The sequence below is a fragment of the Durio zibethinus genome, chromosome 24, assembly GCF_047325235.1.
Source record: "Durio zibethinus cultivar Kanyao isolate XHJ-2024 chromosome 24, ASM4732523v1, whole genome shotgun sequence".
In the NCBI taxonomy this organism is placed as follows: Eukaryota; Viridiplantae; Streptophyta; class Magnoliopsida; order Malvales; family Malvaceae; genus Durio; species Durio zibethinus.
This window is the reverse complement of record NC_143185.1, coordinates 17,113,716-17,173,362: the sequence shown is the minus strand read 5'-3', so window position 1 is coordinate 17,173,362 and position 59,647 is coordinate 17,113,716. Positions and strand designations below refer to the sequence as shown.

General features: G+C 32.6%; 6 protein-coding genes and 3 pseudogenes across 17 annotated transcripts; 6 read left to right on the top strand and 3 right to left on the bottom strand.

Annotated features, from left to right (window-relative positions):
- Positions 1–1,756: 1,756 nt before the first annotated feature.
- On the top strand, positions 1,757–2,721 carry LOC111316416 (EPIDERMAL PATTERNING FACTOR-like protein 1). Of its 3 annotated transcripts, none has more exons than XM_089753779.1 (2): positions 1,757–2,150; positions 2,272–2,721. In XM_089753779.1, exons 1-2 carry the CDS (start codon positions 2,057–2,059, stop codon positions 2,496–2,498), a joined length of 321 nt encoding a protein of 106 aa, XP_089609905.1. In that variant the 5' UTR covers positions 1,757–2,056; the 3' UTR covers positions 2,499–2,721. The 3 variants fall into 3 exon arrangements, with proteins under 3 accessions (XP_089609905.1, XP_022774108.2, XP_089609904.1); XM_022918373.2 differs by having other exon boundaries at positions 1,757–2,197; positions 2,295–2,721; XM_089753778.1 differs by having other exon boundaries at positions 1,757–2,233; positions 2,280–2,721.
- A 3,105-nt stretch (positions 2,722–5,826) lies between these two features.
- On the top strand, positions 5,827–7,743 carry LOC111316133 (mediator of RNA polymerase II transcription subunit 18-like; annotated as a pseudogene). The gene is made up of 4 exons (XR_016333294.1): positions 5,827–6,088; positions 6,199–6,357; positions 6,588–6,944; positions 7,331–7,743. The product of XR_016333294.1 is annotated as a mediator of RNA polymerase II transcription subunit 18-like (transcript).
- Positions 7,744–7,960: 217 nt separating this feature from the next.
- Positions 7,961–9,928, top strand: LOC111316415 (uncharacterized). The gene is made up of 5 exons (XM_089753466.1): positions 7,961–8,452; positions 8,565–8,657; positions 9,086–9,129; positions 9,248–9,298; positions 9,550–9,928. The coding sequence occupies exon 1, from the start codon at positions 7,961–7,963 to the stop codon at positions 8,420–8,422; it is 462 nt and encodes a 153-aa protein (XP_089609592.1). The 3' UTR covers positions 8,423–8,452; positions 8,565–8,657; positions 9,086–9,129; positions 9,248–9,298; positions 9,550–9,928.
- A 2,370-nt stretch (positions 9,929–12,298) lies between these two features.
- LOC111316132 (linamarin synthase 2-like) lies at positions 12,299–14,202 on the top strand. Its single transcript, XM_022918143.2, has 2 exons — positions 12,299–12,952; positions 13,067–14,202. Exons 1-2 carry the CDS (start codon positions 12,445–12,447, stop codon positions 14,059–14,061), a joined length of 1,503 nt encoding a protein of 500 aa, XP_022773878.2. The 5' UTR covers positions 12,299–12,444; the 3' UTR covers positions 14,062–14,202.
- A 9,849-nt stretch (positions 14,203–24,051) lies between these two features.
- On the bottom strand, positions 24,052–28,706 carry LOC111316974 (chaperone protein dnaJ A6, chloroplastic-like; annotated as a pseudogene). The gene is made up of 6 exons (XR_016333348.1): positions 28,517–28,706; positions 27,280–27,421; positions 26,198–26,240; positions 25,172–25,220; positions 24,986–25,066; positions 24,052–24,877 (listed from the first exon to the last, which is right to left on the bottom strand). The product of XR_016333348.1 is annotated as a chaperone protein dnaJ A6, chloroplastic-like (transcript).
- A 1,564-nt stretch (positions 28,707–30,270) lies between these two features.
- LOC111316131 (uncharacterized) lies at positions 30,271–32,967 on the bottom strand. Of its 2 annotated transcripts, none has more exons than XM_089753884.1 (5): positions 32,299–32,967; positions 31,279–31,371; positions 31,112–31,179; positions 30,626–30,791; positions 30,271–30,456 (listed from the first exon to the last, which is right to left on the bottom strand). In XM_089753884.1, exons 1-4 carry the CDS (start codon positions 32,920–32,922, stop codon positions 30,629–30,631), a joined length of 948 nt encoding a protein of 315 aa, XP_089610010.1. In that variant the 5' UTR covers positions 32,923–32,967; the 3' UTR covers positions 30,271–30,456; positions 30,626–30,628. The 2 variants fall into 2 exon arrangements, with proteins under 2 accessions (XP_089610010.1, XP_089610011.1); XM_089753885.1 differs by having other exon boundaries at positions 30,271–30,426.
- A 2,659-nt stretch (positions 32,968–35,626) lies between these two features.
- On the bottom strand, positions 35,627–38,174 carry LOC149511994 (pentatricopeptide repeat-containing protein At4g39952, mitochondrial pseudogene; annotated as a pseudogene).
- Positions 38,175–42,994: 4,820 nt separating this feature from the next.
- Positions 42,995–52,391, top strand: LOC111316973 (putative LRR receptor-like serine/threonine-protein kinase At5g10290). Of its 7 annotated transcripts, XM_022919244.2 has the most exons (13): positions 43,136–43,250; positions 43,517–43,559; positions 44,785–44,921; positions 45,608–45,740; positions 45,896–45,967; positions 47,374–47,517; positions 47,612–47,683; positions 47,871–47,936; positions 48,133–48,203; positions 48,324–48,467; positions 49,125–49,466; positions 50,249–50,643; positions 51,882–52,391. In XM_022919244.2, the coding sequence occupies exons 3-13, from the start codon at positions 44,855–44,857 to the stop codon at positions 52,191–52,193; spliced, it is 1,818 nt and encodes a 605-aa protein (XP_022774979.2). In that variant the 5' UTR covers positions 43,136–43,250; positions 43,517–43,559; positions 44,785–44,854; the 3' UTR covers positions 52,194–52,391. The 7 variants fall into 7 exon arrangements, with proteins under 7 accessions (XP_089610104.1, XP_022774980.2, XP_022774982.2 ...); XM_022919245.2 differs by lacking the exon at positions 43,517–43,559 and having other exon boundaries at positions 43,018–43,250; XM_022919247.2 differs by lacking the exon at positions 47,612–47,683 and having other exon boundaries at positions 43,018–43,250.
- Positions 52,392–55,125: 2,734 nt separating this feature from the next.
- Positions 55,126–57,237, top strand: LOC111316129 (4-hydroxyphenylacetaldehyde oxime monooxygenase-like). The gene is made up of 2 exons (XM_022918140.2): positions 55,126–56,053; positions 56,395–57,237. Exons 1-2 carry the CDS (start codon positions 55,148–55,150, stop codon positions 57,004–57,006), a joined length of 1,518 nt encoding a protein of 505 aa, XP_022773875.2. The 5' UTR covers positions 55,126–55,147; the 3' UTR covers positions 57,007–57,237.
- The last annotated feature ends 2,410 nt before the right edge of the window (positions 57,238–59,647 follow it).

Genomic DNA, 59,647 nt, shown 5'->3' with positions numbered 1-59,647 from the left:
AGCAAAATATAATCTTCAGGCATCAAAAACCTTAAACTTTTTATTTTTAAAATAATGGCAGACAGAGAGTATAGTAGAATATAGTAATGAAGAGTTTGAGCTTCATCTGCATGGGAATTTTGTTGTGATAATGGCAAGTGAATTAACCAGTGATATGAAAACAAGTTAAAAGGGTCTAGAGTATGTTTTTACTTTTCACAGTTTTCTGATGATAAGCTGGAAAAAGCATTTAACCTCAAAAGCGAAAGAATACTTATCTGCCAACTGCCAATATCTTTCTTTTCTTCTCTTTAGTAATTTAAGTTTTAACACTACATAAAACAAGCAAGAGAGAGTTATGTTGAGGGGATATGTTACGTTACTGTTCGCTGCAGATTGACTAATGAGGAAATCTGATTAAAAGGAAAAATCACAATGACAAATCAGGAAACGTAGAGATAGGAAAGTGCTGAAAAAAAATAAATTCACAGGGGTCAGGCCCCCCTGCATGTGTAGAGTACTTGGAAACTCAGCCAGAGCAAGCCAGGCAGGCTACTATCTGCCACTTTTATGAGTATCACGCGTTGCTCTGGCTGGCACTTATCTAGTCACGAAACTAGATAATTTGTTCTGTGATCTGAATCCTCCTAAAAGAATATCTCTTTTTTCATTTTTTTATAAAAACATCTTTCTTGGTTTTACTTGGTTAACAAGATTATCATTCTCTGTTTGTAGGAATTTTGTGTAGTAGCTGGATGAAATGGCCAGGTTGTATATGGCGCCAGGCGGCTCAGGTGCAAGCCTGGCCATGCCGACTAAAGTCTATGGTGTAGATGAATAGATTTGAGGCATATTTATATCAACTACGAGCTATCAAGTATATAAGAAACAAAATTACTATGTAAAACTCCCAAGAGTTTGACATAATGTTATCTTCTTATGCGTGCATTTGTGTTTTTGCTACTTTCCTTACAGGTTCTTGAGTGCTGCTCTTGAAGGTAACTGTCAAGCACCTAATTTTCAAGGTCAAGAGAGATGAACCAATTTTTTTTTTCTGATAAAAAACTTGGTGCCATTTTTATAAAAAATAAAGCTTATTGGAACTACTACATTTTTCTTTAATTTCTTTGTCTTCAGTGACTATGAGAGCTTTTATTCATCCTAAAGACAAGAACATAGAAGTCAGGAAAGCCTATTGTATGCATCTTATGTTCATTCTATTGCAGTGACTGTAGAGTATAAACCTCTTCAAAGTGGTAAATTGTTCGAATTCGAAAACAAATACAAAAATCAACTGTAGCCTGTAGAGTATAAATTATCCTCTGTTTTATTTGGTAAAATTTTCGAGGGAAAGCCTATTATATGCATTCATTATGAATTGTGAGAACTGCTTGATTGTCTTGTTTGACAATGGATAATTGGAACTTTTTTTCATTTTCAATTTAATTTCATTAACATTCCACATTGTGAAAATGAAAGATTCAACAAGTCGCAGTCAAACCCCCATAATCTAAAATTTTGAAGCAAACTGGGGAAATCAAAAGTGAGTCAGCAGTCATTAAATGCTGAAAATTAACCACTGCCTCCCGCCACTTTCTCTTTCAATTTTCACCCTAACTCAGACACATGGATGAAGGATCCTTTCGCTTTCTTAACAGCTACAATTAGCTAGGCCCGTCCTCAAGACCCCAATCAAGTAAAAGATAAAAATAGGCCTATTGGGTCCTCATCCTTTCTGATGTGGATTCTCCCAATTTGTTTGCCTGTTCTGTACTGTTCCTTTCACTCTTCTGCCACTGCCCTTTTCTTTCTCTTTTACACTTTGAGGTCAGACCAGCAACCACCACCACATACCCCAATTTATTAACCCCTTCTCTTCCTTCATTCTCACTCTACTCATCAGTTTCTTCTCTTTCTCGCTGTGGTTTTTTTTTGGCTCTTTCCATTGCCTTTGCAGCAGGGGTACTTGCAGTTATAGTTCCATTGATATTTCCATCTTTTTAGTTTTTTTCTTGGTTCCAATACTCATATTAGCAGTACTAACTTCATTGTTGCATGAAATCCTTTCATTATCATTATGAGTTCACTTATTTCTTCCCTCCTTTGCCGCTCTACCTTAGTTGTTACCCTTTGCTTTCTTCTTCTTCTTCTTCTTTCTCCAGCCTCTTGCCTTCGCCAGCTGGAGCCTCCAAGTTCCCCTGATCGGGTTAGCATTCAAGCCCCAGCTCTCTCCTTCTTTCCATTATATATACATGTTCTCTCTGATGGATTTGATAATGGTGATATTGGGTTTTCAACAGGGTTTATTTTTTGAGGAGAAAACAAGGTTGGGATCAACTCCTCCAAGTTGCCATAACAAATGCAATGGATGTCACCCTTGCATGGCAGTCCAAGTACCTACATTACCGAGCCACCACCGATTTCAACCAGGTTTGAGCAAAGCAATCACTAATCAATACTCCAATTACAAGCCTCTTGGTTGGAAATGCCGATGTAGTGATCACTTTTACAACCCTTAAAAAAGATCAAATCTTTATATAGGTTTGAAATTAGTGTTCATTGGTTTGAGCTTTTGAATTATTGTAAACCCTTTTTTTCCTTGTTCTTTTTAGTATCTAATAGGAAATTGTTTAATAGGGGCAGGGTTTGATGGGTTCCTGTGATTCTTTGCAGATTTTCAGCATTAAATGTATACATTAAAATCTTATATTAATGTACAGAGAGTTGCAACTCGCAACACTACCCGTGAGTTTTTTTTCTGGATTCTTTTCCTCCCTTTGAATATCTTACAATTTTAAATATGTGATATGAAAATGGTATAGAAGAATATACAGAAACGATATCATCTAAAATTTTAATAAAAATTTATATGATTTTAACAAAAATAAATATAAATATGTTTTATGTTTAATGTATACTATAACTTTTGTAATTTATATATATTAATATGAAATAAACAAATTTAAATATCTGAATTATCATCTTTACTTTTGAATGGATTATTAGTACATTATTTTTTCTGCATTAACTGCTTTCTTTGTCATTGTGTCTCCTGAAGGTTTTGATTTTCTTGACATTTTCCTCTTATTTTCTCGGGATTTTCATTCTTCTCTCCCTCTCCACCCCCCACCCCAATTTTCTTTCTCTCTCAAACCCCCATCAATTAACTAAAATCTCAAAAAAAAAACCTTACATACATTTGTCAATTGTCCCCAAATACAATGATAGCATTAATATGTGGGAAAAAAAAAAAGAAAAAGAAAACAATCAAAGGAGTAATCAAATCAAAGCATTATAACCGAAACATTTGTAACGACAGGGAGGGCAGTTCATGCAAAATCCAAAAGTCGAAATGAAGTGCATCCGTACAGATAGATACGCCACTAAACTCATGTAGAGATCTTAGTGCCAACAGGGCGACGACTTTGCTGTTAGATCGGTTTTAGGGTTTGTCTGCTGCGTAGGCCCCCTTTGTTTTTTGTAATTTTGTTTCAGCATTTAATGGTATCTTCACTTATGACTGGTCTATTTGTCTCCTATTAAAATCACACCTTAATTACAGCTGTTCCTAAACCTTATGATATGGCTTCTTTATTTTTTTTTTAATTAAAAATTTTTTTTACTTAGCTTTTTTTAATAAACATGAGATATATATATATATATATATATATATTGAGACTTAACTTAGATGGTTAGTTTTTTTAAGGAGATAGATTTTTACGGTTAGATCCCAACAGTTGTAATTTTTTAACCCTCAAATTTCAATCTTTTATTGTATTAAAAATATATATTCCTTCCGTCCTAATTTATTTGTTTTGTATTGATTTTTATGAAATTAAAAAAAAATTATTTTTAATATATTTAATATTAAAATTAAAATTTTTTTATAAAATTAAAGTTTCATCATTTTTAATGTTAAAAAGTAAAAAAAAATCATAAAAATAATTTTAAAATATAAAAAAAAGAGTTTTAGATATTTAAAAATAATAATAAGTCATAATTTTGGGATATCCCAAAAAAATGAATAAAAAAATGAGACAGAGGAAGTATTAATCACTAAATAAAAATTCATATGTTTATTATGTTGTATATAGTATCATAGTATCAATTTAGAAGTGCCATACATGCCCCATGAAATTAAAAAATTAAATTAAATTTAAATTTTAGTTTAATTGCTTTATAAAAATTTTTAAAAAAATAATATTCAACAAATTTAAAATTTAAAATTTTTTATTTTCAAATTAATATTTTTACTAAATAATTAAATAATTAATTAAAAAGTTTACGAGAGTATAATTAGGAATGAAAACTCTTCTAGATCGTATTTCTCAATAATTAAAAACAATTGCGTTAATTTTAAATTTTTTTTTTAAATAACCACGCAACGTGTATCAAGAAAATGTTAAGTTTTAACTTTAATAATTTTAAATATAAAAATAGTTAATAATAAATCTTAACAGAGCACAAGTTAGAAAAACTTATTCAATAATTTAAACATATATATATCACGACTTCAATTAAAAAATAATCCGATGAATTTAACATAAAATATTTTACATAAAAATGTAGCCGATTGATTTCGAATCGATATAGTATTAAATTTAATTTAAAATTTGAAATTCGAAATTTGACTCAAATTCAATTGAATTTTATTTTTTTAATTCAAAATCGACTCGATATAAAAATTGAGTTATTCGAACTCGATCGATTACGTTCGATTAACACATAAAAATAAATTTGATATTTATATTTGATAAAAGCTCGATTATTTGTACTCGAACTTGAAATATTTTATTAATTACAATAATAAAAATATATTTAAATTTGAAAGTTTGATTAGACTCACGAACTATTCGAGTTCGATATAAAAATATTCAAAATCAATTCGATCGATGAATCAATCTACTCGAACTCGAGTTTAATTCGATAATAATTGAATCGAATTCGAATTTTATTTAAATCGAACATGAATAACTTACGAATACTAATATATAATTTACACATTTAATTCTACTTAATGTTTTATATTTGACTAAACTGAAACGGTCTAAATAAAAAGAATTGAACTGTCATTTTATTAAAAGTATCTAAAGAGTAAAGAGCAAATTACATGTTGACTATTGAAGTTGAGGGTTTGGTTGGGATACAACTTTGAAAGTTCGTTGGTTCTAGAATTCCATAGTAGCTGTCTCCCATAACAACATGAACACTTACTTTCCTCCCTCTGGAAGTAGAAAGCTTTTGCCATTTGATCTCAAACACTTTTATCCATTAAACATTCTTTCAATAAACTTTTCTCTCTTATTGCAACATCCCCCCTCACCCCACCATGTTCTCCTATCTTCAACATACAAACATTAAAAGCAACATGATTCATCAGTTGATACTTTATACCTACCACAACTTATTTTTTATTTTTTTTATTAATTAAGACTATTAAGATTTGAATCTTAATAATTAAAATTAATAGTTCAATATTTTATCAACAAATCATAAAATTGTTAGCACCAAACTTATTTTTTGTATTTGATTTTTATTTCTTCAAATATTACTAAATGTTGTAATTAAATGAGTGAAAATTTTTTAATCCATTCAAAATTTATTTGTTTTTTAATCCAAACACACTTTACGTGTTATTATTTTCAATTCAAGCACTCGAATATGATGTGATTTTATTTTATTTTTATTGATTTATTGAAATTTTAGTTTTAAAATTAATTTTTTGTATTTAAAATTATTAAAAACTAAATCCCAATCATTGGAATTAAAAACATTATACTCTATCTGTTAGCAATCTTGTGATTAATTAACAACAATCTATTGTAAAAAAAAAAAATGTAAGAAAGGCCAAGGAACACAATTTCGAAAACCTTTTCAAGTTTCAGCCCAGACTTTGTCTTGGGGTCGGGTGACGGTACAAACTAGCCGAAGTCGATGTATGTTCAACAAACTGAACTCAAACGGTCAAACCAGAGCGGAGAGCAAGTTTTTTTGCAGTGAGCTTTACCAATACCAGTTACCAGTTGCATTTCGGCGTTTAAAATCAATAAAACTTGAATAAAAAGTTGTAAAAATGGAGTGCCTTGTTCAAGGAATTATAGAGACACAGGTAAAAAATTCACATCCAAAACCATTCTTTTCTTTTCTTTTTCTTCAAGAAATTTACCAACTTTGGGGATTGCGTTAAGAAGATTGTGTTGTTGTTTTTGAGATTTGCAGTATGTTGAGGCACTCGAAATTCTACTTCAGGGTCTTTGTGGGGTTCATAAAGAACGCTTAAGGGTCCATGAAATTTGCCTTAAAAGAGGTCCAAATCTTGGTATGTCTTCACATTTTCACTCTGCAAAAGCTCTAGTTATGTTTACAAGTCTATCAAGTGTAGGGTGATATAAGCATTTTTCCCTGCTGGGCTAAAGTTGTGAATGAGTTTCCTGGGCGATCATGTACTAATTCATGAACTTTTTTTTTCCCAATTTCTAAGGTGGGTTTATTTGTAATATAGGAATAGTAATAAATCTATCGATCCAGTTGTTAGGTTCTGCCTTGCTAATGCTAAGTATTTTATTGTTATTTTGGATGTTTATTAAAGCCTTACACATTGTTTGTAGGAATGTTAAACATGTTGGGGTGCAATGAGGGGTGCTGGGGCAGAGCAAATTTCTGTTCTGGTTAGGAGTATGGTAGAAAGCAAAGCAAGCAAGAATGTGCTTCGATTATTTTATGCACTGGGGTACAAGTTGGATCATGAGCTGCTGAGAGTGGGATTTACCTTTTATTTCCAAAGGGGTGCTCAGATAACCATAACTGTATCATCGGTTAATTAAGATGCTAAAACTGCATGCAACAGATGAGGCCGTGGCGGTAACACGTGGTATACAGCTGGTAGAAGTGACTGCCTCTGCAACATCTGGAAATTATAATGAAGTTGTTTCTGCTGTGTCTTCGTTCTGTGAATATCTTGCACCGTAAGAGTTTTATCTGGCTTCTTGAGACGCATGGTTAGTGCAGAATTTGTCTAATCAAATTCTAGCCTATGCTTAGAAACTGCCACACTAGTTTATTCTTGTGTTCCTGATGATTGGATAATCATGGCTATAAAGTATCATTCCAATTGAGCTATACAGGAAAATCTGTTTCTAGTGTTTATAATAGATAAATATTTCCTCTTATATACGGTTATAATTACCTATTCACCTTCTGGACCATAGGATCTAGTATTTGTTGGGTCCTGATTGAAGAAACTGAGTTGGCAGAATAAATCGGTGATCAAACTGACTGATTCTAGACTCTGTCAACTTCTTTTGTTGCATTATATCTAACTCACACAAGCTTGTGGTGCTTTATTTTACAGGCTGCCGCATTTGTCAAAGCCAGGTGTTTCAACTGGTGTTGTCCCTACGGCTGCTGCAGCTGCTGCATCTCTTATGTCTGATGGTGGGGGCACAACCGTATAATAGGATATGTAAAATGGCAAAATGTTGATACTGTACTTTTGCACAATTGATGAAGTAGATTATTCATCTCATTTTCCCTCCTTTCTATGGCTATCAATGATGCTGTCATTGCTATTTCTAACCCCTTGTTTCAACTTCAAGACGAATGATTATAGTGACAGAGATGGGGAATTTTTGGAGTTTCTACAGAATGTGGGTGGAACAAGGAATGTGAATCAGTTAGCTGAGCCTTAAATCTGGAGTTCCTATCGTGGAACTTCCTTCCTTGAAATATTTGATTGCCGAAAAATTTTGCCAGATAAGCCATCATCATCAGGTTTAGAATAGTGCATAAACAATCTTAATATTTGATGCCTTCTTTTATCTCTTTCGTCCAATACAAAGGAATCAATGAAGAAATTTAACCCACGAATGGTAGACAAGTAAAGTTACATTAGGTTTCGAACGGGAAAAAAAAAACAAATGGTGCCCCAAAAAATTTGCGTCTGATTTGTGTCAAACTTTCACCGACTATATAATAAGTCCAAATGGTAGCGGTTTCCTTCATTGAACGTGATCATTTGAATCCACAGCCACACGAACCAAACCCGCCAAGTTTTACCTCAACTCAAAGGCCATCCTCTCTACTTTACATCAACCACTCAAGCAAGGCCATGGCCGTTCACTGCAAACTCCTTTCGCCTCCTCCAAATCTCTCTCCTAAATTCTCTTCACTGTTTTATTACTCTCCTCAATCCCCTACTTTTCAAACCAAAGAGCCATCATCACTTTCCTTAACAAACACGACAAAACCAAGACAACTCTCAGTTTCTGTATCAGCTTCCCATTCTCTTCAAGCTCTCATTTTCGACTGCGATGGAGTCATTCTAGAATCCCAACACTTGTACCGCCAAGCTTACAACGATGCTTTCTCTCACTTCAATGTTCGTTGCCCTCCTTCACAGCCTCTTATCTGGGACCCTGATTTTTATTATGTGCTCCAGAACTAAATTTGTGGTGGCAAACCCAAGATGAGATGGAACGTCTTTTGCTTTTAATATTTTTGGGTTTCTTTTATTTTTATTTTTATTTTTATTTTTTTTAATTTTAGTTGTTGATCGATTTAATGAAGATTTTTGGTGCTTTTGAAGGTACTTCAAAGAACATGGATGGCCATCTTCTACCATATTTTAGACGCCGCCTGAGGGTGATGAGGAGGGAGCTAAGTTAATTGACACTCTTCAGGTATTATTATTAAGGTTATACTTTTGATGTAGTGACTGACTGTCAATGAATCACTGCTCGCCGTCTGATATTTTTTTTTCTAATTTTGTTTAATCTACTTTGATTTTGACGAGATAATATGTTGTAGTTCATCGATAAATTGAAGAATTATATATTGATAATGTATCAAATGTAGACCATTGTTATTATTATTATTTCAATGCAATATAGTGGAAATTAAATCTTTTTTCTTTTGAATTAAGTGAATGTATAAAGTTGGGGGGAAAAGGAATAGAAAACCAATTATGCTTTAATGTGATCATTGTTGAGGAACTATCTTATTCTTTTCTTTTTTTTTTTTAATTATGTGAAACGATAAATTATGTTATTTTCTGTGGAATTTTATTTACTAAAGAGCTTATATATGTGATACTGTTACATCTTTGTAGGATTGGAGTCTGAAAGGTACAAAAAAATAATCAAATCTGGAACTGTAAGCTGACATTATGTTTACTGCATTGTAACTTTTTTCTTATTTTCATTGATTCTGATGTCCATTATTTTTCAATATGAAGCTGTTTAGAATATTATACTGGTATTGTTTTGATCAGGTGGAACCTAGACCTGGAGTTTTGAGATTAATGGATGAGGCATAGGCTGCTGTAAGATACTACTTATTTATTATTTGAGATTAAGAATAAACTCTGTGTTCTTTCATGTTCCAATCAGGCCACAATGGATGCAATGTGATCTTTTGTTTTTGTTTTCCCATTTTCTGTTGACTCATAAAACCTATTTCTTTATCTTTGGTTGCAACGGATCGTGAAGAATCCTTTTTCTTCATTTTGAGGTTTTAATGGTTGTTTATATCTATTATTCACCTGTGATGCCATTTTCTTTTTCCATTCTACAGGGGAAAAAGCTAGCTGTTTGTTCTGCAGCAACTATAAGTTCGGTTTTACTGTCTTTAGAACCTTATTGGGATGGTATGTTCTGATTCCAACATCATGACCAATAGGTATCCTCTCTTGTGCTCCCTTATTCTTTTATGTTTTCCCTCTTCGTTGTAGGAGCGTTTCAGGGTCTTGATTGCTTCCTTGCAGGTACATCGAGTACTTCTAAGACATCTGTTTCGGTTGTTAGATGTATTATAGACCTAGGTGAATGAAACGTGTAGTCACTTCTTTCACAAGTCAATGTAGGCTTTGACAATATGATGAGTGAGGTGCTTTCTTGCTAAGTATTCTTTTAAATAATCAGCTGAAATTCAGAGATTTAATTTTTTCCGGATCGACATTCATTTGATGTGATGATTCACCACCAGATTTGAATAAATTCAAATTAACTGAATTGAATTGAAAGTTTTTGTTTGGATTTTTGCAAGGATGACTTACCACTCCTCATCCTAGATAGAAATGCATGAGAAAAGGGTGCAATGCAGTGATGGATTCAACCTATTTTGTTTGGAACTGGAATTGTCATAAAAATTCCAGAACGAATTAATTTCCCTCTTTTGAAATTCTTCTAGACAGCAAACTTTTAAACTCGATTTAACATGAATTAAGCTCCAAAGTTTTATCTGTTTATAAAGGAATAACTTCATTGGTTCTTTTTGTACTTTGCTCCCATTGGTTGTTAGGTTGCCATTTCTTTATTTGCTTTCTTTTATGATAATTTCTACTCTTAAACTCTATTCGCTTTGCTGCTAATTAGGGGATTCAGCACAATTCTTGGAATTCGAGGCAAGATTGTTCATTGATCTTATAGATTTTTTTTTTTCTGCTTGACTTTAAACATTAATTGTTCTAAACATAATTCAAAGCCATTCATTTTACCAACCTTGCTTCCTCATAGAAAAAAGAAAATCACATGAAATGTCTGTGATTGGTCCTGTGTTTTTATATTCATACGGGGCTATTGTAAATGTATAAGAATTATGGCATTGAGGCCGCAAAATATTGGAATCATTTTATTTTAAGATGTCTTTGGTTTTTTTTTTTTTTCTTAGTGCATGTGCATGCATTCATACAAGAAGCATCTGCCTCCCTCAGCTTTTCTAGGAGTTTGCTCCATTATTGTGTCATGTATTCCTTTTTTTTTTTTTTTTTCTTTTGTACAAATAATGGGAAACTTTTGACTTTGCAGTTGAACTTTGCCCAAGTGAGCATTTAAACCATCCAAATTCTTTTATTTGTTGAATCAAATACAAACTCATAAAAGGCTTCTATCTACTTCCTTTCCTTTCCTTCTCTCCCCTCCCAATTGGTTATATTCATGTGCCATTTCTTCTTTCTTTTTCCATGAATAATGAGGAAAATGTATTATCATATACCAGCCCAACTTTTATTTGGTTCAATTTTTTTTAGTTGTGGCACTTCTATTTTCATTCAATCAATATTCTAACTTTCTATTATTGAGGCCATAAACTTACAAAAAAAAAAGCATAAATTATGGAAATATGGAATTTGAACAAATCATTCCTTCTCTTATATGGAGTTTTTTTTTTTTTTTTTTCCAAATTTTTTTCTCTTGTTTGGTTTTAGTTCTAATATTACAAACAATTTGAACTGAAAGACAATAATACGATGCGCTCTTAATTTTAGTAATTGAGTCTTGACTACGAAAGCGTGACTCTCTCTCTCTCTCTCTCTCTATATGCATATTTTATATAGATACGATGATGAATATATATCAGTTTGATGGCTTTTTACCCACAAATTTCTATAGATATTTTTAATACCATGATGCCGCCAGGGCTGCCACTTGCACCTTCTTAGCAATGGCAGCCCAAATTCTATCATTATCAATGTTCAATTTCTTGATTGTAAGTAAATTGTTAAATTTTAAATATTTATTATAAAGTAATTTTTTTATATTTTAAAATATTCAAAATTTAATTGTTATGAAATCTATTTTATTATTAATTTAACGTTGTCTTCATGTAAAAAAACGATCAAATAACATGAATTTTAAGTATAGTAATAGACTTTCGTTATAATTTAACTCAATTATTGTTCGTTAGGTAACCAATTGAAATGTTGCCACTATTTCCGGTAATTACCCAATTTAGTTAATGGAATTAATGAAATTCTGTGCTGATTAATACTATTAGAATAGACACATGCGTGTTAGTCCACATTGGTATGCCAGGAAAATTCAACGTATTTTTTTATATGGAATGACATTCTAAAGGATTTATGATTAGAAGATATCACTGCCTTTCCTTCCCAGTTCTTATCTCTTTCATTTTTTGTATTTTTTTTCCTTTTTTTTTTCTTCCTTAAAGTTCAGAATTAATATCCAAGAACTGACTGGAAGTATGCATCAAAAAAAAAAAAAAAGAAGTTCTTCTACTATGACATACAAATTGAGCAAAAAGACAGGAATACAATGCGCTTTTAATTTGAGTGTTTGACTATGAAAGCACGACTCTCTCCATATTTATTATTTATAATGATAATAATTGATGAAATAGATAACTTTAACGTATTTTTAAACGATTGAGATATAATAATTGATTGATAAAGAGCATGAAAGATTACTCAAAAGTTATAGATGTGTGGTGCAATTCATTTAATTTAAAATCTAAAATCTCCTACAAGAAAGGGAAAATCTGGTCGTCAATATCAGACAGATATTTATTATAACCCAATCAATCATAGAACCTTAAAATAAAACTTTGTTTATTTCATAAAGGACATTTTCCCTTATTTTCTTTTGAATTATTTCCTACTACTTCGAAAGCGAGCTACGAAAACTTTTCCCTGTACTGACCTTGATTTTTCAATTGTCTCCTTGCTTTGGTAAGATGGGTTCAGTTGAAACCAGTAAACCCCATGCTGTTTGCGTTCCATTTCCAGCACAAGGCCATGTCAGCCCAATGATGCAGTTGGCTAAGCTCTTACACTCAACAGGCTTCCATATAACCTTTGTTAACACTGAGTTCAACCATAGGCGATTGATCAGGTCCAAAGGTCCAGACTCTGTTAAAGGGCTGCCTGATTTCCGGTTCGAAACCATTCCAGATGGGCTGCCACCCTCTGATCGTGATGCAACACAGGATGTTCCGGCTCTATGTGATTCAACACGAAAGAATTGTTTGGCTCCATTTTTAGAGCTAGTAGCAAAGTTAAATTCCTCACCCCAACTGCCGACTGTTACTTGTATAATTTCGGATGGAATTATGAGCTTTGCTATTAAGGCAGCTGAAGTACTTGGCATACCAGAAGTGCAATTTTGGACTGCCTCAGCTTGTAGCTTCATGGGATATCTGCAATTCAGCGAACTACTTGAAAGAGGCATTATTCCATTCGAAAGTAAGTTTTATTTTGACTTTAATAGTAAGTGATCTTCATTTGTGCAATTCTGATATATTTATAGCTATGAAAATTGCCTAATAAAGACTGAGATTTCGCCCTTGCTTGTGTCAGATGAAAACTTTCTTAGTGATGGAACTCTTGAAACACCAATAGATTGGATCCCTGGAATGAGCAACATTCGCCTTAGAGATATTCCAAGCTTTATTAGAGCCAACAATCCGGACGATATTATGTTTGATTTCATGGGATCAGAAGCACGAAATTGCCTAAAAGCTCCAGCAATCATTTTCAACACATTTGATGAGTTTGAACATGAAGTGCTAGAGGCAATCGCTGCCAAATTCCCTCGAATTTATACAACAGGGCCAATACCCTTGCTTTCCAGGCACATGCCTGAGAGTCCATCAAAGTCAATAAATTCAAGCCTATGGAAAGAAGACACAAATTGTATTCAATGGCTTAACAAAAGGGAACCAAATTCAGTTGTGTATGTGAATTATGGCAGTATAACTGTCATGTCAGAGCAGCATCTGATAGAATTTGCCCGGGGGCTTGCTAATTGTAAGCACCCATTTTTATGGATCGTTAGGCCTGATGTTGTGATGGCTGATTCCGCCGTTCTGCCTGAAGAGTTTTTCAACGAGATTAAGGATAGAGGATTGATAACAACCTGGTGCTCCCAATATCAGGTTCTTTCACATCCTTCAGTTGGTATTTTCCTAACACATTGTGGGTGGAATTCTACCCTGGAAGCCATATGTGGAGGAGTCCCTGTCATATGTTGGCCATTTTTTGCTGATCAACAAACAAATTGTCGGTATGCTTGCACCACTTGGGGCGTTGGCATGGAGGTTGATCATGATGTAAAGCGAGAGAACATTGAGTTTTTAGTTAAGGAAATGATGGAAGGGGATAAAGGAAAGAAAATGAAGGAGAAGGCTTTGGAATGGAAGAAGAAAGCAGAAGCAGCTACTGATGTTGGCGGATCATCTTACAATGATTTTGATAGATTTGTTAAGGAAGCTCTCTATTATAGTTATTTGGAAATGTTTGTTGAAGCAGAAAGTGCACCAGTGCACTACTACAAAAATAACCCACTAGGGTAATTCATATTGCCTCTACGTTTCACTTTATTATCGTCCTGTGTTTCCTTCTATTTATTGTATTAGCAAGAGCTGAAAGGATTTCTATTTTACTTGTAAGTTTTTAATGGTGCCATTGTATAATCAATAAAATCAAAGTATATCTATGGTATCAGGCAATATAAATATTTTAAAATCTATTGAGGATAATCAAGTGAACTGCTCAATCGATCCTTCAAATTCTCTATCATTATCAATGTTCAATTTCTTCTTTATAAGTGAATTGTTAAATTATAAAATAAATATTTATCTAAATGATTTATCTAAAACATTCATTGTAAGTGAATTGTTATATTTGTGTTCAAAACATTCAAAATTGAATCGATGTGAAATTCATTTTATTATTACTTTAACAAAACGTGTGCCTTTTGTTATCATTTAACACAATTATTGTTCTTTAGGCAGCTGATATTTGAGCAACAACCAAATGAAATGTTCCCACCATTTCTGGTAATTAATCAAGTTAGTTGATGGAATTAATGAAATTCTACTATTAGAATAGACACATGCATGTTAGTCCACATGGAAAATTCAACATATATTTTATATGGAATGACGTTCTAAAGGATATGACGATTAGAAGAACTGTCAAAGGGGGCAACATCTAGGTGACATGGCTTTAAGAATCTGAAACAAGAGGAGTTCGTGTCCTTTTTCAACGGGGATTTTATTTACACTCCTCTTTATACTTTATACATTCTGTTGCGCCTGAAGCAATAATCACAACAATACAGAAGCAATAGACAACAATCAATAATCAAATACGCAAGAAAAATAAAGCACACCAAGATTTACGTGAAAAACCCTCTAGTGTAGAGGAAAAAAACCACGGGCCACCAGAAAAAATCTTCACTATCAAATAATAGTTATACAAAGTTCTTCTCTAGCTAAAACTAGAGCTAATCAATAACTAGAGAAACAATTGAAGAAATCTCACCAAATAAGTGACTCAACAAATACACCCTGGATTTGTTCCTAGAGAGCTTCAAACACGATCTTCACCGTTCAGAATGTAGAACTCTGAATCATAAACCTCCTGACAAAGTTCTAACTCAATCGGACCACGGATCGACTTCCGTTCAACCAACTCTCCCTTCTCTTTTTTCTCTCTCTGCTTTTCCTGGCTTTTCTTCTTTCTCTGCTTGATTTTCGACACACACCTAAAACAACCCCACCTCTTTTTTATTAAGTAGCTAGGGTTCTGTGTAAAATAAAAGATCAAGGCCCATGGCCTTTACTTGGTCCAAAACCACTTACATGGGCCTAGACCCCATTTTTCTAACAATCTCCCCTTTCAGCCCCATTAGGAGGAGATTCATCACCATAGCAGTTTCATTTGGAGCTTACCTTGGCCAGGGAACTCATTCCGGTCAAGTTACTGCAAAGCTCAAGCTTTTTCCTGGGAAGTATCTTAGTCAACATATCTGCTACATTCTTATCAGTATGGACTTTCTTCAATAACATCTGCTGTTCTTCAATCACTGAACGTAACCAATGATATCTAACATCAATGTGCTTTGTTCTAGCATGGTACATGATATTCTTACTCAAATCTAAAGCACTCTGGCTATCACAAAATACCACATACTCTTTCTGATTCAACCCCAATTTAAGAAGAAAACGTTTCATCCAAAACATTTCTTTACATGCTTCAGTTGCTGCAATATACTCAGCCTCTGTAGTTGACAAAGCAACACACTTCTGCAACTTAGATTGCCAAGATACAGCTTCTCCTGTAAAAGTGAACAAATACCCTGAAGTAGATTTTCTACCATCAAGATCGCCTGCCATGTCAGCATCAGTAAACCCTTATAGAACTGGTTGTGAAACTCCATAAGTCAAGCACATTTTTGAGGTACCCCTCAAATATCTAAAAATCCATTTCACTGCTTCCCAGTGAACCTTCCCTGGATTAGAAAAAAATTTGCTCACTACACCAACTGCATGAGCAATGTCATACCTTGTACAAATCATAAGATACATTAAAGAACTGACTGCAGAAGAATAAGGAATACTAGACATAGCTAGTTGTTCTTCCTTAGACACTGGATAAGATTTCTTACTTAGATGAAAATGGTTGGCAAGTGAACTGCTAACTGATTTAGCATATTGCATGTTGAATCTACCAAGCACTCGTTCAACATACTTTTCCTGAGACAACCACAGCTTTCCAGCTCTCCTATCTCGGATAGTATTCATACCAAGAATCTGCTTTGCTAGACCTAAATCCTTCATATCAAAGGACTTAGACAATTGTTCTTTCAACCTACAAACCATACTAGCATCTTGTCCTACAATTAACATATCATCAACATATAATAATAAGATAATGAAGTTACCATTAGGAAATTGTTTAACATACACACAAGAATCTGCTGCTGTTCTTTTATAGCTATGACTCACCATAAAAGAATCAAACTTCTTGTACCACTGTCGCGGAGCTTGTTTCAAGCCATACAAGCTTTTCTTCAATTTGCAAACTAAGTGCTCTTCCCTTTCACTTCAAAACCCTCAGGCTGATTCATATAAATGTCCTCTTGTAAATCACCATGTAAAAATACAGTTTTAACATCAAGTTGCTCAAGTTCAAGATTCAAACTAGCTGCCAATCCCAGTACCACTCGAATAGAACTCATTTTTACAATTGGAGTAAAAATCTCATCAAAATCGATGCCTGATTTCTGAGAAAAACCTTTTACTACCAATCGAGCTTTGTACCTCACTAGTTTGTCACCATCCTTTTTCAACTTGAACACCCATTTATTCTTTAATGGCCTCTTCCCTGTTGGAAGTTTAATAAGATCATAAGTACCATTCTTTCGTAATGACTCCATCTCTTCTTTCATTGCTTTTAACCAGTGCTCTCTATCCGAAGTAGCTTGCACATCTTGAAAGCTTTCTGGCTCCCCTTCACTGGTAACTAAAATAAAATCTGAACTTGGATACCTGATAGATGGCCTGCGCTCTCTAGTAGATCTCCTGGGCTGAGACTCTACATCATTTGATGTCGAAGGTAGCTCCACATGCTCAACACTCTCAGGTAGAGAAGATTGCTCTCCCTGCTCAAAACTAATAGCATCTGGCTCATCACCAACTGTAGCTGGCTCATTCATATCCCCAAGTTCTGTTTCTTGCTCATTTTCACCATCTGTGGCTCTTTCTTGTGAATTTTTTATCGGTGTTGAAACATCACACTCAACAGTAACCTGTGTAGTCTTCTCATTTTTTTCAAAGTCTGCTATGGTTTCTTTTTCATGAAAGACCACATCCCTGCTTCTGACTGTCTTTCTCTTTACTGGATCCTATACCCTGTAGTCAAATTCCTCATCACCATATCCTACAAACACACACTATGTAGCTTTACTATCAAGCTTTGATCTCGACTCTTTCGGCACATGCATGAATGCTTTACACCCAAAAACTTTCAAGTAAGAGTATGATGTATCTTTCCCTGTCCACACTCTTTCTGGAATGTCAAAGCCCAAAGGAACTGATGGTGACCTGTTAAGTAAATAACAAGTTGTGTTGACTGCTTCACCCCAGAATGGCTTTGGTAATTTTGCCATCCTCAACATACATCTGACTTTTTCCACAATGGTGCGATTCATTCTTTCAGCTATATCATTATGTTACGGTGTTCCAGGTTCTATCCTCTCATGCCTAATCCCATGCTTTGAACAATACTCTTCAAAGCCTTTAGATGTGTATTCTCCACCATTATTAGTTCGAATACACTTCAAGGGTAACCCTGTCATCCTTTCAACCATGGCATTAAATTTTTAAAAATACTACAGTACCTGACTTTTGTATTTCAACATATACACCCAAATCTTGCGTGAAGCATCATCAATAAAAGTAATAAAATATTCGCTACCACCTAATGACTCAACCTCAATGGGACCACATACGTCAGAATAAATTAATTCCAATCTATTTTCTTTTCTCTGAGAACTTTTACGAAAAGAAACTCTATGATGCTTACCAAATAAATAATAATCACATGAATCGAGAGACATACCTTTGGTCAAGGGAATGAGAGAGTGCCTTGCCAAAACCTATAACCCTTTTCACTCATGTGTGTCAGCCTCCTGTGCCACAAGTTTGCTGAAGCATCATTTTCAACGGTATTTACCTGGTTACCATTCAATTGCATCCATGTCTTATACATTGTGCAGCATAGTTTTCCCCTTACAACTACCATGATCCTTTGAAAAGCTTCCATTGTCCATTCTTTTGTCGACTTTCATATCCCTCCTTATCAAGGACATTAATAGCAAGCAAGTTCATTCTCATATCTGGAATGTGTCTGACATCCCTCAAAGTCAACATGCAGCCTGTACTAGTTTGTATAACAATATCACCAATCCCAATAATCTGCGACACACTCTTATTTCTCATTTTGGTACAACCAAAGTCTCCTGCTTTGTAAGTTGTAAACAACTCTCTCTTAGAAACACAATGATATGTCGCTCCTGTGTCAACTATCCACTCAATGCCGGGATCACTAACATGATTACAATCACCATGTGTACAAATCAAAGTAACTAAATCACTATCTAAATTCACTGCTGCAACATTACTATCATCTGAACTCTTGCCTTTTTTATCTTTTTGCTCTTGCTTCAAGATTTTACAGTTTCGTTTTATATGACCCGTCTTACCACAATGGAAACACTTCACTTTACCTCTAGACTTGGATCTATGTTTAAACTTACAAGTTGCAATCTTTTTAACAAGTATAACTTTATTCATACATATTTTTCTCTCATATAATGCTGTCAATTTTTTTCAAATAATGTGAGCATCTGACTCCTGCGTTACATGATGGAACACGCTGATATCAACCCATTTTCTGATTGTAGCCAGCGTCTTTCTACCTAGCTTCTTTCAGCTTTCATCTTTCATATCTGCTGGTTTAGCCGAATCACCCAATATTGGCTCATAAAAATCTTTGCAGTATAGATGATCCTCCATCATAGGCTTCCAAATTGAATAATTCGATGCTATCAATTTTATCATGAAACCTGTATCACCTTTCATGATCTCAAACAGAATTTACTTCTATCATGGGTTACTTCTGTATCGATGTCTCAAAATAACCCTCGTTCTGATACCACTTGTTGTGCCTGAAGTAATAATCACAACAATACAGAAGCAATAAACAACAATCAATAATCAAATACGCAGAAAAAATAAAGCACACCAAGATTTACGTGAAAAACCCTCCAGTGTAGAGGGAAAAAACCACGGGCCACCAAAAAAAATCTTCACTATCAAATAATAGTTATACAAAGTTCTTCTCTAGCTAAAACTAGAGCTAATCAACAACTAGAGAAACAATTGGAGAAATCTCACCAAATAAGTGACTCAACAAATACACCCTGGATTTGTTCCTAGAGAGCTTCAAACCCGATCTTCACCGTTCAGAATGTAGAACTCTGAATCATAAACCTCCTAACAAGGTTCTAACTCAATCGGACCACGGATCGACTTCCGTTCAACCAACTCTCCCTTCTCATTTTTTCTCTCTCTGCTTTTTCTGGCTTTTCTTCTTTCTCTACTTGATTTTCGACACACACCTAAAACAACCCCACCTCTTTTTTATTAAGTAGCTAGGGCTCTGTGTAAAATAAAAGATCAAGGCCCATGGCCTTTACTTGGTCCAAAACCACTTACATGGGATGGACCCCATTTTCCTAACACATTCCACTATTAAATACACTTTAAATTTAAAATTAAATTTACTATTTCTACTAAATACATCCTATCCTTCTATTTTCATTTTTCGTTTCCATCTTTTCACTCATTCATTCTCTCTTCTTCTCTTTTTACATTTCAATAATAATAAAAAAAAAACCCTAAATCTATCAAATCAACACCAAATCACTTGTGTTTTTAAGTTTTCTATTAATTAAAGATAAGATTTCTAGGTTTTCTTTTTATTGAATTTGATGAAATTTGATTGAAATGCATATAAATGTAGGTTAGGGTTTACGGTAGGATTTAAAGTGAATTTGAGCTCCTAAAAAATGGATCGATCCCTTGCATAAAGAGGATCAATCTTCTATGCCAATCGAATAGATCCCTTGTTTTCATTTACAAAATTTTTCATTTATGAAAGCCTTAACTTGAAATTTTACATGTTTTCATTTTTCATTTATAAAAGTTTATTAAATATATTATGTAAACTTAATGAGTAGTTTATTTTTGTTACAGATATGACTCATACCTAATGAAGAGTACACAAGGCAGAGGTATAGGAGAGGATACCAATCCAAATCAAAAGCTACCAACTGCTTCTAAAAGAGATAACAAGTAAGGGGGATGATGAGCTAAATGATCATATGGTCGATGACATTCCTCAAGCTGAGCCTTCCACTTCCACCACGGATGAGTACCAAGGGGAGTCTTTTCCTAGAGTTCTGATTGATACCTCTATTATATTGAGTTTCGCTTCTCATGTTACATTCAAAATTTGAAATGGCTAGGTAATCACTCGAATCATATAATATGAATCATGTTAATTTATGTTTTTATAATGCCTTGGTTGATTATTGTTGTTGATGTTATTATGTATGTTATTGATATTGGTGATGTTGTTGATCTTTTTTTTTTATTGTTATAGGATCGAAATACGTTAAAATTGATTAATCTTAAGTTAAAGTTACAATAATGACATCTAAACGATGCATATAGCAGAATCCAAGCCTATGTTCTCTAAATGGGATTGTAATCACTCATTGATTGCACCTATCGTACCATCAACAACATGATAGTCTTCACTTTTGTTGTAAGGTGGCAACTGAAGATGAACACATGTCATATGTCATTCGGTGAGATGACTATAAACGATGAGTTCCCCTTTCTACACATATCGATCATTAGGACCATAGTTTCAGTGATCATCCGACGACACTTGAGGTGAACACAGTATTAACGAGGTTTTTTGAAGTTCCTTATGAGCAGACTGAACGGGGTAAGGGATCTATTGTTTGACTAGCTTGGCTGCGTGATATCTTTCAGCATATCACTGATGCATCAGATGATAAGGCGATTACTTGTGCATCTCAAGCTTTTCTACTATATTTGGTGGGTTGTATGTTATTTAATGACAAAACCACGACGAGAGTCTCTATACCATACTTACCCCTACTAGAAAACTTTACCGGATAGCTAGCCTCACTTACTTGTGTAAGTAACTTGGCATTATGAGTAGGGTAAACATACATCAGATCATCAAATATCTAAAACTTTTCTAAGTGTGTATTTATAATTACTCATAAAATATTATAATTATTTGATGTATTGATAATAAACCATGAACATTAATATAAACTGTTAACAATTATTACAAAAAAAAATTTCAATCAATGTCTATTGTTTTTTTAGTAGCTATATTAGAATTTGAATTAAACAATAACTTGAAATCTTTGATGCGGGGTACATATGGAATCTCCCACCCTAGAGCAAAATTGTATTGAATTTTATGCCAATTGCATGCAAATAAAGGTATTGGTGATAATAGCTTCATTAACACCTACATACAATAGGAACATTATTTATCTCATGTCATTAACTAAAATAGGAACGATAAATATAAATAGTAAATGACAACACTAATTAACAATACCTGCACAAAATAACAATAATTAATAAATCCAATCATAATTAATCTATGCTTTAATAGTACAGATGGTACAAATCTAATAGGGAGATATGTCAAGCACTATCTTAAATTGATGTAGACTAGCACAACATTATATCGGGAGGCAACCAAATAATCTATATGAGGTAATGTCATTCACTTATCATATGAGTCTGAAGTGTCAAAATATAATAAGATTTGTAACAATTCCTCAACATACTTCATGGATCCATAAAGAGTTATAGAATTGCCTCAAAATCAATTAAGGTCTTCAATTAAATCTCGTCACATTTGTACCCAAATATCTAATCCCAATCCAAGCAACCCAACACTAGAATGAAAACCACAATGTTTATTCGCCTTAACACCAATGATGCTTTATATATGTAGATGAAACTCCATTAGCAAACTATCCAAATATTGCATTTTTTTTGTTTATCATGAGGTCGGTTAATAGGAAGTTTAGCCATCTGTTTTGTCAATTTCTTTAAGTTTGGAGTGGTTGGTGGTGATGTACTATTATAAACTGATAACACAATCTCCTAGTATGACGGGTCACATTGTACAAAAGTATATGCTTTTATAACTCTGCAACCTTTTGGCTTAGCCATCTCTAATGGTTGCATTAAGGTAGTTGTAAATGGATCACTAAGTTCTCGCAGCTATTTTTTCATTACCAATTTACAAACTCATCACATTCATTGAAGCGTTTTATGATTCTGTCAACCTCGAACTAGATAGTTAACTTTTCAAATATTTCATTATCTTTGCTCTTCATTAAATCCAACTTTTTTCAATGTAAAAACACTTCAGATAAAGAAATTGGACTTCCTACCCTTATATGCTCTACAACTTCATAAGCACAAGGTAATCCATATGTGTTTCTTATCACACAACCACAAGCATTTGCATCAATCCCAATATGATTAGTTCGCTTGACCTCTATCAATATCATATTCAATGCACTCTTAGATATCAAATCTCGTAACTTTTTGAACAATGAAAAATTGAAATTATGCTCGATAAAGGTAAGACTTTGCTTAAATAAAGGTTTGATCTCTATATGTTAGAGCTCAATAAGTGCATTAACTATCTTTTATAATGATTCAAAATTCTCCTAAGATGATCCAAGGTGCTTTTTTAATCTCAAATGCGCACTCTCGACCTTAAACGAAATAATAAAGATATATTAATGATTTGCTATGAAACACTAAAAACCATAAATAATCTTAACAATACAACATAAATTATACTTATTTGTTGTAACATCGCCAAAATGCATTAATATATCCATCTAAGCAATAATAAATATGTCCTTATTCTTGTCAACTACTTATTTTCCACATATTTTAATACACCTAAATAAGTTTTGTAATCAATTTCTAATGAACTCAGATGCCTTTCGTACTCATCATAGGTAGATGAATACATCAGTACACTCCACCAAACATTAATGTCTCCCATTTCTCCTTCCGTTCAAAAAATTATTACAATTCGTATACATATTTCTATTGATATGCAATCTACAAAAAAGATTGATCATGCTCGAAAAAACTACCTCTTAGGTATTCATCAATGCCAACTCTTTATTAGTAACAATGACAATAGAAAATTTACCAACAAATATCAAATCTTTTAACTTATCCAATGCCTAGAAGTAATTCTCAAAATACTCAATCACCATATACACAAATGTAATAAAAAATATCGTTTCAATAAAAATCACACCAATAATTTCAAGCAATGGCGTATAGTACTTACTCGTTTTATAAGTTCATTCCATAATCAAAATTGGTGAGAAGATATACAATAATTCTACACTAGTAAGATAAACCCAGAACAAATCTTTCACACAATTGCTTGACTCGTCAGTGTTATGTACTTTAAATATTTTTAATCACTCAACTTCTTCATCAATTATTACATTTGTGATCTGTCAACTTTCTCATCATATTTATGCTTGTTATGTTCATTATATATTATTTTTATAATGCTAATATTCTTCTCATCATATTGTTTTATGGTCAATAATATGTTTATGAGTCTGTCCTTATTGTTTGACATATTAACAAATATCTTTTCTTTTTCAATTCATCAACTTAAATATTCCTCTACTGTAAATGATTGTAAATTTCACAAACTATTTTCACGTCTCATTCATCACATATTATCAACTTAATCCTATATAATTCAAACAAGTAACCACACTTTTTCGTTCCCGATCTCTTACGTTTCATATTTTATAGATTACCTTTATTCTTTAGCTATTTGTATTTTTCATTTTGTTCGCATACTAATTTTATTTTAGGTTTCCTTAAACCTCACACCTTATAACTTTTAATCACAATCACAAAACATAGATATTTTCCAACACAGTTTAACTCATAAAATCAAAACTTCTCTGCTACAACACCCCCACGCAATATTGCTTTTATTTGGAACAGGGACACCTTTCTTTGCCATTACAAGGGGTGGTGTTTGGCTGGGTCCCAGCTGGCATCTTCAAATCAGCCATTCCATTCACTGTTGGAACCTTGATTGTCGTTCCCAGTATTGCATCTATATGCGACACTTTGCATGTATACAATATGTTGGTATCATCACGTTTTAGGACAGGGTCTGGGATAACTTCAATAACAACTAGAGATCTCCAGGAGACCCACCTCTCCTTCCAGCATTTCCTTCAGACCCGACCCTTAAACAGCTACCAGAATCCACACCAGCCAGCACTTTTAAACTGATCCTCTTCGTTCTCCTTACCTGCCCATCACCAGAACATGCATTGCATGGGGTAGAAATTTTGCCTGTCCTACCACAAGAAGAGCATGTCATTACCCGCTGGAATACACCGAATGGAGTTCTTAAAGATGAGACCACCGGCCCTTGCCCACCACATGTAGTACATTTGGATGGTTTTGTGCCAGGTTTTGCACCTGAACCATTACAAGTTCCACAGCTTTCTGGTCGGGTTATCTCAATCTCTTTTTCAACTCCAAAAACTGCTTCCTTAAAATTCATTACGAGACTATAATATTCATCCTGCCCATCAACTGCTCTATTCCTGGAGCTCCGGCCACCCATACCAGCCATGCCCTCGAACAGTGACTCAAAGAGATCAAAAGGATTGCTAAAATCCTGGCAAAGTAAACAAGCCATCAATGACACATAATGGGATGTTGAGAAAATCCAAGAAAAATAATTTGAAATGAATGATCTTATTCAGCATGAGTAAAATTAACTTACCCACATTCCCATACCAGCCCCTTTAAGTCCAGCCTCCCCATATTTGTCATATAGAGATCGTTTCTCATCATCTGACAAGACCTAAGCAACACATTGCTCCTCAAAGATCAGACGTCATATGACCATAGGGACTGATGCGTTGCAGTCATATAAAGAAACCATGTAAGTACAACATAGGACTCTTACCTCGTATGCATTGCTAATTTCTTTGAACTTCTGCTCTGCCTCTTGATCTCTGCAGAATAAGTGAATAACATATAATGATAAGAAAGAGAAGAAAGGAAAAGAAAGCACTACTATTCAAACATATCTGGAATAAAGAAGATATTTTAAATAGCAACACAAACTGAAAACAACAAACTATTTTGAAAAACTTCAGCAGTTGATATATCTTAATAAGAGTTGTAAATCTATGAATACCTTGCTATTCTCTCTCCCATTCAGCAATCACATTTAGAAATATACAAAATATATCAATACAAACTCAACGAATATCTAACTTGGGAAATCTATGACTACTATTCTATTTTATATTTCTTTCAGCAGCAACCACATTCTCCTTCTAAACATTATTTAGGATCTCAATTTGGATAAAGGTACCATCAATTTTTATTTTAAGCCCCTGCTTAGGACATAAAGTAGATAGACATCCCTTCCACCGCTCTTCAATTGACAAAATGATTAGGCAACTTCAAATACTCAAAAGAAGGTGAGAGTATGCTACATCTACAGAAATCTTCAGAGCTGATTCCTCCATCCTGAGATGGGGATATTAAAACGAAAAATAAGTGGATGTCGATCCATCTCATTAATGATCTCTTGGGGAATTCTAACCTGCCCTATTACAGAATTTCCCTAGCAAAAGTGTCATGCTAGGACTAATGAAACCTAGATTCGACAACATCATAAGGAATCTGATTGCTATGATTCAACCAGAATGAGAGAAGCCATTTTCTGAACATCATTGTGGTTACTTCTACAGGAAACAACTTGTACCATCACTGGATCCAAAATTGGAAAAGAAAAAAATAAGGAGAATAAATTAGAGAAAGAAACATTGATGATTCTCACAGGCTAACCACAACATCATGGCCCAAATATTCACACAGTTTTTCCTTATGTCAACATAACATAAACATGATGAAATATACACAATTGCAAAAGACACACAACCATAAATAAAAGGCAAGAGGTACAAGGTTATCAACTTACTTGTTCACATCCGGATGATAACTTGAAGCAAGCTGCCGATAAGCTGAAAAATAACAGATTTAAAAACAGTAAGATAATATAATATGGGCAACAAAAGCAGAAAGCGGCAACTGAAACAACTAAGTTTACTTTTGGGGTACTTACGACAAAAAAAGAGAATCGAGTTTAAATAACAATCAATCACTTGCACATATTCGTAAGTTTACAGTTCATCAATTTTGCAGCTCCAATTAAAGCAAGACAACCATAAATTTTCTTTGAAATAGATGAGACACCTACAAGAGACTTCCTTTTGATCAGTTGGAACCTTAAATGTGAATACCACTACATGTCAACTCACCCCATTTGACCCATTGTCTAACATTTCTCTTTAAGACTTGCAAGCATATATTTTGTTCCCCTTGAATCAGTAAGGAAATGCCTTACTTTAACACCACCCCCTCCCAAAAAAAAAAATGGAGTATTTTTTCAAATTCCGTACGTGCTTGCTATATTTACCCATATTTTTTCAAATTCTATACATGCTTGCTATGTATACCTACTTATATCCTCAAACGAGTCTTAATCTCAGTTCACATTCATCCATCCTCTCTAAGTTCTCTTTGATTTATATCATTAACACCTACTCTCCCTTCAAACTGAAGCTTCTGCGACAGTGTTTTAAAACTTTCCATGCAGAAACCCATAAAGCTGGGTAAAGTTAACTTCAATAAGTCGCAAAACCATAAATAAGAAATAGATTAGGAAACTATAATAAGAACATAAATTCAGTAAACAATCATATAAGGAAAAAAAAATTGAACAGTCGCTGAACAAGGTATGGTAATTCAGCATACTGATTTTAATTTCAGATTTACTTGCACTTCTTGACACCCCAAGGACATTATAATAATCCTGCTCATTTTAATACATTATTATGTTAAATTGACTATGGAACAGTGATCGAGATGTCAACAACAGCAAAAAAATGAAAAGCATCCCAAAATTTTAAAAAGATATAAATATAATTAAATTAGGGAAAAACCATTAGAGCCTCCATTTAAAAAAAAAAAAGGCAAAAGAAACTGAAAGTTTATACTCACAGTTTCAGCTTTAACAATGAACCGTGCTCCCCTATGATGATGTGATGTTTGAGATGACCCCGCAAAGGATAAAAATGGTAAGGAATCACGTGAACATAGACTTGAACTCGGTGCTCCCAAATTACTCTTCGTAGTTGTGACTCTGCATAAGGGTAATAAACACCTAAATTATTCTTCCATAAATACCAAAATATGGACTATTACTGCTAGAGGTAATACACCCCATTTTTTTTCTTTGTCCATCTCTTTAATCAATACAACAAATATAGCCTAGAAAAAAGAGGGATTAAAAAGGGGGAAAATCCGCCCATCTAATTGTTATGTTCACCAAAATGCTATGTGTCAAAAAGTTCACAAATGTAATGCACACTGATGAAGAAACCATAAACATAAAAACCAAAACTAGCAATGACATAAATTCAGCAATTCCACGCCAATATAAAGCTCTAGAAGAAAATAATTGTAGTTGAACAATCAAATTTAGCAATTCCCTTTCGATACGTAAAAGAGCTAAGCCAAAAACTTACCCCGATTTGGCAGCCATTATTCGGTTTGAGACATAAGATCGTATGGTAAACTGGGGACGAATACCCCACTGGGCAACAATTGTACTTCCACAAGGTATAATGGCCATACTATACGAGGATAGAGGAACTGATTATAAGTTTATGCTGAATGACCTTTGGCAGGCTGAAATAGATAAAAACTTAAAACTTAGTGTACCCTGGAATGAAAAATGTGAAAACTTATTAAAATTTACTAACATTCAGAACTGATTGACTGCATCATGAAATGAACTAAGCTGAATACAATACCTCCTTAGAAAATTAAATAAAATTAATAAAACTGTCATTTATTTCTTAAACATTCAAGTTTCTTTCTTGTTCTTGATAGGAAAAATAAATTTTTTAACAAATGATTCAGAAAAGAAACAAAATTACTTATCCAAATGCTAAGCAAATTGCTCCAAAATTCTCTATCCACTAAGGTTAGCTATCCACCACCCAATAAACAAAACTGTTATATAAAATTTCATAAATACAAAAATACATGAAATGACAATAAGTAGCAACCAGAAAATTGATAAAATATTAAAATTTTCAATATTTATGCCATATTTTAAGAGCTAAAACAAATTTTTATGTCGATTTTAAAGCAAAAAAAAAAAAAAAATGAGGAAAAAAATAGAGAAATTAAATTCAAAATTTGCGCAAACATAAGGAGCGAAAAAGCGAACCTTGTTTGGCTCCAAAGTAGTTTGCTCCCTTTGAGAGGGAAGAGAGAGGATTTGGTCGCAGAAGAAAACACAGAAGCGCAAAGAAGCGTTGGAGGATTTAATAGGTTGGTTTCAACTTGCAACCTAGGTTTTCGACCGTTGGATTGACATGAAGAAATTTGAAATTTTGCTACCTTTCGTCCGATTTAACGAAAGTAATTATATTCATTAATATCATCAAAATTAAAATAAAAATAGAGGAAATGAACATTGTTTTTAATATTGGAGGATCCACATAGAAAATTGGAAATCATTTATATGTAGATAATTGCAAGAATTAATTAAGATTAATCATTTATTCGCCTATCATATTTTAGTTAATTTTTTATTTTTTTTTACAAAATAAGGTGTAATTCAAATATAATAAAAGCACTAAGATTCAAACTTTAAATTTAAAAATGTAATTACAAAAGATTTTATATTCAAATTTAATCATTATTTTAACATAAATTTTTACTTTTAATTTAATATTTTTATCAAATTCAAAAAATAATGTCCATTAATTAAAAAATTCAAATATCATTAGAGATCAAAGAAAAAAGAAGAAACCCATGGGGGATGACTTTTGTGTATACTATAAAATTGTCCGGTCTTTTGGTAATTTTCTTCCTAAAAGGTTTTTTTTATCTAAAAGCTTATAGAAGCTTTTGGCTTTTTTATTTTCAATTTTAAACAATTTAATTTTACTTTTTTTTTAATTAATATAAAAAATTATTGAACATCCAATCTTAAATCTTATCAAATTGGATGCTTTTACGAATAGTAATAGATTTGGAGATTACTTGTTTTTATTTAATCGCAAGAGGTTTTATTTTGTTTAATAAATCTCTTTTTAGATTAATTCAAATAAATTTATTTACTTTAGATTTAATAAATTTATAAAAAATTATTTTTTCATATTTTCCAAACGAATTCAAACTTAAGTAATAAAGAGAAAAACATATTTTTTTTTAAATTAAACTAATAAACCGTTGATAAATTTAGAAATTACTTTAAATGATAATAAAAAATTAATTGAAAGATAATTATTAAGTAACATGTCGGTAGCTTCAATTGAACAATTATTTACTGTTGTAATCCAGGATAACTTTTATATTATGATATAGATCGCTGAAATTAACATGCTATTATAAGTTAATTACAGTAATTTTGATCCGAAGTGGAGAGGGTTGATGGCGTAAGTATGAAATTGTCAGCTTCACGTATTCACTTCGAGCTAAACTTTTTATGCGTTCCATGCCCCCAACATTACTCACAAATCAATGCCCCTCCATTCTCGATCATCTTGAGTATCGGAAGGGTCATGACCCCATGGGGAAGAAATTCTTGTCTTTTTGAAGCTTGCTTTCCCTGTTTTAAGTTGATTGATGCATGAACACATTTTGGCTGTTGCAAGGCCTAGGAAATGTTTAGTGTAAGCAAATGTTCTGTCCTGTTCTAAAAACAACTTCCCACTTTATACTTTTCAAGTTGCTGCAGAAGATATCTGGCATTTGCAGACAAATAAAAAGAAACGAATGTCGCTGGCCAAATCTACTTTTGATTCTTTGATTTCTTCTTCGATTTTAATGCTATCTGAGCTTGACATTCATACATAAAGTCCAAATGCTAGCAGCATGCTTAATCTATATCACAACTGCCTTCATCTGGACATGAATTGCTGGGATTTTGGAAGAATTGCATGTGATTTAATTGAAAAAGAAGAGTCAAACATAAATCAAATACAAATATATTTAACCAGCACACTAGTTTTGCAAAAGACGAGCAAGGACATTCAACATAAATGGTGATAATAAGTCATGACATTTTCTGCAAATGGCTGGACACCAATTAAAGGATGCAGCGATCACCAGCCAATAATGAATTCATCTCTGATAACAGAATAAAAACCAAGGATTAACCTGTGGAATTAGACTCTATAAGTAAGTTTGCTAACCCTTTTAGGGGTGGGATATAGCTCATAAATTCCCATCCCCTTAAGTTGTCTATCTTCATCCATAAAACACAACATCCCCCAATGAAGGCTTATGTGAGAAACCAGCAACTCAAGGATTATCGTCTTTTGCATACCTTTCAATCTGTTTTACGGCCATTGCTGTAGTTTCCTGGCTTAGCAGGAGGGAGCGGATCAATAAGGAAAGATTTCAAGTGCTTCTGTAGCTCTTTAGGCTTCTCTACATTGATGGCATGCCCTGCATTCTTTATGATCACTAGTTCTGCATTGTCTCCCAGATGCCTGCATGAGCAGAATATGATCACCATTATACTCCAGCCAAATCAAGGTAAAAAATGTGTAGATACAAAAACAATTTCATGTCTCAGGAAAAAAAAAAAGGAAAAATGATATTTGCAAGCAGGAAGGAAGCTTTTAATCAAAGAATTTAGAAATTTCTTTCAATTTACTTCGTTGATTTTAACTTCAGAAGATCAGTCCAACCAGGTTAGGTTCCAAAGTCATACTTTTTAGATGTCCTTTCATGTAAGCAAAAATTGATCATAAGAAGAGTTGAAAATAGAAATCGATGTTTTTATGCTTATTTACTCCTTCAGAATGACCTTTTCAATCTGTGTCCCAATTCCAAAGGGAATATTTGGTCATGTTCTCCCCAGATTATTAATATTGGCTGCACAAAAGAACAATATTAACTCAGTAAAAGCTCAGGAACAGAAAAGACAGCTCTTAAAAAATATGCTGCTTAAAATTTTGGACAAATTCCAATAACCTGGGTTATCTTTGGAAGATCTGACAGTTTTCTGTCCTTGTGTAGTGCTTGGATCAATTCTTTTCTCTCTTGAAGGTTTTCTGTACACATCACCTGCCAACAACATTGAATTCCCAACGCAAACTTAAGGCAATGGTACTGTAATAGAGAACTCTTCCTGTAGATGTTTGTAAAGCGATATATTTCCAATAAAATTTAGAACTTTGATGATTATCTTAACATTATGGTCAAAATTAGAGGGAATGATGGACAACAATTTGACTAGCAGTCACTGAAAGAAATGAAGTAATCACAATTAGTGATGAAACACAAACAAAAGGAATCAACAAAATAAAAGAGTGATACTGTCTAACAAAGTTAAATCTATTGTAAAACCAAGAAGGCCTACGAAGCTAAGTACTTCTCCTCATAAACTTTTTTTTTTGGTACAAAGGAGGCCACAACCTAGGATAGAGAAAAGGATTGTAAGTGCTGAGATTTGAACCTCAAACCTACTGAATACCATCTCTAAGTGATTGTATGGACCAACTTAGCTAAACCCCGGTTTCGTCCTCATAAACTTTTAGAAACCATTTTTCCTATATCAAGGAGACAGCCAGATCGATTATGGAAGAATGTGGAACATATTTGTTTTAGTTACTTTACTGAAACCTAGCTCCTCATCATTCTTGAATGATGTAATTACCAAAAGAGAACAAATGATGACTACTATTTTTCTTTGACAGGTACACGGAAGTGAACTGCTATGGTTATAAACTACTAATGATGATGATATAAGAAAATTTTGGATATCTACTTTGCACAAAATGACAGATTTATTGATTCTCTGTTATCAGGTATGAACTTCAAATGCAGCAGCAATTAAAATTCCCAACAAATAAATGAACAAAAAGGAATTTGGCCTTGGACCAACCATTAAAAGAAACCCACAAATCAAGCACCATTTATATATTCATAGTGGGATTTTTTTTTTTTTAAGTAAAAAACAATGATCAAATGAATTAGATTAGCTTTACTCACATGGATGAAATCGTTTAGAAAACAAGAAGGAACTCCTTTAGTAGGCTTATAAAAAGAAATCTTCATCAACTGCCTCATCTTATCCGGCGTTTGGGGCAACAAAAAACTAACAGCCTCATCCACACTCTTCACTTGAAACATCCCTTCATCCATATCTTTCTCTTCCAAACACACCCCAGCGCAACATAGCACCAACTTCTCAACTCTCTCCTTAAACTGCGCCGCCATACTATAACCAACGAAGCCGCCATAACTAATCCCAACAACGTTCATAACTGTAACCCCATGGGCCTCCATGACCCCCATGACACACTGGGCCTGGAACTGCTCCGACCGTTCAGGTCGGGTCGTGTAGGAGTCGCCAAAAAAGAGGAGGTCAGGGACGTAGACGTTGAAGCGGGACATGAGAGGTGAGATGAAGTCGTTCCATTGCCACATTGCGTTGGCCCCTATGCCGTGGATGAGGACTAACGTGGGCTTGGATTGGATATGGGTTTTGGGGGCCCAAACGTGCATGACGGTGCCGTCTCCGAGATCCGTCGTTATTGATCGGAGACCAGCGTTGGAAAAGCTGTAACGGAAGCACCAGTCCCGCGTTGCAGTTAAGCTGAAACACTTGGCCATTCTTTTCTCCCTTTTTTCTAAAAGTCAAAAATAACTGAGAAAAAAAAAAAAGAACAGAAAGAAGATTAAAAACCAAGCAAGATGACGTGGTGGAATTTGATTGGTTGTTAATAAAGTAACAAAAAAATTTTTTCTAACGAATTTCTTTTTACTGACGGACAAAAAGTTGGCGTCTGGTCCAGAGTTCGGTCTGGTTTTTTGTTTTTACTTTGGTTTTTTTTAATGAATTCCTTTTTACTGACCTACTTGTGACAAAGTTAGGATCTGTTTGGTATTAAATTTGTTATGTTTTTTGTGTTTTTATTATTTTTTAAAAAAATTACAACAAAAAAAAGCATGTTTTTGTTTAGAAAAATCATAAAACAAAAACAAATAATTGATAATCGATAATTGCCAAACAACACCTTAGCGTCGTGTCCAAAGTGTGGTTTGGTTTTGACCTTAGTTTTGTTTGTTTGTGCGACAGAATCAATGGGTGGGAGGAGCAATGATTAATGGGAAATTCTGGGAATAAAATAAAGAGGTGGTGGTTTGTTGTTAGGACAGGCACAATGAAATGGAACATTTTTCCTGATGTTGCGGGAAATTTCTAAAGTCTCCTTAGGGTCTTTTTCATGTGTTGTTTCCTTGATAGAGAAATTTATTTTAGTTTAGTTAAAACATATATATACATATAGATGTAGTAGTAATTTTCAATCGCAGATTAGTAGATCACCTAACATGTCACTTTTTTTCTGTTCCCACTAGATAGTTGTAGAATGGGAATCCTAGACTCACGTGGCCATGGGACATGAATTAGTCACTTTCCTTTTTCTTTTTCATTTTGGTAGTTTCACTTTTTAACCAAGATAAATATTTGGGAATAACAGATTTAAGCTCAATTCTTTGATTTGATTATACTTGCATTTTCATTAAATTAAATATTTAAATATTTTTTATAATTAGGAATAAAAGGTTCAATTAAATCATATTACAATACATTAAGTCTTATATCAATAGTTAATTGCATAAACTTTATATATTATATTGATACATATCGTAATTTAAGAATAAAAAAAATATTATAAATTTTAAATTTAATAAACATCATATTTAAAAGTAATTATATAAATTAATTGAAGTAAATCTCGATATTCTTTAATATTAAGACAATAGACACCCATGTATAGTCCTCGGGATGGATAGCGAGTTAGCATTTTTAAAAGCATGTGTAATAGATTTATTTTAAAGTGAGGAAGAATCAAATTTATCTAAAGAAGAAAGTAGAAAATTCTTTGTTGGCAAAATGTTCCTGCACTGCTAAGTTGGAATTTGAAGACAAGGATGAGACATTATTGAGTATTGATGCTTGATAGATTTCTCTCCTAATTATTCTCACGAGAAATTCATAGAATTACAGTTTCCTGGGGAGGACCAAATATTTCTGGTTCGGTCACTGGCATTTTCAGCATTGTTATTGCTTTCATTTGCAACATTCTCTTCTTTCTCTCTCCCTCTCTCCCAGAGTTTATAAAGATGAGTCTAGACTAGAATCTCTTTTAGAGTAACCAAAAGCTATTAGCAAACGAAAGGTGTTAAGTGTTTTAGGGTTCTGTACATAGAATGCCCCCCGCATTCTTTGTGATCACCAGTTCTGCATTCTGCCATTTTCTCCTGGATGCCTGCATGGGAAACATAAGATCATAATTATACTTCAACCATCTCATCAGGTCAACAATGTTGTCAAAATAACAGATCCAATTTCACCTTGTCGGGAAGAAAAAAGGATATTAGGGTGTGGAAAGGAAACACTCAAAGATTTTAGACATTTCTTTTCATTGTCACCGATTATTTTACCTTAGGAATATTAGTTCAACAATGTTAGTATCCAAACTCAATATAACCTTGCTATCCACAAAAACATTTGGAAACATTTAAAATAAGATAAACATGGAATTATTGAGGGATAGCATCTCACTATACCACAAAGTGCTACATTCTTGCATGCACCTGCACAAGTCTTTCAAGGGTTGTCCGCCTATGCCGTACATAATATTTTGTCCAGTATTACATTGAATAACAGATAAAAACCAGACCAAGTTTCTCGAAAACTCAATTTAACTATTTTTGAAATAGTATCAGACAGTTTGATTAGAAATATATAAGCAACCAACTGGTATGCCCAAAAGCTATGAGAAGAATTAACAAACTGATCAATTAAGTTTGCATGTCTATCCAATTGGTAGAGCATATATGATTGCATCAAAGAATAAAGCTGTGAATTTCATATGGCTTGCCAGGTTTGCTGCATTGTTCGGGAAAACAAAATTCAGCTTGACTGAACTGAAAACGTGATTTTCTAATTTCTATTGCTTCGTCCGTCTCAAAATAAAAAAGCCAGGGAAAGGTAAAAGATAGAACAACCACTTATTGATGCCCCCACAAAGATTTTACCTGGTTCTTATTGATAAATGGTTCTTCTTAAGGATTTCAATACAAATGCTTAGCATGCAGAAGAAGAAACAAGTGAATAGTCATCAACACTATGAACAAAACGTCTCACTTCCAATCCCCCTATCCCCACCCCCTTCACCCACGCCCCGAAAAAAAAAACAAGGGAAAAAGTGCATATATGTTGCAAGATAAAATATGTTTTTCATGAGCATGCTAGCAATGAAACAAAAGTAGTAACTAAAACTGAAAAACTTAAAGGGAGGAAAAGTTTATATGCAAGATGAAGAAAGTACCTGAAAACTATTGTAGCATACTGCAGTGCAGGCCTCATTCTTCAGGTAAAGTAATCATCAGCCCTGAACCCATCAAGCCTTATATTCTCTCACTGAGCCGTAGGCAGATCCTAGAAGTCAACATTTTCTAAACCACAAAAGGAATTCCTTAAAAACAAGATCCAGTCTGTTTTTCATCAACATGCTAGGAAATGAAACAAAATGTGTAACTTCAATTCTAACACCTAAATGCAGGAATAGGTTGACATGGAAGATGAATAAAGTACCTGCGAACCAAGCATACTGAAGTTTGCACCTCATTCTTTAGGCGAAGCAAGCATCAGTCCTGAACACATCAAGCCATATATGAAACAAAGGTGGATCCTAGGCCACAATTTTAGGGGACATGAGTAATTCCCAAACCAAAATGGATGTTACATTCTTTATATTACATTGCCCTCCCACCAGCTTTTTTTCCTACACCCCTTTCCTTCATTATTTCTCTAGCCTGCTCTGCCTCCTCCCACCATTCCATACAACTATACATGTTGGAAATCAATATATAGTACCCATTATTCTCAGGATCAGAATCAATAGCACGCTTTGCTATCCTTATTCCCATCTCAACGTCATTATGAATAACACAAGCGCTTAACAGAGCACCCAGAAGCCCCCATCAGGTGAGATGGGCATTGAAATAGGCTTCAGCTTCCTGAAGATTACCTGATCTACCAAGAAGGTCCGTGATGCAACATAATGCTTCAAATTCGGCTTTATAGAATAATGTTCCATTCTAAAAAACAAAAACTTCCCTTCTTCAACAAGGCCTGCATGAGCACAAGAATTGAAAAGAGAAAGAAAGGTAAGATCATTTGGTTTAACATTTGATTCCTTCATCTGCTGGAAATCTGAAGTGCTGATTTTGCATCTCTATGCATTCCATAACCTAAAATCATGACATTCCGACAAACTGCATCCTTCTCCTTCATTTAGTTGAATAACTTTCTTGATTTCTCAATTTGCCCACACTTTGCATACATGTCAATCAATGCATTAGCAAGAGATTGACAGGGCTCATATCCTCCTTCCTTGATGTAACAATGAATCCTTTCTCCTTTCTTCCACAACGAAAGATGAGAACAAGCTGAAAGCACAGTCACTAATGTTGCCAAGTTCGGCATCAAGTTTCCCAAAATCATTTGATCAAATAAGGCAATAGCCTCAGAAGATGCCCACAACGAGTATAGGCTGACATTATTGTGTTCCATGTGATAACGTCTCTCTGTGTTTGATTAAATATCCTCCATGCAATGGTTAAATTTTCACTTTTCCCATACATATCTATGAGAGAATTGGCAATTGAAATGTTGTCTGCCATGTAACCTTTAACTATCTGGCAATGAAGTGAACAGCTAATACAGATTGATCCTAGATGAGAACATTAAAGATCACAGAGACCAGGCGGTTTGAATCAATCTCAATGCCAATTTGTTGCATCTCCCTAAACAATTCTATAGTTTTTGGTTCTTGTCCCATCTTACAATATCCATGAATAATTATATTCCAAGACTCTTTGCTATGGTTAGGTAGTATGCTGAAGAGCTTCTCTGATATAGATAGGAGTCTAAACTTGCAGTACATGGATAACAATGCATTATGAACCATCTGATCTAACATAACATTCCTCCTTATGATTAATCCATGAAGGGCCTTCCCGTCACGTACACTCATGAAATTCCCCAAACCCTAAAGGATAGAACCAATCAAAATTTCATCCGCACATAAACCATCAACCTGCATTTCTCAAAACATATCTAAGCATTCCTTCATAAACCCAAATCTAGCATTCACACCTATAATCAATGTCCATGAGATAATATCTTTATCAACAACTTCAGAAAATGAAGCATATGAATCCCCAACACTCCCACACCTAGAATTATTAGACAAAATCGAAGATTGAACAACAGGATAAAAACCCAAGTCCAGTTTTCACCACAAAACCATGTAAACACTTCGTCCAAAGCACACAAATTTTCGCAAGCCTGAAGACCGCCTTCCAAAGTCCTAAAAGTCGGCATTTTTTCACTATCCTCGCCAACTCTCTGCATATCGCGCAGACATTCCAAACCCTTCTCACTCTCCCTATTTTGAACACACCCGATGAGCAGTTCAAGCAACCACAGCTTGAACGGTAATTTCATCAAGCAAAATACAAATATCCCCATTGAACCACACTTTGCATGCATATATAGGAACGAAGACCCATCCGCGGAATTCTCCACGAAAAGGCCAGATTTTGAGACCAACCCATGAACATATGTCACACAAACTTCCCACCTCAGCTTAGTACATGCAGAAACAACCATGGGAATGGTGAAATCATTAGGTAGGCTTGAACTCGTTTAACACCTTTTTTTTAATTTATTTGATAAAGGAGAAATGGTTTAAATTCGAGTTTTTTGAAACCGACGAAGCCAAATCTCTGTTGAGTTACAAGAATTACTTTCAGATTGGATTCCACCGCAACGATTAAGCTCACCACATTATTTAAATTTATTAAATTTAAATGTCAATTACATCAAGTTAACATAAATTTTTAATTATAATTACAGTAATTTTTTTCAATCATAATTATAATAATTTTTTTTATTCTTTTTAATTTCACTATAATCAATTTTATCTTTCATCTAAATAAAACCAAAATTCAAATTTAAATAGCTGATGCAATTTATTTTCAAGAAGCAAAGCTATAGTTCTAATGATATAGCAATGACAATCTATAGAATTTATTGATGTATAAACAATAATTCCCACGAAGCGAGACCAAATACTAGTTCTGTCTAACAATCTTTTTAAGTTAAATTGTTCATCTCTTTCTTGTGCGTGCAAAATTATATTAACTTAAAATTAATAAATTTTATATTTTTTTATTAAAATTACATTTATAATTGGATATAAAAAAATATTTATTTTATTGCTTAACTTTTATTTTTCTAAATCATTTTGGATAAAATATACAATATTCACTCTATTGTTGTATTTTTAAAATAATTGCTTAATTATTAATTTTTATTTAATTTTTAAAATTTAAATAATTTTTTTTTATCATCCAATCGTTTATTTTTAATAACATATTGACATAATATTATCACATTGACTGTTAGATTCCTTGTAGCATAATCACGACATTTTAATATATAACGTTACATTGCTACCATACCATTTTACATTTATAAAAAATAAATTTTACTAACTTGACAAAGCCATGTGACACTTTGTTATTGATGTATCATTATCACGTCACTATATCATTAAAAATTAATAATTGGGTAAAGGAAAGTTTAATCAAATTTTAATGATTAAATTAAAAATTTTACTAATTTAATGATTAATTTAAAAATATGATTACAATTAAATGATTAATAGTGTAATTTATTTTTTTTATAAAAAATTATAAATTATAAAATTTAAATTTATCAAATGTCATTTATTAAAAAAATTACATAAATCAATTAAATTAAATCATAAATTTTATTTACAAAATAATTTTTTACAGATATTTATAAAATAATTGAATCAACTTGATAATGCAAAAAAAAAAAAAAAAGAAAAAGGGGAAAGTTAAAGAAGAAGAACGTGGAGTAACTGATAGTGCCAGAAGGATATGTAACAAAAGTCTTTGTCGGCTGGTCCTAGTTTTGAAATTAGCAAATCATTGACGCAACACATTAATGGACCACTTAGCAGTGCCCAAAATTTCTCTGCCTTGACTAATTGGACTCCACCACACTCTAAAAAATAGTACATACAGAAAAAGAAAAAGACGATCCATTATGGATTATTATCCAATGCGCTTTTCATTTTTTAACTAAAAAAATGAATTTAAAAGATGAATATATATATTCGCCTAAGATATATTTTTTAAAAAATATTAATATTTAATTAATAATAAATTATTTAATATATGCATTAAAATTTATTTTATATAATTTAATAAGTACCTTAGAACACATATTGACTTTTTTTATAGATTAAAGCACGAATGTTTTTGACCAAAAGACAAAAAAAAAAGATATGAATGGAATTCTTGCGTGGTTAGTTATCAGATTGAGCCCCATGCCTGCATCAATCAAATTCGGGGGACCTTAATGTATGTTGACTAGTCCACCATGAAAGACTCAGTGACAAAACACACCACGTGCTTGACTTCTTTGAGTCTTCCTAACAACTTTTTTTTTTTTTTTTTTTATAATCACAATTTTGACCAATTTTCCTTGCATAATTGGCCATTATTAACCAATAAATTATTGTGTCTTTGATACAAAATGTTTCTAATTAAAGTTAAAATCTAAGGGAAAATTCAAATTTGTTCAAAGGATATAAATAGGGATGGCATCGGATCAGGTTCGGAGTGGGTTTTGCTCGCTCCAAACCCGACCCGATTTTATGCTCATCAAACCCGATCCTGACCCGAATTATTTTAATATCTGAACCGACCCGACAATATGTAAATCGTATCCGATCCGACCCGAATTAATAAAATATTATTTTTTAAAATATAAAAATTATTTTTTAAATATAAATATTTAAAAATATCATTATATAAATATATATAATTAATTAATTAATTAAAAAATAATTTTTTAATAATATCGGGTCGGATAGGGTCGGATTTTAGGCAAACCCGAACCCGACCCGACCCCGATTATTACCTAAATTTACTCGATCCGACCCCGACCCGAAACCCAAAATTCAAAAAAAATACCGACCCTATGTCGAAACCCGTCAGGAACGGGCTTGATTGCCGTCCCTAGATATAAATTATACACATTTAAAATAAAAATCAAGATCTAAGTGAAAATTGGAAAGAAGAAATTATAAATATTATCATAATGTTATTTTAATTATTTTTTAAAAAAGATTAATGAATCATTTAAATTAACTATTAAATTAATTATTAAACAAATAAATGATTAAATTGATTAAAATTCCTCTTTTTCGATGAAGATATCTTAAATTCAAATTTTGTCAGTAATAAATTCAAATTTTGTAGTAATCACTTATTGAAATTATTTCGATTATCACATGACTTCAAGTATAATATATTTTATCTTGATTTGAGGGATCGATTAATCTATCTACTTTATTTTTTTTAAATAATACATTAATTTTTAAAATCAAACGTTCAGATATTATTTAAGTATTTTATTTTAACTTTTATTTATTTATATTATCTCATTAATTGGTCTTCCCCACCCACCACCCACCACCCACCACTAAAGACTAAAGTCCGGTAGACATAATTAATAAAGGGGCAAATGATATTAATCAATAGTTAGTGATATTGGTTAACATGATATATAAAAAAATAAATTTATAATTAATACATTATTTTTTTATTTAAATTTAGTGAAAATAAGGCATTAAATGTAAAATTATTTTTTAAAACAATATTTTAACTAAACTTAAACAGTTATTATAAACACTCGTTAAGTGAACCATTTTCAAATATCATTTATATCTTTTATAGCATGAAAAATGTTTTAAGCCAATTACATGATACTCATACTATATTTTTTCTTTATTGAAAAAAAATTCGAATTTAATTTTGTAGTAAAGATATATTTATTTATTACTAAATTAAACATTTGATTGCTAATTCTAACTACGATAAATTTGTTTTATATTTATTACTTTGAACATAGTTTATGGTAAGAGTAATTTAGAATTATTGTTGCAATTGAAAAAGTTTAAATTGAAAAAAAAATGAAAAATATTTTGATAATTTTTAGTATTTGGTGTTACTGTAAAAAGTATTGTAAGTAATTAAAATATTTAATTAACTATATGAAATTCTTTGTTTATGAAGCATAATTCTCATGATATATTAATCGAAGTCTTACTTTTTTTTTTTTTTTTTGCACAATGTGCGAAATATAAGCGGTCAAGAAAGACCAAAAAAAAAAATCGTAATTTGTTTATGGAATGGTTGTTTTTATTTTGAGTGCACGATCATGAAAGGACACCACGTTTGACAATTTAAAAATATCATAAATGATACGTCTCAAGCTTGGACAAAGAATTTAAGATGGATGATGACATCATGATACCTATAAAATTTTCTCTTCCTTGCCATTTACTGCTAATATTCCATGATGATTAGGATTTGTAAATATTATTAATTTAATTATGGCCTGCCACCTATGGATATCGGAAATCTTATTAAAATTAAAAATTTAAATGATATATTAATATTCATAAATTATTCGGATTTGATTCAAAAAAAACTTGAATTTGATTCGATTATTATTGAGTCGAGCTCGAACTTAAGCAATTCGACTTATCGATCGAGTCGAATTTGAGTATTTTTATATTCGATTTCAGTAACTTAAGAGCTTAATCAAATTTTTATATTTAAATATATTTTTATTATTTTAATTAATAAAATATTTCGTTTTCGAGTTCGAGTTCGAGCATAAATAATCGAACTCTTATTGAGTATACGAATCGAGCTTATTTTTACATATTAATCAAGCTTAATCGAGTAAGTTTGAGTAGTTCGAATTCGATCACGAATCGAACTCGAATTTGAAAAATAAAACTCGATCGAGTTCGAACAAAATATCGAGCTACCAATTATGAGTAAACTCGAATTTAAACTTCTCACTATATCAATTTGACTCGACTCTACACCCCTAACCAAAACTATTTGTTAACATAATTAGGCTTTTTTGTTTTTTAAATTGGAATACTGAACTCAGACAACATATGCATATTAAAAGCATAAACAAAAAGCAGGCAAAACATAATAATGTCAAGTTTTTCCTAATTATATATATATATATATATTATATCTATAGTGTAAGTAAATTGCTGTTATATATGTATATATATATATATATATGTATGACAGAATCATTAGAAATTAAAAGAAATTTACAACAAAAACCAAAAGACTTCAGTAGACAGTAAGACTAAAAGGAAAATGAGTTGTTAATAAGAGTTGATTAAGTTAATAAAAATTGAATGCTTTGTTTATAAATTTTAAAATTAATTCTCATTATTAGTAATTTTTTATGAATGATTTCTAAATTTTAAAATAGGCTTAATATCTTAATCCTGAAATGAAATAATTTTTATCTACCAATGAGCTTTGATAAATTGTAGTAGTGATTTAGGAAAAAAAAAATCCATTTTTTTTTGGTCACAGGTTACAACATAGTTGAGCTACTTGCCATGGAGTTACACATTTGATTCACTCCATACTTCATCGTCAGTTGAGAGTCAGAGTCAACCTGAAAAGGAAGAGAGTGAAAGAGAGTGAAAGAGAGAATAATAATTGCACAGTTTCTTTTTAGAAGAATATCCACCCAAAATTATAGAAAATAAGACAATAAATGAAGAGACCGATGCTTCTCGTAATCTCATTAGATTTTTGCTATTTCTGAAAAACTGAAGCAAATACACCGTCTATCGGTTCACTAAGCCAGCTCATTCTTTATGGTATATACAGAATTAAAGAGAATCAAAGTTTGATTCTTTCACATTCAAGTCTCATGATCCATCTTAAATGAAAACACCTGTCTTTTTTTCTTCTCGTATCTGATTCCTTTCACAAAGGTAAGCGACTTTCTTCCTAAGTCCTAACCCAAGTTGTAGCTTTTTGTTTTTTATTTTTACTCTTTTTTTTTTTTTTTTGAGATTGTAGGATTTGGGTTTTTTTGAGGGACTGACTTCTTATTTCTTTCCTCTCTGGCTTTTGGTTAAATTCTTTTTTTTTTTTTTTGGTGTTGGGTTTTGAAAGTTATAGCTTTCCTTTCTTATTCACTGAAAATGTTTGGAGAAAAAATATGAAACTCATAGACTTTTAACGTTGCTCCTTGTAGTTATTGGTTTGAGACTTTTGTCAGTTACGTGAACCAACTGGCGGTACTTTCGTCTCCATTTCCTTTTTCTGTTTTCAATGAAAACATTTTTGTTTGAATTGGAATTTGCTCTTGGTTAGTTCTGCATTTATTTGCCTGGTACTGAATGTTGAAACCTTCATTTTCTGGTCTGCAACCTGGAAAGGACCCCTTTGAGCTTTGAGCTTATTAGAATGTTGTTTGGTTTCTTTCTCTACAGGAAAACTAAGATTTGATGGAAAAGTTGTTATTAGTTTTTATTGACTTAGTTTATTAATTCTCGTAGCGTCATATTATAACTGAAGTCACAGTTTTATTGACATTATGTTTATTTCAACATTCTTGTAATTATATGAAGATTCTTTTTATTTTTCTCCAGGGTTGGGCCCTAGCCTAATATTGGTCTTTCCCTTTCATTCATTTTGAATCAAATTGAATCTTAAAAGAATTTTAGCATGCAAGAAAAGGAGACGTTTTACTTGCTCATAAGTGTGATTTTGCAAAGAGATCTAATGTCTTCAGGGAACCCCAACAGGAGGTCATTTAACCTGCTAATTGCTAATGCTGTGGGAATAGCTTTACCCTGGCTCGTTACCTGTTAGTTTTCTTTTTAGTATCGTACCCTCCATGGTACCAAAACGAAAAGGAAATAACAATTTTGTAAAAATGACATAGTCAAAGACCTAAGATATTTTTTCACTGTTAAATTTTTGTTAACCAAACCTAGAAATTAGTGGAAATGATGACTGCGAAGTTTTTTCAAAAATGTGACTGAAATGTAACTTTGTAAGTCATAAACTAAAAAGAAGAGAATTGCCTGCCTTTGTCCTCCCACCCCACCCAATTTTGTAGAAGGTGCTAGAAATGCAGTAAAATTCTTGATGAGAGTAAAGAGCACAAGAGGTGGTGGTTGAGGTTGCTACTTTTCACTTTTTGGGTGCTTGTCCAGAGTCTAGACACAAACTTGTTCATATGGGAGCTTTTCCTTTTGCATTTTCTCTTTTGCAATTATGTTGTTTCGTGACAGAATAATGATCTTACTGCCTATGTTGCTCAGATTCACGTGAGAATGGGACATGGCATGTTAAGATTTTCTTGCACATAGTCCCAGGCCTGTTTTCAGGTGTCAGATATGTGTTGACTTGGGTACTTTAGGAAAATCAAGGGTCGGAGAAACATAGCTGTCTGGATGTGCTAATTGTGTATTATGTGCCTTATATTTACAATTTTGTTCCTGGATGCTTTTACAGAGATGGAAGTCACTTGTGTGCTCATACGAGATTTTGTATTTCATGGCATTGATCATTGGGTTGACTGAAGATGGAATTACTTCTTGGTATTCTTATATTGGCTTTCTTGCTTTCTTTTGTATCTGCTGATTTTCAAGGTACATGGTTATTCTTCTTTGACATTTTTCGTCAAACATGCATATGCTGTACTTATCAAAGCAATTTTTCTAAGGATTTCACTTAGTGTGGTAAGTTTGATGATAGACATTGTCCAAAATGTGCATGTATGTGGGTGTGTGTGTCCTTTATTTTTTAACGTTAAACACAAGCTATGATCTAATTAGTTTTCTCATAACTTTAACACTTTGGAGTTTTGGGTCCTTATTAGTGCTAAACTATTAAGGTGTAAAGGGAAAATGTTACTCAGCCTGGAAGCTCAAATGGGAACACAATAAGATGCCAGAAGCTTTTCTCGTGCTCACTGTGAATATGCAATTTACCTCCTTACTGTCTATTAATTGTTGTCAGTCAGATTTGAGTTACTGAGGCCTCTAGAGTTGGTTCCTTATACGTTTTTAATCAAACTATATGACACTTTATGTCCTCTACTGAAATATTACTGAGTTGAGTTTGAGGTTTTTTGAGAAACTTGGGCTGATATTTGCCTAAATAATAGTGATAATAAGGTCTCATGTGGTGCATAACCACATATTGAGGATACTGGATGATCTCATTTCTTTTCATACTTCTATTGATTTTAGATGCTAATTCTTTAGGCCTGGGTTGGCCAAGGGGATATTTGTTTGCTTAATTGGATTATGAATATCCATATAATCTGTTTCAGGAGATGCTTTACATGCATTGAGGAGTTCACTCAATGCTTCAGCTGACCAGCTGTCAAATTGGAATCCAAATCTAGTTAGCCCTTGCACTTGGTCAAATGTTATGTGTGATTCTGGTTATAATGTCATCTCTGTGTAAGTAATTAGCGTACTTAATTTTTCTCCTTGACTATGATGCATAGTCAGAAATGTATGCCGGCATGATTTAATTGTTCATGAAATATTATTTTGTTTGTACTTCTCTGTTAAATTAATTTATGGTTATCCTTATATTGTCATTGTGCTTTCAGGACATTGTCATCCATGAACTTGTCTGGCACATTGTCACCTAAAATAGGAGTTCTGAAGACTCTTTCATCACTGTACGTTTGGAACATAGTTGAGCAAACAGTAGATTTCAATAATTTATGTTCTTGTGTAGAATTTTGCTGAGGCCATTTTTCTTGATTTCCAAATAATGAATTTATGTATATCTTACCTAAGAGTGATGAAAACTCTTTGTTATGATAATCATTGATCTGCTTGAGGGTTAAATTAGGTTCATTCTCTGGTGTAATTTGTTAGTTCTATGGATGCCATGAATAGAGACATCAAAAGGCATCACTAAAAAGCAGGATAGTTATTAGGGAAAAAAAAAAGACAAAGAAAGGAAAATAAAAAAGATGCAATCTAGCATCTCTAATTAGTGTGTCTAAACCATTCCTGATATGGCATTTTTAAAATGCATTTACAGATATCTTTGGTAATTTTTTTTTTATCATCTTAAGTTTTTATTGTACAGGGGTAAAAATGTTTGGTCCCCACTTTTTTGTTTTTTAATTTTTTTAAATAAAGACTATTTGTATTTAGTTAGTAAGTAAGCATGCTAAGTAAGATGTCATTTTTGACATTTTATGTGGTGGTATCATGAGTAGTTTCCATGGAATGCCTAAATAGGATTCAGATCCTAAACCTTGAAGATGTGTCAGTAGATAGCAACTGTGCTGGTGTATTGGAATTGAAAAAAAATTAGATATGTTCTGCTGAACTCCTCATTCAAATCCCTTTATTGCTAAGGCTCCACAAACGCTAAGCTGAAGTTAACATTAAAAGCCTTATATTTCCAATTTCTTAGGGTTGACAGCAAAATTTCCTTGCTAACAGTGCGTGAACCTTTACTTTCATATCATTGTCATCATGTCATGTTTCATGCTGTCTATTGATTTATATTGTACAGCATTACTATGCCCTATGTTCTTCTCATATGACAGGGCTGAACAATCTGATTCCCTCCTGAAATAAGATGGATATGTTGGAGACTGAAAAATTCTGAGAAAAATAAGTAGTTTAATGAAACTTAACGAAGAACACTGGTCTCAAGTGGACTGGAAAAGTAGCCACCTATGATTGCTGATTCCAAAGGACCATGATAAGGCTTTACTATAGGGTGCAGACTGTGCTGCTGAAGCTATTGATGCAATACTATGTAGCTTCATAATTTTCATGTCTTTAGAGGAAAAATGTATGATGCATGCTGCGTGTCTAGTGGGTTGTATATTTGTTTTTATTGGAGAACCATTATAGTAAAATGTTAGGATTATTTATTATTATTAATTTAAAGCATAGACTGAAGTTGCAAGCTTTTGTTATTTCAATTTCATATTTGGCTTAGGAGCATGTAATGTGAACAATTTTGTTGGATTGGTTACTTAAGTGTATGGTTCATTATAGCCTTGGGGTGAATCTTTTGTGTTTATATATTTCTTTGTTGTTTGTGTTCATCATGCAGTGTATTGAAAGGAAATGGTATAACTGGTGAGATACCAAAAGAGTTAGGGAATTTGTCAAGCTTGACAAAATTGGATTTGGAAAATAATCGTTTGACTGGAGAAATACCTTCTTCCCTTGGTAATCTTAAAAATCTTCAATTCCTGTAAGTACCATTCATATTATATTTGAATTTTTTATTTGTTCTTGTGCATTATGTATGTTTTCATTGGAAGGCATTCTGTCTTTCATTGAAGCAGGACACTGAGTAAGAACAATCTTACTGGAACTGTCCCTCAGTCAATTTCAGATCTTCCAAAGTTGATCAATCTGTATGTATTGAATCCTGAATGATATCTGAATGTGTGGAAAAACTTCACTTATTTGACTAAGACTTGAGTTTTGAATGAGTCGGTCAATGACTTTCCTGTTTGTAAAGTTCTGAACTTAATGTACAAGGAGTTATATCTCTTTATGCTTTTTAAAGTTACTGATGGCATGGTTGAACTCTTTCTGCAGTCTGCTTGATTCGAATGATCTTAGCGGTCAAGTTCCTAATGATTTGTTCCGCATTCCAATTTACAAGTATGATTATCTTTGATAAGTTTGTTTCTCCAATTCTAATACAAAGAAATAAAAAAAATATTGTAAACCATACATTCATTTTGATTCTGTGTATATACCTCTCTCTCTCTTCAACGGTCAACAGCTTGTTTGCACACACCATTCACAAGTATTTATCAGCAGTGAACTTAAGCTTACATAACTCTGTTTATTTCAGTTTTACAGGAAACAGGCTAAATTGTGGTGAAAATTTTCCTCACAGTTGTGTGTCAAATGGATATGATTCAGGTAATTGGATTAACTCTATCGACTTAATTACATTGTTGTGATCAATTGCTTCAAAGATACACCATTTAAATTTGCACCATAATTTGACCAGCTATCTCTGAGGTTTCTCTTTGCTTTCAGGTTCTTTGCGGAAGCCAAAGGTTGGAATTATTGTTGGAATTGTTGGTGGATTAATAATTCTTCTTCTTTTTGGTGGCTTGCTGTTTTTCTTGTACAAGGGTAGACAGCAAGGCTGCAAGGGTGAAGTATTTGTAGATGTTGCAGGTTACTGTTAACTTTCATATTTCTGAATGAAAACTAGTGGCTGATGATTTTTTATGTTTATTTTAAAGTTTCTCTTGTTTACTTTTTTTTTTTTTTTTTTTCGTCTTGTCTCCTACTGGGTGATCAAAAAGTTTCTCCATCTATAGGGTGATTTGTACTACTGGTCAAGGTTTACTTAATCTGCCTCCATGGTTTTAGGCCAGTAAAATTATATGACAAAGGATTAATCTTAGTCCAGTAAGTGAAGATGACACTCTGAGCTATATGCTTGGCAGAATTTTGTGTTTTGATTTATAAATTCATCAATCAGAACTGATGTTGACAGAGATGAAAACTTTGTGAAATACCAATGGGTGCCTGATATAAAATGTCAGAACTTGGGAGAAATTAAAAACTCAGATTAAATCACACATAAGTTACAAAAACAAAATATGAAATTTGAAATAATTTAAATTATTGTTCAGAAGTTGGTAGTTATTGCTTTGTGAAACTCAAATATGATTTTCTTGGTTGTCTACTGTTTAGGAAGGCCATATGTGTTTTAGTCTACTGTGCTTATGAATCAGTTTTCATCTTTTGACATTTTAATTGAAAGATGAATTGTGCATTATATGTTTCGTAGATTTGTTTTTAAACTCCTTAAATTTGCATGGTCAGGTGAAGTTGACCAAAAGTTTTCTTTTGGTCAATTGAAAAGGTTTGCATGGAGGGAATTACAGTTGGCTACTGATAGCTTCAGCGAAAAAAATATCCTTGGACAGGGAGGTTTTGGAAAGGTTTATAAAGGCGTGCTTTCTGATAACACAAAAGTTGCAGTTAAGAGATTAACTGATTTTGAAAGTCCCGGAGGAGATGCAGCTTTTCAACGAGAAGTTCAGATGATAAGTGTAGCTGTTCACAGGAATCTCTTACGGCTGATTGGCTTTTGCACAACACCAACAGAGCGCCTTTTGGTCTATCCATTTATGGAGAATTTAAGTGTGGCCTATCGTCTCCGGGGTACTAGTTCTTTGAGAATTTTATTCAGCATGACTTTTATTACATATTTTAACTCTTGTTCTTTAGTTTCTAAAGAAACATAGTTTATATTTTCTGCATGTGATAGATGCAACCGTGAGCTCTTCTTTTTTGAGCATATTCTAAGAATACACATATTCAATAACAGTCAATTTAAGTAATTTATCTGGGTTGATGTAACTGCCTTTAATTCAGCTGAAAAGAAAAATGAATATTGCCTTTTCCAGCCTGCATTATTAGTGGATATAAGGAATGCTCTTTAGCTGATTACTGTTGTACAAAGTTGAGGTCCTTCAACTAGTAATTTAAACTAAACATGGAAGACATTCTAACTTTAATCTTTTCCTTTCTGCATTATTCTCTTTATATAATATTGAAACTTTAAATCTTTCCATCAAGGATGCTTGTCTAGACTTCTTATTTTCGTAGATAACTCTGGTTGGGATTCAATTAAACTGTTAGAGGTTGTAGACTTAGTGCATTTAAGAATGTGAAAAGGAGAAAATTTACTCATTCTTAAAGCAAACCTTGCTCTAAAACTTGGCGTACAGGCTACGTTAGGTGCAGAAAAGTATTAGGTGATGTTGAATTTTTAATAGAATCCTTGACGGAATATGTCAATTTGCTGAACGTGTCTAAATGTCATCTTTTGGAATATGTCTAAATGTCATTGGGCTATTTTTATTTAATATTATTATTTTTTTAAAGCATTCAGTTCTAGGGACCTTCATAAAATGTGTGACTAATATCTGGAACTACTGCAGAACTCAAACCTGGTGAACCTGTTTTAGATTCGCCTACAAGAAAAAGAATAGCCCTTGGGGCAGCACGTGGGTTGGAATACCTTCATGAACATTGCAATCCCAAGATCATTCATCGGGATGTGAAGGCAGCTAATGTATTATTGGATGAAGACTTTGAAGCAGTTGTTGGTGACTTTGGCCTTGCAAAGTTGGTGGATGTGAGGCAGACAAATGTTACAACTCAAGTTCGTGGGACAATGGGCCACATAGCACCTGAGTACTTGTCTACCGGCAAGTCATCGGAAAAGACAGATGTCTTTGGTTATGGGATTATGCTTCTAGAGCTTGTAACAGGTCAACGCGCGATTGATTTTTCACGCTTGGAAGAAGAAGATGATGTTTTGCTGCTTGATCATGTAAGATAACTCGAATCTATTACTCTGTCTGCTTTTGCATTGTCTTTCGCCTTTCTTCCTATTTCTTTACATACTTGTTTATGTGCATGGCGTGCATTGGGCAATGCTGCCACCATAAGTTGTGGTATATGCTGCCACCACAAATTTTTATTGTATTGAGACATGCACAACCTCCCATGTATATATTGTTCTGACAAATACCAGATCAAGCAAGTGAAAGCAAAAGAAATAAAACAGAAAGAGCACACAAAGGTTTTTCATGTGGAAAGATTCCACATCTTTCAAGTAACAAACTTCCAAAATTATGTCACTAATTCATTCTCTGTATCTCACACAATCTTTCATATCGAAAGCCTATAACACCCAAGAGCTCTCATTGATGATCACTTAAAGGTGTCTTTCAACTATCTTAAACAGCACACACTTAACCCTAAGCATATGCATGTATTTTTACACACCCAAAAGACCGTAAACTTATCTACCATGGAAAAAATTAATTACCAAGGTAAGTCTAAACAACCATAATCAAAATGTGAGTAGGAAATCTATATGTTTATCTATTGTTGAAGGTAATAAAATGCAAACCTATAAAAATATTGTAGCCATGTTACCCTTATTGATGCTGAATGTTCTTTTCTCTTAATTGACTCTATTGAGCATGCTTCTATTGTTTATTTGGAGTTGCAGATATCTTATTTCACCATATGATCATGTGTATCTTGTGAGGTTGTAACTTTAATTTGGTCTTCACATCTGTTAATGGTTATATGTGCTTAATTTTTTCAAAGCTGAGTTAGCATTACGTGTTGGTATAGGCATGCATTTGAGAAGGATGGGTGGGCCTTGGTGGTTCAATTCTAATTCTTGAGAGGATTGGAAAGAAAAGATTATTTACTTGTATGTGAAGTCTGTTTTTATCATCATGAATGAGTTTAATTAGATTTTTTGCACCCTGAAAAAGGCTACTAAATCCGAGTCTTGATCTATATTAAGCGAGCAATGTAGGACAATGGCATGTATTGCTTGCCATATCTACTTCCTGTTACATTGGTCTGGAACAATGAAGGAATTATCTGTAGGCTCCTTTTTACCTTTGAAAATTGTATGTTTGATCTGTGGAGATGAAATCATAATAGTTTGGTTTGCAAATACATGCTGTTCTTAATTTTCTTCATTCAAGTTAAGCACCATTTTGGCATTTTGCTCACTGGATGACTACTCCTTGTTTGTTTGTGAAGGTGAAGAAGCTGGAAAACGAGAAAAAGCTGAATGCTATTGTAGATCGTAATCTTAATAAAAATTATAACATCCAGGAGGTGGGGGCAATGATCCAAGTTGCATTGCTTTGTACCCAAGCTTCACCAGAGGTTCGTCCGGCAATGTCAGAGGTGGTGAGGATGCTGGAAGGAGAGGGGCTGGCAGAGAGGTGGGAAGAATGGCAGCATGTTGAAGTTACACGTAGGCAAGAGTATGAAAAACAAAGGAGATTTCGATGGGGAGAAGATTCGTTACATAACCGGGATGCAATGGAGTTATCTGGTGGAAGATGAGCTAAAGAATTCACTTGCGTGTTAAAAGCATGTAACATCCTAGCTTGTATTAGTAGGTTAGCAAAATCAATGTTTCATTTGGTGAGCAGAATTTTCATTTGAGCAATGATAGGAAAATAGTGAAAAAAATGCCATCATGTTTTTATACCCCATGCATTGCTTGTCTTCTAAGTGTTTTTATTCAATATTTCTTGTATGTGTTTATTGTATCAAAGAGCAAACCTAAAGAAATGGCATGATCTTGTATTTCCAGGTGATGCTGTTACAAATAATATATTAATAAAGTATTTTTTTTATTATATAAATATTATATTAGTAAATAAAATATTCATAACTATTATTATATTTATTATATAAATAATATTATATAAATAAATAAATAATATTAATATAATATATTATTAATAAATAATATTTATGAATATATTATTTATATCATACTAATATAATATAATATTAATAAATAATATATTATTTTTTATTAATATAATATTTATAAATAATATATTATTAATAAAAAATGGAGTCTAAAAATTTTAACCACTTTCTCTGCATGTTTTTGTTTTCAAAATTTTAAAACAAAAAACATTTTATTCAAATAGGTTTTCAAATCCAATAAATTAAAAATAAAATGAAAATAGAACAAAACAAAAATTTCAAAAATATAAAACATAAAACACGGAACAATATCAAACGATTTCTATATTAATTAGGGTTTTTTTTTTGGACCAAATAATTAGGTTTGTTGAACTTTCAACAATTTAGGGAAGATCATGTATAAGTTCAATGTAATTGCTACTTAATTAAGCTAGCTTTGCTTTATTCAAAGGTTGTCATTTTGGACTTTAGCTTAATCAGCAGAAGGCTATGCGTGCGGCTTTTCCCAACGTTATAAATAGCCGATAAACTCGTTAAACATATGCTTCATTAGGATGGTGGGAGCGCCTTCCATTCAAATGAAGCAAAACGTTATAAACAGCCGATAAACTCGTTAAACATATGCTTCGTTAGGATGGTGGGAGCGCCGCCCATTAAAATGAAGCAAAAGTAGGTGAATAAACGACAAGACCGGTGGTTAGATATGCCAGATAAAAAAAGAGACAACAAAAGCAGAAGGAAATAAAGAAATTAGAACACCATACATTTAATTCAATGTGAAAATCTGGAACAACTCAATATCAGGAAGCAATGTTTCAAAATTCATTCACGTGATATGTTGATAACAATTTTTAATTTTTAACTTTAGTGATTAAATTCAATATCTAACTATCTTAAATCATTTATCTATATATAAAAGTGTAAATTTTAAAAATGTTAATAGTGATCGATCTAAATACTCTTATAAAATTTTAAATTAATAAATTTATTTTTAAATATTTAATTTTTATTAATTTATTTAAATTTAATTTAAATCAACTAAAATTTAAAATAGAGTTTATTTGAAACTAAACTTTCTAAAATTTTAATTTCAAAAATGTTAAAACTAATCAATTAAAACATTTTTAGTAAATATTTCTATAAATTTTAATTTAAATAATTTTTTATTATTAGGCTTTTTTTATAATTAGATTAAAAGAGTGCTAAAAGTGATTGATTAAAATATTCTTAATAAAATATTTAATTTCAAAAAAGTTAAAAATAATTTATTAAAATATCATTAGTAATTTTTTATATATTTTAATTTAAATAACTTTTTTATTAAACTTTTTTTTTATAAATAAAATGATTTTTCACATCAAATGAAAATACAAATAAAATAAGATCAAAATTTAATGTGGATAGAAATAAAAAAATTATTTAGAGTTTGTTTATTTAGTTGTTGTAAAAACAATTGTATATGTAGTTTATACTGATAAATAAATTTATTAAAGATAATTATAATTAAATCATTGATGCATATTTGTTTTTTATTTCTATTTTTTGCCTTTCAATTTTTGTTTTAATATTTTAACTATAAATGTAATGATTTTATTATTTATATTTTTATGAGTTGATCATTCGATCATTCACAAGACAATTAAATTTTTTTTAGTCTCTTGAAATTATTTTTTAATATATTATTTTTACAGTTTAGTTTTAACCTTTATAATTAGTTTTTCTTTTATATTTTTTCTTTAAAATTTTATAATTGTTATTTCCATAAACAAAAATTAATATCAAATCAAGTACAAATCAATTGTATCCCCTTCATCAACTATTAATACTATATGAATCATTAAACACTTTAATTAGATTTTCTATATGTAGAATTAGATAATTTATGAGGTGGTAGAACTATCAATAGCTTAGGATTGGTCCCGTTAAATTACCATAAGAATGGTTTACTTTGATTGAAAAATAATTAATTTAATTTTCTCTCAACTTTTATATTAATATGCATATACATATGATTAATTTGTATCTCAATATTATTTAATATTTCTCAATTGTATTAAATTAGTCATTTTTTTTTGTCATCCAAGTGGTTAAACGACAAACGTGAATTATTTTAAGTAAAAAATTATTAAGTGAAGTAAAATTAATTATTTTTTATGAATTCTTTAAGATATGACAAAATTTATTGGAATTATCTTTTAAATATGTTTATGACAAAACTACATTCATTCATGAAAATTTATGTTGTTAATGCTAAAAATGAAATTGTTATAAATTATATAGGTATTACATAACAAGTTTGTTATTCTTATAATTGAAATTTTTTTAAGAAAATATGACAAGTACCAAGGTCAGAAATTTATTTTATTTTATTTTATTTTATTTTAAATTTTAAATTATATATTTTTATATTTTTATTTAATAAAAATTCATATTATGTATTTTATTTTATTTTATTCTAAATTTTAAATTATGTATTTTAATTTTTTTTTTGAAAAGTAGCAGGCTAGTAGCCTCTAGACAGGCTATTTATTTGATTTCAAACCAATGCATGTGCATAACACTTCCACATCTCAATAATGTTTATAGTTGATTTCAGTCAGATGGAATGGCTTCCTGTTATTCTTCTTTTCCTCCTCCCAGTGTTTTCATTGCTTCTTCTAACGAAAAAGAGGAGAATGGAAGGTATTAAGCTTCCTCCAGGCCCTCTAAAACTACCTGTCATTGGAAACTTGCATCTATTGGGAAACTTGCCTCACCACTCCCTTGAAAAATTGTCCAAGAAATATGGCTCGGTCATGTTATTGCAGCTAGGTAGTGTACCTACTGTGATTGTTTCATCAGCCAAAGCAGCTAAACAAGTCCTCAAAACTCATGATCTTGATTGTTGCAGCCGTCCTGCATCCCCAGGTGGAAACAGATTTTCATACAATGGTCTAGACGTGGCGTTTTCACCATATGGTGATTATTGGAAGGAAATGCGCAAAGTTTTCATTTCTGAGCTCTTGAGTATGAAGAGGGTACAATCTTTTGCATATGCAAGGAAAGCTGAGGTTGACAAATTGATCGCTTCTCTATCTCAGGCTTCTCCGAAGCCAGTCAACCTCAACGAAAAAATATTTGCTCTCGCAGATGGTATCATTGGGACGGTTGCTTTTGGTAAGATATATGGAACAGACCAATTCAATAATCAAGAATTTCACAATGTTCTTGGTGAGGCTATGAACATGATGGCTAGCTTCTCAGCAGAGGATTTTTTCCCTAGGATAGGAAGGTTTGTAGATGCTTTGACAGGATTCAAAGCTAGGCTTGAGAAGAGCTTTTGTGAGCTCGATGCTTTCTTGCAAGTGGTGCTTGTCCAACATCTTGATCATTCAAGGCCTAAAGCAGAGCATGAAGATCTTGTTGATTTCCTGATTGGATTAATGAAAGATCAAAGCAAACCTTTCAGGGTAACAGAGAACAATGTCAAGGCAATGCTCTTTGTAAGTTACTCCTGCATATTGTTTCCCCTAACCATTCATATTTTAATAATTTGGTGCAATTATTAATTAGGCATTTAGGCATGTCTTTAGGTTTGAAATTAGAGTTAATATTTAACATATTGATGGCATATAAATTTTATATACTATTAATAGATTATATGATATTATACATAAAATTTTACACATCCTTAAAATAAATAAATAAAACTTTAATTTTTAATTTTTTTTATTAATGAGAAGGCATCATATATGCTATACAGTATCCTCATGGCAGTCAAGAAAAAAGCCAATATGTAACCAAATTGATTACAATTTATTTCCTTCCTTTATCCTCTTGCCAGGATACATTTTTTGGCGGCATAGTCACCACTTCTATTACAATTTTATGGGCAATGTCAGAGCTGATCAAGGATCCAAGAGTGATGAACAAGGTGCAAGCTGAAATAAGACATTGCATTGGAAGGAAAGCAAAAGTAGAAGGAGAAGATGTTGCAAAATTCAAGTACCTAAAAATGGTTGTTAAGGAGACCTTCAGATTACATCCACCACTCACTATATTATTCCCCCGAAAGGCAATGCGGCAATTCAAAATTGGTGACTATGATATACTTCCTAAAACAAGAATTTTGGTTAATGTTTGGGCTATTGGCAGGGACCCCAACAGTTGGGAAAACCCCAATGAGTTTTACCCTGAAAGATTCGAGGAAAATGAGTTTGACTTCAAAGGGTCAGATTTTAATTTGTTGCCTTTCGGAGCTGGTCGTCGGATTTGCCCCGGATTGGCAATGGGAGCCACAAATGTTGAGTTCACGTTGGCTAACTTATTGTACTGTTTTGATTGGGAGCTGCCTATTGACATGAAGAGAGAAGATATAAGTATGGAAGAAGAAGGTCGACTTGCTTATCAAAGGAAGACACCCCTTTGTCTTGTGCCAATAAGAAACAATTCCTAAAGCCCAAAAAAAACTCTTTAATATAGAGTTTGCATGGATTGGATAGCACTAGAAAACGAGAAAAAAACAGCGGTCAGGGAAATTAATTTATGGATAATCTCTTTTAATTTGAATAACTCGTTTTCGTACTGTTTTAGTTATTTTTCTTTGTTGCATTGTTTCCTGACGGAGTTCCGTGTTGAATTTAAGATTATCATAATTACTCAATCAAAGCAATGTAGGATTCCTACACGTTACTCTCTTTACTTTAATAATCAAAACGGTTCATAGTATCATTTTAACCAACATTTCTGTTTAGATATCGCTTTCGATATTACTCGTTCTGGTGCCTTTTCTTGGCACTCACAGCAAACCTAATTTAACTAAGATTCCCTTTAATATTTCTTTTCCTTCTTTTCTTATTTGCTTTTTATAACAGAATAGGTTAAATTAAGTAATATTGAAATACAATCTATTTATATCTGTAGAAGCAAAAACTCATTGTTAGAATATATTTTTAAGTTAAAATTTTAAGTATATGAATATAAGCCAATATGAATTATGTGTTATTGTAATTTTATGATGGAGACGTACCTCTTAACCTTTTATTCCGTGAAAGTGGAGCTAACAAATTCATACATTTATATTTTTTATTAATTGAGATTGTTACATATGAACTTAATCATTCAACTAACCAGCCCAAGATTCAACTAATAGTACCATAAGTTATTTAGATGGTTCTTGGTCTGAAGAGGCGATACTGGACCCAATCGCCTTATCCCATGCTTTTCATTTTTGCCTTAATCTGCCATTGCTTCACTAGCTATCTCGTCATTTTCCCTCTCAAGATCTCGGCATGAAGGCTAGCTTCTGCTTGTCCCGTGCTCCATATATTCTAGCAGGTTGCTGCCAGACTTGATGTGCTCGATCGGTGCCTGCAACCGCTGGAGCTAGCTAATTCAATGGACATGACCTTTTTCCGTTTGTTTGATTACGGGACCAGTGAGCTAATTATCTAAGCTCTCTCAATTGTGATTTTTTGTTCTTTTTATGACCTGAAACTTGGTGTAAACGTTTGTGTCCACATGATGCTTGTGGTCTCTTTTGTAAAAATCAACCGTCTTTTTATTTCTCGGAAGTTGTTTGATTCCAATTTGTCAAAAATAAGAGGTTGCGTCTGCCTTCAAGATTTATGGAAGAAATCAATTAACCTTAATCATGCTCATAAATGAGGCTAACGCATATGGTGACTAGTAACGGACAGGCATGTGACTGGCCTTTTAGGGTACACCGTTTTTTCTTTTTCAATGGTTGATTTGAAAGATCAAGGGGATGTGAATAAATGAGATTTACAAATTAATGAGGCTTTGATAAATTTGGTGTATATGCAATATTGCAAGGAGAGGAAATCTCTTGCTGTTCTTGTCATAGAAAAAATCTCCAGTCCCATGTGTGAGAGTGTATATATCATCATAAATTATTAAAAAAAGAAAAGAGAGAAAAATGTCCGATAGGTAGATCATAGCTCAACATATCTTTATATTTCTCATAAAATCTCCTGAACTTGTTAACTGAATACATTACTCCTTTTGAACTGGAATGCGATCTGATTCACTGAAGCAATTGTTTTAGCCGATTTTGCCTTTACCGACAGTTCATTAACCAACAATATGTTACCGCTGGTGATCATCTTTTTCTCAACTTAATGGCTGGTGTTTGGCTCTGCTGATAATAAGGTGGTGGCTGCTCCAGCCCTTCATGCTTCCAGACTTCCGAGTAGATACTGCAAACTTTGTAATCCACCCCCGCCATTGCCAGAGCTTCATTTGACATATTTGTTTCTCTCACAAACTACAATTTGCTTCTGGCTATTGGTTTTCATGGAAACTTGCTTGAAGCATTCACATAGGTGAAGCAGTTTCACCTTTTTCCTAGGTGATAAAGGTACAGAGGATTTACCTGTGTAGACATCCAATTTGGTCTAGGTCCGGATCAATTGGACATGATTCAAATAGGTAAACCTATTTTCTTTTATTATTATTATTATTATTGTTTTTTATATATTTTTTTCTTTTATTTTTATCTTATGTATTATTTATTTATTTATTTATTACTACTATTTATTAATATATATATATCCTTATTATTATTATTATTTTTTCTGTTAATATTTATATGTATATTTATCAGATTATATGTTATAATTTATCTATTATTTAATTTTAATTTATCTGATAATTTTTTGGTTTATCTGATTTATTTTCATTAATATTTTTATATGATTTTTTTATTTTTTTGATTTTTTCGGCTGAGGATTGGATTGGTTTTGGAGGAATCCCACTGTGAATTGGGATTCAATCAGAGTCCATATTGGATTCAGTGATTGATCCCAATCCAAAGAGGAGTTGGGATTGATCAGAAACTCTTCTGATCAATCCCTATAAAAGGACCCTCGGATCAAAGGAAAAATAGAGAGAAAAGAGTTACTGACTGAGAGAAAAAGGCAAACAGAAAAGATTTGAAAGCTGAAAAAGGGTTTAAAGGCGTTAGAATAGCTTTAGGAATCGGTGAAAATTTTTTGGAGATTTTTCTGCGAATTTTTTTCTGGAAATTTTTAGAAAATTTTCAGATTTCGGTTGAATTTTTCGACGAAAGTTGAATT

Excerpts from the sequence above, each read along its gene's own strand:
- LOC111316416 (XM_089753778.1), top strand. The coding sequence starts at position 2,057 with ATGAGTTCACTTATTTCTTCCCTCCTTTGCCGCTCTACCTTAGTTGTT. Across the intron at positions 2,234-2,279 it reads TCTTTCCATTATATATACAT|GGTTTATTTTTTGAGGAGAA; the intron begins GTTCTCTCTGAT and ends GGTTTTCAACAG.
- LOC111316415 (XM_089753466.1), top strand. The coding sequence starts at position 7,961 with ATGGTAGCGGTTTCCTTCATTGAACGTGATCATTTGAATCCACAGCCA.
- LOC111316132 (XM_022918143.2), top strand. The coding sequence starts at position 12,445 with ATGGGTTCAGTTGAAACCAGTAAACCCCATGCTGTTTGCGTTCCATTT. Across the intron at positions 12,953-13,066 it reads AGGCATTATTCCATTCGAAA|ATGAAAACTTTCTTAGTGAT; the intron begins GTAAGTTTTATT and ends TGCTTGTGTCAG.
- LOC111316131 (XM_089753884.1), bottom strand. The coding sequence starts at position 32,922 with ATGGCCAAGTGTTTCAGCTTAACTGCAACGCGGGACTGGTGCTTCCGT. Across the intron at positions 31,372-32,298 it reads TTCTAAACGATTTCATCCAT|GTGATGTGTACAGAAAACCT; the intron begins GTGAGTAAAGCT and ends TGTTGTTGGCAG. Across the intron at positions 30,792-31,111 it reads TTGGGACACAGATTGAAAAG|GCATCTGGGAGACAATGCAG; the intron begins GTCATTCTGAAG and ends CTGCTCATGCAG.
- LOC111316973 (XM_022919245.2), top strand. The coding sequence starts at position 44,855 with ATGGAATTACTTCTTGGTATTCTTATATTGGCTTTCTTGCTTTCTTTT. Across the intron at positions 47,518-47,611 it reads CTTAAAAATCTTCAATTCCT|GACACTGAGTAAGAACAATC; the intron begins GTAAGTACCATT and ends TCATTGAAGCAG. Across the intron at positions 48,468-49,124 it reads AGTATTTGTAGATGTTGCAG|GTGAAGTTGACCAAAAGTTT; the intron begins GTTACTGTTAAC and ends TTGCATGGTCAG.
- LOC111316129 (XM_022918140.2), top strand. The coding sequence starts at position 55,148 with ATGTTTATAGTTGATTTCAGTCAGATGGAATGGCTTCCTGTTATTCTT. Across the intron at positions 56,054-56,394 it reads ATGTCAAGGCAATGCTCTTT|GATACATTTTTTGGCGGCAT; the intron begins GTAAGTTACTCC and ends TCCTCTTGCCAG.